Below are 72,089 nucleotides of genomic sequence, written 5' to 3' on the forward strand. Positions count from 1 at the left end.
GATGTGCTAGTGTTGCTTGGATGATTTTTTTTAAATTATTATGAGTGAGAGACATGGTCCGTGTTTTATAATTAATCAACATATCAAATTCATGACGAAATGGCATTCCCAAAATCATATCAAGACAATGCAATGGTGCTACCAAAAATATACGTGCTTGTGTAAATTCAACAATGCAAACCTCAATAGTGACTTGAGTTTTGCAATTAAAACGTTGATTATTGAAAACAGTTTTGACTTTGTCAGGTGAAGAAATTTCAGAGAGAGAGAGAGTTGTGCCAACCGTGCAAATGTAAAATCATGGCTACTGACATCATCCAAATGAATGGTGAATAAGGGTACTTAGCTCATAGATGGATGATGCCATCCAATCCAAATTGTGGAGTACGATGGCAAGATCAAAAATTGGTGCCCAGTTGAACAAACCTGTGTGCAAGTAATTGAAAATTTTCAATTCCGAGCTCCACAGTAAAAATCCCCAATTTATTTGATGAACGTGGAAAAAGTGAGGTCGGCTTCAAGTCCTCGACTTTGGTATGGCCGTTCAAATCCCATGATATGGTCAAGGCTTTAAAATTAAATGATTAAGAGTCGGCATCCCAAATGTTTGACGTTTCATAAATTGGTGAACGAACAGTTTGGATGGTCGAGAAGAAACCACGATCGGTGGTCGGAAGAAAATTGTAATTTGGGTAATCCGCCAATGCAATCCAAGTGGGTGGTCCAAGTTTGGGGGGGTAGGCAACTTGAGGTAGTGGTGTAATGAAAATGGAATATGAATTTGGAGAATAGCGGAATTAAGAGAATTAGAGTGAGCATTTTCATGAGACTACTTTGAGAACATAGAGGGTGAACTTAATTAGCATTAGCAACATAACCGTTATACTTAATTAACCTGGCACGAACAATACTTTTGCAAGAGAGAGTATTAGAGGACCGGATTTACTTGGAGCCGGTCCCCCCTCCAAAAGGCTTTTGTATTATAGATCCTTCCATTAAGAGAGACTTGGTACAATACAATCTTTGTGTTCCTTGTGACCTTGGTGATGCTATGAAGATGGAAAGCTTCATGCATCACAAGCATACCATAAACTTTGTAAAAGCATTAAGCATCCCCGGTCTCAGTCCCATAGCGTCAAACACCTTCGAAGGTGGAGAGACCTAGTGGGGAATGAGGGTAGGGAAGAGGAAGAAGAATCATTCATAGGAGAAAGAAATAGTTCCTCACTTATTATCAATCTTCTTGCTTAGCATAGCGTAATAGCATAGTAACAAAGATGAAGAAGATGGCAAGCTTAAGCATTGAAGCATGTCTCTTGGTTGGATTTGCATTCCATAGCCAAGAGTGTTGGTATAGGCTCTCAACTTCTCCACAAGCTTGGAGAAGAAGATGGAGCTCTTACACTTTGCACTTCACACAATGAGTGTGTGTGTGTGCGTTTGTGTAGGAGAGTATAACACCCCCCCCCCCCCCTCTCTCTCTCTCTCTCTCTCTCTCTCTCTTATTGTTTAATTATATAATTTGGACATGTGTCCTCTTTTTCCTCTTTGAGAGAAAGAGCTTAATTATTTATTTTTATGCATCTAAATTCTCATTGGATCCCTTTAAAAACTATCCAATAGGATTCAAGGACATCATGAGGGACAAATGGGGAGGATCTTGACATGTGTCTTTTATGCTTCTTAAGAGATCATGTTTGAATTAAACACTTCAAGCACCTTAGTCATTTAAGCATGAAAATCATTTATGCCTATTGAGAGATCTTGTTTGAATTGAACATTTCAAGCATCTTAGTCATTTAAGCATGAGAAGCACCTCAATCTTGGACAAGGTTCCCACAAACACCTTAAGCACCTTAGTTAGCAAGCACGACAAGCACCTCATGCTTGGGTAGGATTCCCACCTCAAGATCATCCCTAGCTTGCCTAAGATTAAAGGACTTTTTAAAACTAACTTTTGGAGGTCTTTAATGAAGCTAACCCTAAGGTCTTTAAGCTCCATTAGGTAGCAATTCTCTTTAATAGACCATCTCTCATTTGGACCCCTTTAACCTTGGCCCCGTGTTGAGACAAATCCATAAGCACATGTCTATATTCTAACCCTTGTTCCTATTTATTTTCCACATTAAATGACCGATTTAATATGAGAAAATCATTTGGGTTGGTTACATATATTAGATTTTACGACATTACCTCTCTCTTGAAATCATAGTTATCATCGACTATGAGGTAGAAGAGATAAAGTCTTAGTCATTAGTCTACGTTTCAAAGGATCCCTTTTCACCGTACAACATCATTCCAAAATGGATGACTAGTCCATTTGGTGCTTGGGAGACATAGCTGCCGCAAGCATGTCCGCTCTTTAGTCCATATCATACTCCCAAAGTAGAGTGACAAATTCATCTTGGTGTTTGAGTGACATCGTCATTATCAACATGATTCTAAGCATGCATACTATTTAAATTTGTGCACAAAGAGGATTAGTCTTATAAGACACAAACATTGTTCATGTAGAAAGCATTTACATTTGCTTACTCTAATGTAGTATTGTAAGCATTGACAAGGTTCATACTATCCTTAAGTTGTATTCCTTGCATCCATCTAGCATTTTCAAAAGGATAATTTTTGAACTTAATAAGATACCATCGGATAATCTTACCATGTCGTAGTACCTTGTCTTCATGTCGAAGGATAGCTTCAGGTTGTAGCACCTCTTCTTGGCCTTGGATCTCTGATTGGTCCTCAATTATTGGTTCTTTTGGTGGCTCTCCTTTGTAAGACTTGAGTAGGCTCACATGGTTAGCATTGTGAATGAGCCAATGGTTAGGCAACTTTAACTAATAAGCCATCTCATTGATTGGCTTAAGATTTTTTTTAAAATGACTATAGTATCTTTCTGCTAGTTTAGCATAATACTCTTGGTGGCTCGTAGGATTCTTGCTTGTAGTATGCCTTAGATGAGCCTTGAGAAACTTTAGCAAGACCCAATCATTTTTCTTAAAAGCTAAGGCTCTTCTCTGCTTATTAGTAGCATCCCTTTTTGCCTTTGCTGTGAGATGCATATAACATTTTTAATCTTTGGAAAAGATTCTTGTAAGTCTCGGCTATATTCATCAGCACAACGAAGATCTTCCCATGTACTTTAAGTAGTAAGGGACTTTTGGATATTTCCTCTTTATCCTCAAAAGGTACTTTTTCCATAGAAGTATGTACAATGTCATTGTACGTATACTCTTTAACAGGTAGGCAATTCTCTCATTGAGAACTTTGATCTACTTTTATGACATAGGCTTTTAGTAGATAAAGAATCATTAGATTAGTTATTTCACTTTGTTCATCCATTTGTGGATAGACCAAAAGAGAAATTTAATTTAATTCCTAGATTCTCAAAGAAACCCTTCCAAAAATTACTGGTCATTCTAGGATCTTTGTCCGACACTATGGATGTTGGCAAGCCATGATACTTGAAAATTTGAGCCGTGAAGAGGGTTGCCGTTTGATGTGTCTTAATAGTCTTTTTGACGGGCATAGAGTGTGTTTTCTTGCTAAGTCTTTCGACTGAAACAATCCAAGTTGCTTCCCTCAATCAAATTTTGAATTTTGGCATACCATGTATTTTGAAACATACTCTTTATGGTACATTTCATGGTAGGCCAAGAGAAATACATTTTTACTCCTCGAAGAGTAGATTATGGAATCCTTCTTTGCCTCGCATAATGAGCAACATGGGATTCATACATGACTTTATTATTGTATGGGTGAGTAACACATAGGCTATTGCAGTTTGGAAGATAACCATCCTCCAAGGTGAATGGTTCTTTTTTTTTCTTCCCTAATGCAAAGACTATAGTTACGTACTTAAAGTCTCAATTTGTAGCACACTCATCTATCATAAAAGATAGATCATTGTGAGTTGCTATAGATTCCACATTTACCCTTGGCCGTCATGAAAGTGCATCGACCACTTGATTGTGCTTGCCAGCAATGTGAGCAATATGAAATTTAAATTACAAACGAAAATTTGCCCACTTCATTTGTTTGTTGGAGAGCTTGGCTTGTGTCATAAAGTTCTTGAAGCTTTGTGATCCATTCGTAGGATGAATGGAGCCCCCAAGAGATAGTGCTTCCATGTGTCTAGGACATTTATACAGCTAAAAGCTCTTTTTTGTATATGCCCAAGACCCGTTCATCGAGCATTGAGCCTTTGTCCCTCATATGCTATGCCATGCCCTTCTTGAAGCAAAAATTCCCCAAGGCAATCACCACAAGCATCACATTGGACCTCAAATGGCTGTGAGAGATCCGAAAGCATAAGGACTGGTTGGGAGGTAAGCATCTCTTTGAGCTTGTCAAAAGAAGTTTGTTCTTTAGCAGTCCATGAGTACTTAACGTTCTTCGTTGTTAAGCAGTCCATGAGTACTTAACGTTCTTCGTTGTTAAGTCATGCAATGGTCCTGCTATTTGAGAGAATTTTTCTATGAAGCGTCTATAGTATGCACACATACCAATAAAGCTTCTTAGCTCATGTAGATTCCTTGGATTAGGCCATGCTTTTATTACCTTGAACTTTAATGGATCCATACGGATACCGTCTTGAGAGATAATGTGACCTAAATGTTAAATCTCTTGTAGGAAAATTCACTTTTCGTTTGATTAATGAAAAGTTTATTCTCTCTCACAACTCGAAAGATTACCGAGAGGTGTCACTTGTACTCCTCAAGAGAATTTGAGTGGCCTAAATATTTTTGTTCATCGTGAGTTTAAATGCGGCTGGAGCATTTGTCCGGCCAAAACTTGTAAATTATCAAATAGATCTTCTACCCACGGCACGTGAATTTTTTTTAATAGTGATCCTATTTAGTGCTCTATAGTTGACACACATGTGATATGTGCCATCTTTCTTTTGCGCTAAAAGTACTCATGAACAGAATGGAGAGGAGCTAGGCCTCACCATCCATTTTTTCACCAATTCATGCAGTTGTCTCATGATCGCCTCTTGTTGAGCTTGTGAAACTCAATTAGGAGGTTTATTAGGCGGTGAGCTTCCTAGTAGAAGCTCTATTGCATGGTCATCATCCCCTCGTTTTGGAGGTATCTCACTAGGGATGTCATCAATGAAAATATCTTGGAATCCCTTTAAAAAATTAGACAACTCTAATTCCTCTTGATTCCCTTTACTGCTACTCGTGTAAACATTAGAATCATTTACAGATTCTCTAACAAAAATCATATACGAAAAAATAGAGCTTTTCATTGACTTGTCAAAAGCAAGCGTATTTACCAGGGATATGGTGTTCCCCGACTCATTAGCATCTATGTACATGATCTTTTCCTTGTAGGTGAAATAGATTCTCCTTTCAGGGAACTTCATGTTGGAAGCCATGCGGTTGAACCATGGTGCCCCTAGGATAACATCCTCATGTTGGAGAGGAGAGATAAAAAAAGTCTTCTTTGTCGACATAGCTTTGGACATGAAGCCTCAACTTCCCAATCAATGGAGTAACGGAGGCTTGCTGTCCCTTGAAAGCTCCATTGGTAGTTATAGTATCTCCCATCTCAAAAGCTTAAATGCCCAACTTAGTGGCCAACTCAGTTGATAGAAAGTTGTGAGTAGAGCAACGGTCAAACAAGAGGAAGGCATCATGCTCCCTTACTTTTCCCCAAGCATAGGAGAGGGATGAACCTTTGCAATGAGTATCCTCTTTTGGAGCTTCAACCATGGAAGATGTAGGAGTGTCATTGCATACATTTCTTTTGGGGCAAGAATGATAACCATGTCCTTGCTCCCCACACTTATTTCCCTTATGGTCTTTACGAAAGGCCTCTAAATCTTTGGGAGAGAGCTTATTTTTACCTTTATAAGCTCCTTTCTCCTTGGCCTTGTTGTTGTTGGTGTTGGTGTTGCCTTGGGGAGAGTTTTGAGCATTGGTTTTCCCCTTTGCATCACTTTTGTATTTGTTTTCCATGGGCTTGACATTCCATCTAGCCCCTTGTTGGAAATTGATGCGAGAAGCAACCACGGTGTGGTGGATTACTTCGGTGATAGAACCAGGCCATTGGGAGTTGACATACTCGGTTATTTCTTCAGGTAATCTCGAACAAAATTGTTGCTTTTGCTCGGCGAAGTCTATCTTTTGGAAGACAGTAGCTTTGAGATGTAAATCCCAAAACTTGTCTACATATTTGTGGATAGACTCGTTGAAGAGTAGCTTCAAACTTCACCATTCAGTGAGCACTTTGTCCTTGGCATCGCTTGCAAGGAATTGCTTCATTATGGAAACTCGTAAAGTTTTCCATGTCTTTGGGGCTTCGACATTTGCCACGAAGGCTAGCCCACCAATGACGAGCAGATTTCTGGAAGTGCATAGGTACATGGTGTAGCTTGGAGGACTCCATGAAGCCCTCGTCTCCAAAGGCCATATCAAATTGTTGAATGAAGGCCAATAGTTTGTTGGTGGCACCAAAGGTGCCATCATAGGTGAGAAAATAGATACTCTTTCATCCCTCTTTGAATTTCTTGAGCTTTTGGGACCTTCACTATGCAAGTTAAGTTTTGCAATGTCCTCTCCTCTTGTATTCTCTAGGAGAATATTTGTTACTTTCGTCAGAAGAGGAGGAAGGTGAGAGGAAGATGAAGAAGAAGGAGAAGAGGGTGACCTCTTTCTTGACATTTTCTTCCTTTGTTTCCACTCTTCCCTTTCGGAGTGATGAGGAGAAGGAGTGTGTGTTGACCGTTTTCTCTTGGGAGGAGTTGGCAATCGTATAGACCGCCGTCTTCGTGGAGCCACATCTTCAGAGGAACTTAGGGATTCATTACTTTCTTGTTCTTTGGATTTCTCCTCTAGTATAAGAGAGAGTCTTCTTTTGGGGGTCTCATTAAGAGGCCTCCTAAGCTCTTTCTCCTCTTGGAGAGGAAGGGAAATCCCATAAGCACGAAGTTGTTGAGTAAATTCAGCTTGCAAAGCATGGTTTCCCATAGCTTGCTGCAACCTAGTAACAAGATAATCGACAAACATGAGGGCATCATCATTAGCACCTTCATGTGAAAAATCAAAGTTATCAATGCTCATTCTACTCTCTTGGTTATTGTCAGCCATGCTAATTATACTTATGTGTTTACTTAGTGTATTCTTTGGCAATTCAAAACCTTAGTTGCTACTCCTCTTTGCCTTTGAAAATAAGCACTTAAGTATCTACACCCACAACTCAAATTCGTTAATTATAGAGAGTAGTGGAGTGGGTCTAATATTGCAAAATTGCCGAGGGCTAGCTCCTTTCGGAATTCTTATGGCTCAATAATGGTAAAGCCGTAGGCAAGTCTAAAAAGACCCCATTATTAATACCAAAGCTCTTGAGGTGTGCACCATATCCCACATAGCGGGCTCAACTAAACCGATAATAGATCCCAGTCCCACCTACCCTAATATAATTAAGAAAATCAACCATTAATAGGCTACTTAAGGACCTCTCTTCTTAATCAATAAAAGAGAAACCCAATGCTTTGATACCAATGTTATGGAAATGGCCTATGAATTTGGAGAATAGCGAAATTAAGAGAATTAGAGTGAGCATTTTCATGAGACTACTTTGAGAACATAGAGGGTGAACTTAATTAGCAATAGCAACATAACCGATATACTTAATTAACTTGGCATGAACAATACTTTTGCAAGAGAGAGTATTAGAGAGTATGACAACATTTAAGGACTGGATTTACTTGGAGCCGGTGGTCCCCCCTCCAAAAGGCTTTTGTATTATAGATCCTTCCATTAAGAGAGACTTGGTACAATACAATCTTTGTGTTCCTTGTGACCTTGGTGATGCTATGAAGATGGAAAGATTCTTGCATCACGAGCATAACATAAAATTTGTAAAAGCATTAACCATATCCGGCCTCGGTCCTAAGGCCTCAAACACCTTTTAAAGTGGAGAGAGCTAGCGGGGAATGAGGTTAGGGAAGAGAAAGAAAAATCATTCATAGGGGAAAGAAATAGTTCTTCACTTATCATCACTCTTCTTGCTTAGCATAGAATAATAGGATAGTAATGAAGATGAAGAAGATGGAAAGCTTAAGCATTGAAGTATGGCTCTTGGTTGGATTTGCATTCCATAGCCAAGAGTGTTGGTGTAGGCTGTCAACTTCTCCACAAGCTTGGAGAAGAAGATGGAGCTCTTGCACTTTGCACTTCACACAATGAAAGTGTGTGTGTGTTTGTGTGGGAGAGTATACCCCCCCCCCCCTCTCTCTCTCTCTCTCTTTTGCATTATCTAATTATATCATTTGGACATGTGTCCTCTTTTTCCTTTTTGAGAGAAAGAGCTTATTTATTTATTTTTATGCATTTTAATTCTCATTGGACCCCTTTAAAATCTATCCAATAGGATTCAAGCACATCATGAGGGCCAAATGGAGAGGATCTTGACATGTGTCCTTTATGCTTCTTCAGAGATCATGTTTGATTTGAGCACTTCAAGCACCTTAGTCATTTAAGAATGAAAAATTTTTATGCCTCGTGAGAGATCATGTTTGAATTGAACACTTCAAGCATCTTAGTCATTTAAGCATGAGAAGCATCTCAAGCTTGTGCAAGGTTCCCACAAACACCTTAAGCACCTTACTTAGCAAGCACGACAAGCACCTCATGCTTGTGTAGGATTCCCACCTCAATGTCATCCCTAGCTTGCTTTTGGAGGTCTTTAATGAAGCTACCCCTAAGGTCTTTAAGCTCCATTAGGTAGCATTGCTCTTTAATAGACCATCTCTCATTTGGACCCCTTTAACCTTGGCCCCGTGTTGAGACAGATCCATAAACACATGTCTATAGTCTAACCCTTGTTCCCATTTATTCTCCCACATTAAATGATTAGTTTAAAATGAGAAAATCATTTGGTTTGATTAGATATTAGATTTTATGAAAAGTGGCCTATGAATTAAACAATGGGCGATCGAATCCAGCAAGCCGGACCAAGTTGAAAGCTATAGTAATCTATAACCCTTGGAAGCCCACAAAAGAAGGGTGTGAAACCTGTTGAGGCAGCGAGCACTCGAAGAACGATGGCACGAGGGCGAGTTTAGTGTTGATGGTGACCCATAGGAGCAATTACAGTCTGTATGGGTGAAGGACAATATGTCTCACTCGCCAGGGCACCCATATTGAGATCGTTTTCAACACGTTTGACGATGGTCGACGTTGCTGTCTTTTGCATGCAAGGGACAGCTCCCATGGCAGCACTTGTTGAGCTCTCTGGTTTTCTTCCTTGCTCTTTGAAGTCAAGGCATTGCAGCTTCGATTGGAAATTGTCGATGCTACCCAATGTTTCTCTTGGTCGTCATCTCAGCTTCACCTCAAACTTTGAAATATTTTCTCTTTTGATCTCCAATAAATTGATATACAATTTTGTAAACTCCCTCAGATCTCCTTCTTTGTATTTCTATGCCAACTTCTTAATCACTGCTTCTCTCTCTTTGAAAAGCTTTGGTTTCTTCGATTTGTGGCCTCCCGTCTTCACAATCCACAAGAGTTAGTAGTCAATTGAAATTTAATTTGGCCATAGCAAGTCTCGACCGTTGATAAGAAAATTTAATTTGTCAATTTGTTGATTAATCTTCTATTCACCTTAATTTACAAATTCGATGCAGCAGATTTTCAATTTGCTCTTTAAAATTTGAATTTGATTGTCGTTTTTTGTTTTTTTTTTTCTTCTTGAACCAGAAGCTCTGATACCTCTGCTGGAGGGGGATATGGGGAACGGTTGCTTCAAATTCTCAAGCTTGCTTGCACACTTCTTTGTCAAACTTTCACCATCCCTTCTATTACCAAGTACTCACACACACTTAGACTATGACCACACACACACACACACACACACACACACACACACACACACACACACACACACACACACACGAGAGAGAATAAATTGACAAGGGAAGAGTGTAAGAGGGGTGTAAGATATGTAGACATAATCATGGAGTACACAGAGTAACAAAGCATAGCATAAGAGAGAGGGAAGGGAAAAATTTGAGCATCTACACAAAAAAGGCCTCAAGATTGCAGCCCCAAACTACACGGCACCTCTTGTGGAGTTTGGTATTTGATATTTTTGATATTATTGTTGGTGCCAAAAATTGGAGGCCCCTCTTTTACACTTTAGTTCCACTTTGTTATGAGTGGAACACACTATTTATTGCATGACCCTCTTAGGGTGAGCTCTCCGTGTCCTATTTACAAAGAAGCCACAGTGGCTTATTGATAAAAGATGTAAAATACTGTGCTAGAATAAAATGACTGAGAGGATTATTATTTGCCAATGCCTCCTCTTCAATATACAAATAATTCACTCAATGTTAGTAAAATCAAATAGACAACACATAATTAACCATTAAGCCAGCTATCCCAATTACATTTAACCACATGGAACAGGAGGGTGCCCATTCTCATAACAAGATTGGCTACCTCACTTTGGCCATCCGTTTTTGGGTGATAGGCCGAAGAGAAATTCAATCTTGTGCCTAAACTTTTAAATAGACCTTTCCAAAAATTATTGATCATTCTAGGATCTCTATCTGGCACGATGAATGTTGGCAATTTATGGTGTTTGAAAATCTGAGATATGAAGAGAGTTGCCATTTGGTGTGCCTTAATAGTCTTTTTGACAGGAATAAAATGTACATGCTTGCTAAACCTGTCGACTATTGTCCATATTCTTGTATTCCCATGGATAGACTTGGGTAATCCAAAGATAAAATCCATGGATATATGCTCCTATGGTGAATCAGGGATTGACAATGGATGGAGTAATCCAAGTCGCTTCCCTCTATCATACTTGGTCTTTTGGCATACCACACATTTTGAAACATACTCTTGTATGTCCACTTTCATGGTAGGCCAATAGAAGTATGTATCTACTCCTCGAAGAGTAGGTTGAATGCCTCGATGCCCAGCATAAGGAGGAGCATGGGATTCATACATAAATTTCTCACAAAGGGAGTGGGTAACACATAGCCGACTGCTGCCATGGAGAAGATAGCCATCCTGCAAGGTGAATGGTTCTTCTTACTTCCGCAATGCAAGGGCTGACATTATTTCTTTAAGTCAGGGTCAGTAGCATACTCATCTATCATAGAAGATAGATAATTGTGAGTTGCTATAGACACCGCATTAACTTTTGGTCTTTGTGAAAGTGCATCGGCCACTTGATTGTGCTTACAACAATGTGAGAAATATGAAAATAAAATTTTGGAAGAAATTTTTTCACCTCATTTGTTTGTCGGTAAGCTTGGTTTGCGTCATGAAGTACCTGAGACTTTGGTGGTCCGTTCGCAAAATAAATGGAGTCCCGAATAGATAGAGCTTCCATGTGTCTAGGGCATGTAGAACAACTAAAAGCTCTTTTTTGTATATTCCCAAGACCCGTTCATCGGCATTGAGCCTTCGACTGTCATATGCTATGGCATGCCCTTCTTGAATCAAAACTGCTCCAAGGCAACCATCACAAGTATCACATTGGACCTCAAATGGCTTTGAGAGATCTGTAAGCATAAGGAATGGTTGGGAGGTAAGCTTCTCTTTGAGCTTGTCAAAAGCATTTTTCTCTTTAGAAGTCCATGAGTACTTATTATTCATCTTTGTTGTTAACTCATGTAATGGCCCTGCTATTTGAGAGAATTTTGCTATGAAGCGTCTATAGTATGCACACATACCATTAAAGCTTTTTGACTCTTGTAGATTCCTTGGGTTAGGCCATGCTTTTAGTACCTCCAACTTTGATGGATCCATACGGATACCATCTTGAGAGATAATCTAACCTAAGTATTGAATCTCTTGAAGGAAAAATTCACTCTTGTTTTGATTGATAAAAAGCTTGTTCTCTCTCAAAGCTTGAAAACTCACCTGGAGATGTTGCTCCTCCAAGGACTTGGAGTAGATGATGATATCATCAAAGAACATTCCAGTGAATTTGCAGTAGGGTCTAAATATTTTATCCATTAAATGATTGAACGTGGCTGGTGCATTAGTCAAGCCAAAAGGCATGACTAGATATTCATAAAGGCCAAACGTTGTACCAAATGTGGTCTTAAGAATATCTTCATTCACTATCCTTATTTGATGATAGCCACTTTTAAGGTAAGTCCTATTAAAGTAGGTAGAGCATTGTCGCTTATCAAACATATCTTCTACCCGCGGTACGCGAAATCTATTTTTGATAGTGATATGGTTTAGTGCTTGATAGTCCACACACATGCGGTATGTACCATCTTTCTTTTGCACTAAAAGGACTAGAGAACAAAAGGGAGACGAGCTAGGCCTCACCATCCCTTTGTCTACCAATTCGTGTACTCCCCTCATGATATCCTCTTCTTGAGCTTGGGAAACGCGATAAGGAGGCTTGTTAGGTGGTGAGCTTCCTGGTAGGAGCTCAATTCAATGGTCATCATCCCCTCATTTTGGAGGTAAGTCCATAGGGATATCATCAATGAACACATCTTGGAATCCATTTAGAAAATTAGACAAGTCTAACTTTTCTTGATTCCTACCATTTACATTTGATGAAACATTAGGACCTTTTTGGGAGTCTTTGACAAAAATCATGTACGCAAAAACTAAGCTTTTTATTGATTTATCAAAAGCAGGAGGATTTACAAGTGTATAGTACGACCAGACTCACTAGCATCTATATGCGTGCTCTTTTCCCTGTAGGTGAAGTAGGTTCTCCTTTCACGGAACTTCATGTTGGTAGTCATGCGGGTTGGACCATGGTGCCCCTAGGATAACATCCTCATGTTGGAGAGGAGATATGAAAAAGTCTTCTTTGTCGACGTAGCTTTGGACATGAAGCCTCAACTTCTCAATCAAGGGAGTAACGGAGGCTTGCTGTCCCTTGAAAGCTGCATCAATAGTTACAGTATCTCCCATCTTCAAAGCTTGAATGCCCAACTTAGTGGCCAACTTTGTTAATATGAAGTTGTGAGTAGAGCCAGGGTCAAACAAGATGAAGGCATCACGCTTTCTTACTTTTCCCTAAGCATTAGAGAGAGGTGATCCTTTGCAATGAGCATCCTCTTTTGGAGCTCCGATCGTGGAAGGGGGGCAAGAACGATAGCCATGTACGACTGGCTCCTCCACGTGGGCTATTAATTAGCTATGCCAAAGGGAGGGGAAGAGTCGTGGCTACACGCATTTGCAGCCACCTGGAGGGCCACCCTTGTCTTTTTAATTTAGTAATAGATAGATAGATAGATTGGTGCAAATGCACTTTGATTTTTTTGAGCCATCTACTCGGCCTCCATTCTCATGCATGTGGTGAATACTTGGCTACATCCTACTCAGTCAAGTTTCACTAAACCCATTGATTTCTTCGAAAGATTCTTGGGGAATCTATAAATTAGAAAGGAAAACTCTTGCCCATGTCACTATCATCGGTCTCTCTCTCTCTCTCTCTCTCTCTGCACTCGCCCTCACACCTAGAATCTCTCTTCCTCGCTCACTTCGTCTCTCCTCGTGGTATGTCCCTCTCTCACTCTCTGTCTCTTTCCTATTGTCTTTCTTGTGGGATTATAAGTGCACATGAGTCTCCACGAATGCATGTTTATAGTTGATTTTCTCTTGTATGCAATATTTCTTGTTTTGTTAGGGTCAATGCGTTCCCTGTAATTGTGATATTACCACAGTCAAGTTAGTCTCAAGAACATTCTATATTAGGCTTCAAGGGAGGAAATTTCTAGTATAATCACCCGCATAATCAATAGAATGATTATAGTATCATCACTCAACTCACATATAGTGAATGTAAAACTCCCGACGAGAATGAAGTTGCGATTCTCTTGAGTGATTTGCTTTCACCATTTGATCATATAGTCATAGTTTGAAGAGGACTCTAAACTAGGCTTTCAATATGTTGTCAATTCATTGCACGAGGAAGAGAGTAAGCAATTGAATAAATCAAGTTCACATGGAGACAAGCTTTAGTTACATCTTCATCAACATCAGTTGTTTGTATCTTCATCTAGTTCATCCAATAAAAAGAAGAGTTGTGAGTGTGGAAAAGTGGTACACTTCTCCAAAAATTACTACAAAAGAAAATTTTGTATGCATTGCAGCAAAAAAAATCATCCATCAACCAAGTGCCAAAACAAAAATAGTAGCCATAGCAACAGGTTCAAGAAGAAGAGTCAAGTCAACATTGCAAAGTTTGAAAGGATAACGAACATAAGGAGGAAGTGGGGAGCAATCTCCATATTTACACTATGTAAAGTGATTACAGAGGCAATGATGTATCGTAGAAAATATCAGTGATCCTCTTCATTGGCATGTGTGGCATACTCTATGTTACTTTAGTAGCATGTGTAGGATTAAAGTCTTTATGCAACTGGTCACTAATCCAAATCCCAAGGAGAGGTTTTTTGGACATGACTTTTGTTTTAAGCACCGACATATGGTGTGCATCCTCTCTTGTCCAAGCTTAGCGTGTATGGCACATAGTCATGTGACTTCCGTGTAAGTGGGATGAGGTGTAGATGGTTCCCAATGAAGAGTACAAAGCACCAGAAGCATTCCCTAGCTTCACGGGTTGACCCCCCTTTGTAGGGACGTATTTTGGAAGTATTTTTTGAGCCATATGCCTTTGTACTACACCATTGTATTAGCTATTAAATGCACTTCCTAGTTTTACTAAAATGGTTTACTTTTATCCACACTTCTTGAGTGTTCATTTCAATAATCAAGCTTTAATTCTTTTTTGTCATCAAGCAAGGCCTCTCCTTCTGATGTAAACAGGCCTATGTCCAGCTTTCCTTCTTTGCTGTAAAACGGACTAAAGAGAGCAATAGTCACGTGCTCCTTCAACACACCTCCCCTCTTCTGTAGTTGTAGTGGCTAGAGCTTGGTCTCATTCTAGAAAATTCAAGTGGAGATACTAGAACCCTTCTTTTTGAAAGGTTTAAGCCTTACTTTGAAATCTTCCCAAGCCACAATCATAGTGAATTCTTCTTCCACAAATTCATGGGCAACATGAAGTGCATACATCAAGTTCTGCCAGACAAACTCCTCTCGATAGTAAATTTCCGAGGTGTCCACACTCTCAAATATTCAATAGGCATGCATGTCCTTAAATTGAGAAAATCTTCCCTACTCCCTTTATCCCTTGTCTCGCACAAAAGGGAGTGGGAGCTAAGCTGAATTCTTGATAAGGTGTGAATTTCAAATAGGGGTTCGATGTGGGGTCTATGAGTATATTGCATGCCATCTTCCAAACCACTTCTTGATGTTCTAGTGTTAAGAAGAAGAAAAAGAGAAGAAGAGAGGTGAATGACACAGGATTAATTGCAAAAAGACCTCAAAGATCTACTGACAAGTCTTGAACTCAAAGCCTGTCAATCAAGACACACATTTGATTGATCCACCCCTTTCCTTAAACGAGTTCTCGTGAGACCAAGATTGCTTGATTCGAGAGGAATAAAGTTCTGAGTGGGACCCTATTAAACAACAAAGTTGAATGGCACTATTTGTGAGATGGCCAGTATTTTACATGTGAGACTCGGCTGATTGAGGTTCTTGTGTACAGCTCCTATGCAGCAATGTGGAGTGAGGGCGTTGCATTTGCAAATGTTGCACATTCACAAACATCATGAAAACTTTAAGGTCACCGTACAATTTCCATGAGGTGGTATCCAAGGTATGTCCACTAATAAAATCCCATTGCTAGCATGAAACACGAAAGAAACAGGGTGACTCTCAAGGCTCACAATGGATGGGGAACATGAAGCGTAACCAACAAATTGCCCATACCCACGCAAGTCTACATGGAATTTGACGTCATCATCGGTTTCCATGCGACTAACGCGTTGCACCGCACCTCCGGCATTCAACATGTTCCCCAAGCCAAGTGCAGCAAATTGTAGGTTTTTGGATGTTGTGATTAGTGGCACAATTGTGTAAATATCAAACTCAAATGGATGAATCTCTACATGGAGACATGCATGAATGCCTTTCAGGATTGCGACATGGCCCGAGCTGTGGCATAAGACAGCAAATGCGATCGTCGCCGTGGCTTTGATAAGATCCTCCTCGTGGGCCTCGTTCCACATTATATCACTAGGTCTCACCACACTTTCACAGGCCTCGAAAACGTCATCATAAGGACACATTTCTCTTTGTTCCTGGCTCCACCCACCACCTTGACAATTGAAGACTCCGACGATGCCTCCACACTGCAAAATTATGGCCTAATTAGATCAATGACTATGGTTATGTCTGATTGTTTTTAATGATTATGGAGAAATAAGTCTGCTTACAAACTTATGAAATTGAATCCATAGCCTGCAACACATATCTAGAAACCATTCTCCTCAGAATTAACGTTCTATGGGTCAAATAATAACAAATTGAATAATGACTAACCTTATTCAAATTCCACAACTTCAAGACAGTCTCCTCATCTTGCAAAGGGTCATGAAAAAGACAGTCAATAGTTGGCAACGCATAACTGCTGCATCTTAGGATTGTACCATCTGGAAGAACTAATTTCTTCATGATTCCCAGATCATGCTTCCCCGGCTCATCAGTCACGCAGATTGGGCCACCCGAAATAGCACGAGCAGCGGCGTGAAAAGCTGCTTTGTTCTGGTAAGATCGGAATGTGCCCCAGTCTGGATGCATGAACTGCCCCATCCAAAGGCTATTAAATGCACAGTGAACAAGATAAGCCCCGTGTTGCCACGTCATCTTTGCAGAATCAGCATCTCGGTCATCCCTTAATAGTGCATCTATGTCCCCTACATGCCATAATCCATTAAGTAAGAAATTTATTAAATCAAGTAATATAAACCATTAAGCTAGAAAGTAATGTGAATCCACGTAACATAGGCCAAAACAGTGTTTTTTCACACAAAACCAGCATTTAATGGCCAAGCTTAAGCTTGCCTTGAAGAAGCCCCACAGAAGTTTACATATTCTAGTATAAAACCTGGCAAACCCCTTGATTTTGGCCTAAAAACTGGGAGAGTTTTTAACCGCATGTCTGGTAAGAAAAAATGCTTTTTGGTGACCATGTGCTAAAAGCTTTTTCCATGCAAACGCACCCAAATGAAGTAAAAAGTAAGGTTTCATCTGTACTGTTCTAGAAAGAAAATATTAACGAAGATGCCTTCGCACGAGCTTCAGGTCCATAAGGTAGCATCAATCAGCATGGTGGGCTGGCTTTATGTCCTGTTTTATGGTTTCTATAGGTTCAACTCAATCCCTTTTTCCCTCCAATCTTCTATGATCCACATGAATTCTTTACTTAAGTCCAAAATGTAAGTGTTAGGTTTGACACTGACCTACTCGACCAAGAGCAATCTGATTTGTTCCAAGGAGCATGAAGTCATTCGAGTGTTGCATGTTAGCTACCACTCTGTTCCCACCGAAGTTTTTTCTCATGGAGGAGCCAAGAGCTTCATAGTATGCCTTGGCCAACCGCATTCGTCCACCATGCTCTTCACCCAGCATCTCCAACACCTGCAAACATCATCATAAATTCCTCCATTAAAGTGTTATTTCAAACCTCACAATAAGGATACATCAGAGGAAACTAATCCAGTCAACATGTGCCAGCACCCATTGTGGCGGGACCACTAAGCACACATGGCATGCGCAAATAGCTTTGGGATGGAATCCAATGGATGGGCAAGATGGCCACATGGGATGTGTCTTGAACACCAGGACAGCCACATGGGTGTGTAGCCTGGCACACGTAGGTCTAGGCATGCTTCGTCATCATCCAGCCAGCCAAGTGTGAACGGCCATGAATACATATATATGGGCTCCTAAGGTTGGATGGTAAGTTATATGCACTGCTCCTATTCAGAGAGCTCCTAGTTCAAGAGCTCACGATGAGAGGCTGCGACGCCTCGCTTCTGATGCCTTCCTTTTACAGCACCAAGCCCCAATGTGTTTATATCCTACTTGACAAGGCAGCTCCTTTTAAAAATGAGCTATTAAGAGCTACTACCTCACTAAATAAAGTTGCAAATTAATGCTTGCTGAAGGTGTTTTGTAGCATAAGACTTCATGGTATTGTCCTTCCATGTTCTCTAGCAATTGCAATTTCAATTGAAACCTCCTACTCGGAATTTTTTTCAGGAATAAGAAGAGGAACTTACATTGACACCGTCAAGCTTCACTCCAGTGAAGCCACACTTTTCAAGGTGAGCATGAAATCGGTCGTAGAACTGGTGAGCGCGTTGCGATGGAACCAGCCCGATGTTGTTTGCAAGCATCTGGTCAAGAAGAGTATCTTGCATTGTGGCAAGAATTCCATGAGCCAGCTCAGGCTTTACAAGCCTCGCATTGCATGAGTCCGGAGAGGCCGGAAGAACCCCACCCCAATAGCCACATATGGTGTGCCATGCATACACATCCTCTAGAAGCTCAAATTCACTCTTCAGGTCCAGCATAAAGGCACCCATGCCGTGTGTCTCATGCACAACATCATCCTCGGCCTCATAGTATGCGTAATGTGCATGCTTAATCTCATCATGATTTGTATAGTTTTTCCTCTTAGAGGGAGTTATGAGGGTGCCTGCAACATAACCTCTAAATTTCTCATTCTCTTGAAAGCTCATCAGGCGACTCCATGTCTCATCACTCTCAGTCTCTCCATTTTTTGAGAAGTGATTGAGCAGTTTGTCATTAAAAACATGATCCCCATTTGATTGCCATCCTTCATCAAAAACCAAGAATCTAGGAGGGATGTCTCCTTCAACAAGGCTCCTAACCCCAGCCCATACATGATCAGGGTTTGAATGGCAAGAGCGAGACGATGGGTCTCTCTGTACGCACCACCCGAATCTGTCAATGATAGTAGGTGGTGTCTTCTCTTCCATGTGTCTGAAGGTGCCAAGAGTAGTTCTAATGGACTTTACAGCATCTTGTACAAGCAAAAAGGGGTCATGACCCGCGTGCAAATAGACGCAGCTCCTGAAATGCGATTGGCAAACTGAAGTAGATCCACTTTCCAAGTGCAAATCTATGTGATCATCTCGCCCAGCTTGTAGCGAGGCTCGAAAGGGACCCTCATAGATGGGCAATATGAGTATATAAGGGTATCCCAAGCAGCCATCAGCAGCGGCTCTGCTCTTTGTGTCAAGCAAAAGCATTTGGGTCTCACTTTCAAGATCAGAGCCTCTATCACCCACCCACGGTGCAGTCCACCATAGCTTAAATCTAAACAAGCTAGTGAATCGGATACCTTTGAGCTTCCCCAACGACACCACATGAGAACTCTTTGCATGCTTCGCACTGAAGCCTAAGAAGGACCCATTAGATTTCAGAGTGGAGCTTCCAAAAAGAGGGCATTGGAGAATGTTGAATGATGTCAATGTGGAGGAAAGGTGAATGTCATGTGGGACATGTGACAGAAAAGGCCTTCCATTGAATCGAAGCTTTTTATCGCAGATTTCGAAGCCCTTTTGCAAAACATCAATAAATTGCTCTGTGTCATCATCGGAATCGACATGCACAGATATAGCTGGAGCCATTGAATAGAGCAGCTAGAAAAGGATAAAGGGTTTATTATAAATTCTGAGTGCTATGCAATTATTGAAGTATTTGCATCAATGAACAACCACAATGTAAGATAGCATAAGACTGACCCTTTGCTACACCAAATACTTGCATGCAAACAATTAGCTAATCGATGAAAGTGCCGGTATCGAGCAAAAACCAGGGTCGAGATTGATGTAAATTAGTCCAACATTAAGATGTGAATTGATGTCAAGATTAACATGTCAGAGTTAGTGTTTAATTATCTGGCTGAAAGTGCTCAAAGTAGAGATAAAATGCGATAACATTAACACTGGAATCGACTTCTTTTTATAAATGAAGGCAGAGGGTGCTAAACAAGTGAGGATGAAGCCCATGGTTTTGACGGTGAAAGGGTGTGTTGGGAAAAGGGGTGGGTGCGGTGGAAGGGAGCTGACCTTACAGATTTTGCAGGGGCCTGTTTGAAGCGGAGCAGGGCGGTGTAGACGTTGAGAAGCTCCATGGAGTTGTCGGGTGACCGCCTCGTCTTGGAACTCCCCATGTTTACAGAACCCAAATTTCGACGCGGGCAGTACATTCCCTACCCCATAGCGGTAAGTATTCTGATGCTGATCCTCGAGGAAGTACGAAGGAATCAGGATACAATGTACCCTCAAGAACCGCTTGATTGTTGGCACTGCCTGCCTGAAGAGAGGCAGGGCTAATAAAGGTATAGTGTCAATTGTAGGTGATATAACAGTGGATTTGTTTACAACTTTTGTTTCTTGATTTTCAAATGGGATAGAGGAACTCGTTCTTCATTACTAGCCATCTTTTCTGCTACCTATATTTGGCATTTAGCACGGCCCGAGTGCATGCCCTTCCACCGCTTTCAATGGCCGTGTGATCACAGTTTATCACCACTCCTACATCACCATCAGTCTCAACCAATTTTTAGGGCGAGCTGGGTTTCCATCTTGTGGATCACTCGGAGAATCTAAGGTTGTTCCTTTCTAACGTTGGATAGTGGTCGTCAAAGTCGATGATCAGGACTCAGCAAATGGTAAGCTTTGAGCTATTTGCTTTGAATGTTGAGTGAGGGCTTCTCTCGGAATGCAATATGCCTAATGAGGCCACAATCTCAAAGCTCTCAACTACTTTCTCGGATGTGAAGCAAGGCTTCTGTCAACTGCTGGTGACCTATGCTGAAGTTCTCTTTGACAGTTTGGTATTCAAGTCCATACCATGACCATGTGAATTTCTCTCTTGTCCTTGTCACGGCCATGTTGGGCATCTCCTACAGTCAACATGTTCCAAGAGACTACATTTCGGATAAAAAGCTTGTTAACAACTTTGTCTTTATTGCTCTATTGATAGCTTTGACCCCTGGCTAAATGTGGGTGCCTTACCCAATGCATCCTTTCCACCTCCGACATGTCATATGCAAAGAGTCCTACACCACGAAGTCCTTGAGCAAGATACTACTCTCATGTTTTTGGCATGGGATCTTCCCAAGGACAATTCAGATTCTCTCTTCCTCTCGTAACTTTCTTCTCTCTGGCCAAAGCACATTGTTTTGGTGAAGCTCTGTGAAATGAATTGTGTACTTGTCTTAAGATTTTTAAAATTAATGTATCAAATGGAGTATGTTGTTTGCCCTCTTAATAGGATTGATTTTCCCTCAATCCACTCTCATCTTTAGTGCCTTCATCTCAGTACAAGATCCAAGATCTATCAACATCATACTATCACACCCAAGACCCTTGACGTTATTAGCTGCTTAGGTGAACTCATTCTCTTTAGTGGTTGCCCACAAGAGCAATCTTCATCTTCCTCTTAGAAAGCCTTTTGTCGCTTGTTAAAGGTTGATTCATACTAGAGAGATTATCTTCTCGTCCTAGATGAGCTTCTTTTCATCGAAAAAAGATCTTGCCCTTTCATTTAATCCATATCTTTCATGGAAAGGCTAATTTTATTCCTAGTCATGGAAACAAGCTTAACCCATACCTCGTGATCTCTCTTCACAACATCTTTTGTATTAGCAATCATACGTGTGGCAATTTGTGACACACGTACAATCCCTTCCTTTCATTCACGAAAGGCCACAAGTTGCACAAAGTAGCCATGATCCTTGACACTTGAAACGCTAACTCATGTTCCTATGGTTCATGCCCTTTTAAAGAGCTACGGTTTTTATCAACTTGATCCCTCATGCTCTGGTCTCTACATTCATCATTGTCATCACTAACAATATATCCATTGTAACTATCCTTGCAATAACATATTCTATATTATTCCTTTGATCACTAGATCCATGTGGCTACGATCCCTTCTATATGTGTCCTCTATATCATGGTCTGTTTGAGCTTCTCTCATGCCGATTATATCTACCCTAACCTCCATCATCGTGTTGATCTTGCCTGTTGCAATCTATATTATCATCTCTTCTTCAAATTTTGTCCTTGTGTTGACTCTTGTGTTCACTTCTGCTATCATGTCTACCATCATCATTGCTTCTGTGTTTCTTCCTATTCTTTGCTATCATGTTTACCATCACTAGTGCTTTTGTGTCCTTCCTATTCGTCCAACTTGGCCTCATCCTCAGGCTCTGTTTGTAGATCCTTGATTCTCCATCTATCATCAGGGACAAAAAGCTGCTTACTTTTGTGTTTCTCCTTATCTGCAGTCTTGCTTCTATGGGGACGAACAACCACAAGGGGGTAGGTGATAAACCTCATGGGCTGCACGAGCACCTCATAGGCTAGAGTTGACACAAAGCTCACATTTGATATTGGCTAAGGCCTAAGTTTAATTGATTTTGTTAAAAGTTCATGGTTCAATTTATATATTAAAAGGCCCAATGTTGTATGGTTCAGCTTTTGCAATCAATTAAAGCCTAAGACTAGCTTAGTTGACAAGACAAGAACATCCACATCAAACACAACATCGTCTAGGATCCTAAGTGTTTGTTGCGCATTTGACTAAGGCTCCTCATCAACTTCTCGTGTGTGCACTATGACTTGAAAGAACAAGAAGCTATGTGTAGACCTTTGAAACACCAGTCCTAGCACCCCCTGATTGTCGCCACGTACCACTTAGCGCATCTCTTTTGGCAGGTGATCAACTAAAGCAGACTCAATTTTTACTTATTATCAAACAATGCAAATTCAAGAGCTTTTTACAAGTTTTCCAATGTTTAAGATGGATAAAATTTTAGAAAGTTGCAAGTCTTGTCAATTTAATAAGCAAGCAAAGGAATCATTTCCTCATGACAAGGATATAAGAAAAAGTGTGTTGGAGTTAGTACATTTTGTTTTATGAGGTCTTGCAAAGAATACGTCTATGGGTGGATGTAGTAGGTTTTGTGTCATCTTCGTTGATAACCATGCTAGGAAAGTATGGGTGTGTGAAGGAGAAAAGTGAGTTTTTACTCACTTTCAAAATTTCAAGGTTATAACGAAAAGATAGACGAAAGTATGTACAATGTCTAAGATCATATGAAGACGAAAATTACTTTTCTAATGAGCTTATCAATTCTTCAAAAATCATGGAATTTAGAGGAAATTTTTATGTAAATATACTTTGCAACAAAATGGTGTTTCCTACTAGAAGTAGAAGCACATTACAAAATTTTCAAGAGCAATTACCAATGAGAAGAATATGCCTCATTTTCAATGGGTTGAGGTGGGTCTCTACGCTGGCTAACTACATTATGAAAATGACTCTTATTGTTGTAGTACATAGTTTAACACATGATGAGAAGTTTACTAGTAAGAAATTTGTCACCAAATTTTATTTTGGTCTAAAATGATTTTGTCTCTTTAGAACTTGCCATTTTAAGATGCATCTCAAGACCTTATGGTGCCAAAAGGATGATGCAACCTTTAGAAGTACCAGTGGAATTCTTTCAAAATCAAATGTGTTTTTACAAAGCTAAATTGAATTGTAAACATGTTGTGAATGCCTCAAAAATTGTGTGGGAATGCTAGCTAAAAAGGAGATGTTGGATAGCTTTAACATAGATCGAGGAACCCTAACTATCCATGTGCACACACCTCTTAAGGAGAAGTGGTGGATACTCCTCAAGAGAAAAGTAGTGGGTAAAAAAAGAAAGGAAAGGTCCAAAAGTGGGTGAAATGCCAAAAGGAAACCTAGAGAGACTATTTTCAAAATATCTCATGTAAAGAATTGATCTTAAAAATAGCTCTCTATCACTAAACCAAAAATGGCAAGATCTACAACTTCATGTTGAACACTTTCTTTTATAGGGGAGTAGGAAAGGGTGAAAAATGTGAAATACTGGAGCACAAGGGACTACTTGCAGCCTGTAGAGCAAGGCTTCCACCTCTCATTAGGCTCACTCTTCTTTCTCCCTCCCATAAAAATCTACATAGCTACTATGTATTTCAAGAAAAGATTGGGTAATATAATGCTTCTACTTTTCCATTTTGTGAAGTTCTAAGTCTACAAAATAATTATCCAAGAGCTCGCCAAATTCATGGTTTTTTTTTCACATAACTGTAATTTCGGTATTCAAAAGTTATTTCCAATGAGGGGTCCACCGCATGAAATCTGGCCCTTTATGATGTGTCTATGGGGGGTCGGCCTCACAAAATTCGGCCCTCTATGCTATGTTGATGTTAAGTTTTGCTTGGCATGAATATCTCTATCATAAATAAATTGATTAATTAGACACAAATTATTGCATTAATAACTTGCAAGTTTCAATTTAGTTACACAACCTAATTTATTAGACCTTAAAGAATTTGGATGTATTTCTTGTATGCATTTGTGAGAGGAGTCACAGACTAATCTTGTTCTAAAAGCTAAAAAATATGTGTTTATTCATTTTAATCCAAATATGTGCTACAACCCAATCACATGTCAAGAAAGGGTGAGGAGGGACATGTTCTTTTATAAAATGAAGAGCTAGTATGTTGATATAAACAATGATCTTAAGTCTGATGAAAAGGAGAATGTGGATGCAAAAGATGCAAGGGTGCAGTTACAGCTTTTGAGTGGATTGTAAGGGTCATTTAGTATGAATTACGCTAAAAAAATTATGGAGTGGCCCATTGCATGATAGAGTGAGCCTTGCTATTTCAATAAATGAATCAAGGAAAGGGAAAGAAAACTATTATCGTGCACCAAGGATACCAAATTTGAGTGAAAAAAATTATATAGCTTGGAGCAAAGCTTTAGTGAGGAGTTTGGTATAACCTTTGTGAAGACTAGAGACAAGAAAGATGCATGCAAAACATATGGCACTTGGTAGCAACTTGATTGCGGACCATGTAGACCTAGAAGAATAAGGATTCTTGGGCAACATCTGACGTATGATTATAGTTTTTGGCTTGCCATTGTGCATATATAACAAAGATTATGCAAGATATAGAACTCATTATTTGAAAATGATGTTGGAAATGCAAAGTGAGAGCAAGCTATGGAGATGGATGCCTTTGGTCCAAATGAGACATGGGACTTAGTGTCGTTTCCACAAGGCAAAAATGTGATTAATTGCAAATGGGTCTACAAGATGAAGCACGAATAGACTACACAATGGAGCAGATGGGAGACTAGATTCGTAGAACTAGGCAATGCTCAAAATTGTGGGATATATTATGAGGAGATTTTTTGCCCCGTCCCTAAGATGTGGCTAAGTCAAAAGGTCATATATTTTTTTCAAATGGTTGTAAACAATTCATCCTTGCACGGTGACTTTTAAGAAGGGGTATATAAAGAGAAGCAGTCATAGGAATATAAGAGTTTGATTCATGGAAAATATGTATGCAAGTTGACAAAAGCACTTTATGGGTTGAATCAAATTCATGAGCCTTGCATGAAAGAATTTCATCTTATTTGTTAAATATTGGTTTTCTTATGGCTAACGCAAATCACTCCTTGTATGCACGGGAGAATGAGGTAGATATTGTGATTGTATGCAGTTATGTGGATGACTTGATTGTTGGAAGCAAGCATGAGGTTGAATTTGAGCGAGGATACTCCATTTATCAAGCAAGAGGAAACTAAGCCATCTCACTTTGTGAGCAAGTGTAGAAGGAAGGGTTTCTATTGAATTGAAAGCATATTCTAAATTCTCTTATATTCAAACAAGTAGCCCAAGACATTCATGCTTATTTGGGTTGAGCCATAGAAAATTCATTTCTTGTTTTAAAGAAACTCAAAAGTTAAAAGATTCATCTCTACCCCAAAAAGGACACTCCTAGTGTGCCTCCTTCACGAATCACCCCACCTTTGCCTTTATACCTTCTATCCCTCCTCACGCTGCCTTTTACACCCTACCATCTACGCCCCCTTCCACACACTCCCTCACGACATCCTTCTCTGACTAGCAATCTTAATGGCTCTATGGACATAAAATGGTGATGTTTGTAGAACTATACATTCGCCATGGGCATAGAATGGTGATGCTTGTAGAACTATACAATAGCAAGATTTAATATAATTGCTCGTCATTTTGTCTAGCTAATTAGGAAGGCTTTAGAGATTGTACAAACGTATGCCATAGCATCAGGGTCGAAGGGTAGTGTTGAAAAATCAAGATTTTTATCTCTCTTCGAGAACAACTCGTTCGATCCATCAATGTGGACCGGGGAGGTAGGGTAAAAAGGGAAGATATTATGGCATTTGTTCTTTTATTGTGCCCATGCTATGTGCATGCATTTCCATGTGCAATGTCAAGCACATGAGAGTTAGGCAGTGCTTTCTCATCAGGATCTGCATGTATATGCACTTTCACTATAGCCTCATCAAGCATTTTGGGATCTTGGGTTTTGACGTGCTTCTTAAGCTCTCATGTCAACCATGGATAAACTCACACACTTTTTAGAAGTCATCAAGACCTTCCACTTTGAGAATGACATCATGATAGTGTGAGATACACTCCAATTGTGTCTTATGCGGATGCATAGAGCACTTGTCCCATGCAAACCAAATTTTTTCCTTTTCATTGGTGGACATAAATTCTTTTCTGAACACATCCTCAAAGGTTGCCCATGATTGTGGTATGAGGCCCTTCTCGTTGAGAGACATCCATCATTTTTAGGCCTTGACTTATAGTTTTAGACTTGTTTGCAGTGCCTTGATTACATCTGGAGTGTGTCTAAGATCGTGAATCCCATCACATTTATTCAGGAATATATTCATCATATCTTTGTTGTGTTCCTGAAATATATTCACCGTATCTTTGATGTGTTCCCTCCCCCCAAAAAATCGGTGGCTCGTATTTTCAACAAGTCATCCACCTCTTTTTGGGAGAGAGGGTGCAAGCCCTCCAGATCGGAGCCTTGCTTCATTAGACCAAGTGTGCTCCCCAGGTGGACGCAAGTACCCGAGGCTGCCCATTAACATGGCCCTTGGCCAACTGTTGCATAAATTGCACAAGTATATCACATATTTTAGTGACATTTGCATTCATATGTGCAAAATTAGACAATAAGATACTCATGCGTGTTTGCAGTGCCTTGAATTCTTGGATGTTAAGCAATTCATAGCTATCATCCGCTCCGTGAGAGTAGCCAACCACTGATGGAGCAGAAGACGCCGTGCACACACTCACACACCATACAATGAATTCACTTAAATTCCAACCCACACACACCACCACTCAAGAGTTCAATGAAAGTACTCCCCACAAGCTCAATTCAAACTCCAAACACCTCGACCTACAAGCCCTTGCTTGCCCGCAGACACTACAAGGTGAGTCGAGGTGATCAACACTTGAAATCACACTTGATGGTGATCAAAATATACAAGAAAAACCATCAAATACTCAAAAACTCCAGCCACAACAGGCCTCTCTCAAATCATTGCAAAGCCTTCGCCAAACTCCACTCTGTTGGACTCTTTGGAGTAGTGCCAACCCTAACGTTACCGATACAGGGTCACATAGTCTTGCAGAAATCCGCACCTTCTTCCCTCAATTACTCACACACACACATCCATGGAAACCTCAGAACTTCCATAGACTCTCCCAAGTGCAAAATTGAAGAGAGAAAGCTCTCATTCACTCTTCCACACACTCGAAAATAGGATGCGAACGCGACAGGACTGCACTAGACCACCTGTATGAACCCTGCTTTCTCCCACACACAGAGAGGTGAAAGTGCTGAGTATTGGCTTCAAAATTTTTCCTTCAGCTTGAAAACTCATGCCACTGTGATGGATGTGAAAATTTGAAGCCTTTTTACGCCTTTTTTGACCATTTTTTGACCTTTTTTGGCCCAGTTTTGGCCAATTTAGACCCCCTGGTGGGCATTTTTCGTGGGAAAAACCCCAAACGGACTCCAAAATTCACCAAATTTTATACTCTTGATCCTTGATACCCAAATAACTTTTCCACATCTCCACATTCCATTTTTGACCACTTCTAGTGCGGTGCATGCATCACCGTAGATCAGGCAGCGTAAATATATAGTTATCGCATGTGCCAAACTTCTCGGGCGGGTCAAGGGTGTCCACACCTCCCACTTGCATTATTTACATTCTAGAAAGCTCAAACACATTCCATAGAACCAAAAGAAGCCACCTGGAACCATTTTTAAGGTGCCGACACCCTGTCCATGCATGTACGTGTGTCTGACTGTAGGCACGCAAGCATGACTGTTTACAATTTGTACACGTCGCATCATTTTTAAAACTTGAAACCACTTTGCAAATCTCCCAAATGCATGTATTTACATCCCTTTATACATATGCCCATGCATATACACGCTACTTTGTACACGCCAAAAGCGGTCACCGCGAGGCAATAGCAGCATGTAAAACTTGTGCAAGATTTTCAAAATCAATTACAAGCATACCCTGCATATCAATGTTCAAATCCATGATGATGTGGTGTTGTGCTAGCAAGAGAAAAGAAATGCCTTTAAAAAAAGTCATCGATTGAGAACACTTCGGAACCGCCTAGGAACCACCGTAACCGCCGCAGGTACTTAGCCTTGCTAATTTATTCGGTAAATTGGAAAAATAATTGAGGTCGATGTGGAAATGCTGTGAACTGGCATCCAACCGCTACCTTTACCGATATTTAGATGTTCGTCAAAAAAGATCTGTCCAGTTTGACCGCTAAAAACCGAAAGATTTTGTGAGATTCTACTGTCGTTGAGCATCCCCTCAAGCTAGGCCCACTACTTGAACCTCTGAATCATTTTTCTAGCAATGAAACCTCGACCTCATAAAAAGATGTACCGGATGATGATTTTTAATAGACTTTCTAAAATTGCCAAAAAACTGACCAAAATTGCAAAAAATGGGTCGAACTTGTTTCCCTAGAAGCCAATGCCACCTACCTTGGGGAGTTCCAAGAACAAGAGGATTGGGGTTGTGTGTGTGTGCATGTGTGTGTGTGTTGGTGGCTATATAAATAGGATAGAGATAGAAAGAAAAGCGTATGCTGTATCACCCTCCAGTATCAAATGGAAAGCTTGAAGCTTCCCCAAGCATGGTGTAGAGTCCACCTGGATCAAAAGTAAAGCATTGGCACAGCCATCCAGATGTAAAGCATGCATATTGAAGCCTCTCTTTGCACTTGTAGGCCAATAGACAGACGACTTCAACTTCTCTTCATAGCATAATTCTTCAGTACCGTGCATCCATAATCCTTCCTGCCAACCATAAGCATACTTTCAATCACTCGAAGCACTGGTACCATAAGCAACTATCCTTTCATCTGCTGAGAACCCTCCATAGTATAGTCTTTCTCATATGAGCAGTAAAACCTGTGTTTTTACCCCTTGCAAAGCAACCTGTAACAACATATCTATCAACAACACCAAACATAACTTCATTGCCTTGCCATTTGCTTGAGCCTGCTGCATAGACAAGCAAGCATGTTCCCCTTGCAAACCTACATCCAAATCCTCTAGAAATGGCTCCAAAACCAACTCTTCATACCCAAGAATATGACCTGCTAGAGCTCCAACCTGTCCTTCAAACACTTTATTCCCTGCAAGATTAGTGGCACCTTCCTCTCTCCATGGAGCCTCGCTCTCATAGGATACACTTGTATCAGTTTCCATAGAGTCATCTGCCGGAGCTATCTCCATACGGCTACACACAAACTCCGAAACTTCAAAGTGCACCTCTACATGCCCATCAAGGCAAGGTTGCCCCACCCCCTGCATAGACAAATCATGTTGACATACCTCTGCTTCTACTTCTAGCTTCTGCAAGTCATCCTCAAAAACCTTCTCTTCAAACAAGTCGGATTCACAATCAAACCATAGTTCTTCTAATAAGGACTTGCCACCACAAGACACAAGAGAAGGTTGCTTGACTGGCAGGTTCACAGAAAGCATCTCCGCTCTTGCACTATTCTTCTCCCAGACCTTCAATGGACTGGCAGGAAACTTGTATACATCTTTCATCAATTCATCCACGTGAAAAACATTGTAAGTTTCATACCTTGAAGATATAGATCCTGTCTCCCACGTGCTATCTGTGTCTAAACTGTTGTTGGAGCTTGAGGAACTTTTGGATTCCTATTCTGAACTTTCTGGTTCTTGCACTTCTGCTACCTTTCTCATTGCTGGTTCTGGAACCAACACTTCTTCTGCAAGACCTTTTATCACCTTGTCCTCTTGAGGAAGCAAACTGGGTGGCACTCTGAATATACCCCTCTGCACCTTTTGAGACCTTATTGGTACTTGTTGTATCTCTTCTAGCATGGATTCACTTTCACGAGTTTGATCAAATGCAGATCAATAAAAGAAGGAGTTTTTACCTCTTGATGTTGACCCATCTGTTTGAGTTTAGGTCCACTGGCTGCTGTGATTATAGACTGTAGCAATTCTGCCTCCATCTTCTTCTTCATTTTTTGGCTTCTTACCCTGGAGACTTTGACAGCTTCGTCATAGGTTTTTGGATCTTCATAATCTACTCTCTATTGAACATAAGGCAAGATAGAAACTTTTCGAGCTTAAAATATCCCGCATTGGTTGCTTGTGTAGCAGCCACCAAATCTCCCCAATAAGCTTCAAATCTATCAACAAAGGTATTGAAATTTGCACTAAATTCTGCTCTGCTTCAAAAGTAGACACCACCTTTCGATACCTTTGTAGAAATAGCTCGTGAAATCCGATCCAATTCTGCTTGTGTAAACCATTGAACCAAGCTTTTGCTTTACCTCGTAGCACGAAAGGTAGAGTCTAGAGTTTTGCTTCATCACCTGGCATCCGCAGTACTATCATCATAAATAACTCAAAAACGACAATCCAATTGTGTGCATCTTCATCTCCTTTGAACACCGGACCAAATTCCTGCTTCATCTTGATTCATGAACACTTAATGAGGAAGCTATCACTTGGTCCTCCATGGGGGCACCACAAGATGGAAAGGGGGAAATGGGAAAATATACAGCACGCAATATGATTGCCTCTCTATAGCCCAATGATCTCATAGAACCCCTATCCCCTATTTTACATACACACAGAGACCCAATGTGCTAACAACTGTTGTCCGTGCCCATACCCAACTAGCCCTAATTGTATACAGCCAGCCACAAAGCATGCAATCAATTTTCTCAGTCTTTTGACCCTTCAGAGCACCATATAATCACATACATGTAGTCCCGACACCCTCATGCACCCCAAGATCATTGATAGACATCCACTTTACCCTCAAGCTTTCATCTTCCAGGCATATATCACAACCATATAGAGAGCATCCACTCTTTCAACACACACCAAAACTTGTACCCTATGTTCAAACCCTACACGCAGTAGAGTCACTCAGATAGACGACATGCATGTGAACAAGACAAAGAGAGATAACATAAACTTAAGCATCAAAAAATAGAGGTTGTGACAATGTCAAAGTAGCTGGCTTTGATTCAGAAGGTGTATACAGATGCTTTTAGAAAAAATGGCGTCCTCTGTATTGTCGGGTCTTCCCCACCACTAACGACTCTGAGTCTTGAAAATGGCGACTCTTGATTTACATACCCTAGCCACCTTGCACAGCCCGCTGTGCCTTCAGCTTGTAGCTCTCGGCCCCACTTTGATGTCCACCTTGGCGGCTTCCCACTTGTAGCACCCTCTCTGTAATGCTCTTGCAGACCTCAGCCTCTTCACAAGCTCCTCCACATAGCTACAAGCTTTCATTTATCTCGTTCCATGGCCAGCCACTTGGTTGCTTCCTCATGCAACACTATCGAGCTCCTCCTCTTTGAAACCTATTTTCGAGGATCTCCTTCTTTCTAGACCTCTCCAGGGGTCCAACCCCCTCTGTATAACAACCCACCATAGACTGCTCTTGCTCCTACAAACTCACGTGTCCCCCTCCTGATCTACCATGACCTTTTTTCATGCATACGGTAGCGCCGCCCTCCATTGGAACCTATGCAATCCTGTTTTTAGCAACCACCCCGTGCAACTGGCTGCTCCTGACTCTTTTCTCTCCTCCTCGTGCATGGCCTCGCTCAACATGTTGTTCTCCTCTCCTTCTATCTGTAGTGGCGCCACCCTTCATGCAGCGTTGTGCGTTTTTCCAAGATAAAGCTTTAAAAAGATTTGGGTTTGGTCATGGTCAATTTGAATTGATTACATTAAAACACTTGTGCTCAGCTTCCTTTTGCACTGCTCGCCTACTGACACTCTTTACCATGGTGAAGAAAACTTCTCCTACCTGACTCAACTTTGCACCACATGATGCCCGTAACAAAAAACCTCCTCTTGTACTATCGACGGTTCTTGGACGACAATTGGATATAGCTCTTCTCACAATAGATCTTGGACCAAAAGCACCAATGACCACACCGAGAGTGGTATGACTATCATGTCACCCAATCGGAGAGTTGCTAAATAATGACCTTCAAGCTCACAAAAAGCTTTGACCTCACCGAGCTTTAGCAACCATTTTGCATACACCATGGCACCATTTGAAGGCGAGGTCCAACAATCTCCAATACCTTTGAGCATCCCAACCAGTAGGGTGGAAAGCCATCCTTGCCCTGCTAAATGCCACATTTGACATACACATCAAATTAGGACTTGTTGAACCCTCCATCAAGCAGCTGCTCAAGCATTGTGTCATCCCCCTTCTTAGCCTCATTTACTTCCACAGGTGCGTCCAAAGGCTTGCTTATGTTTCTTTGCCTCTCGATTTTCCATGCTTATGATTGCCTTCCCCCTCCTCACATGTTCTTGCAGGTCCCCAAATAAATGTGCAACCATGTGTATGGTGCAATGGAGAGTATGATGCAATGCCCGATGGAGGAAGAGTTTGACTTAAGTACAAAGAACTCCTTCGGGAACGCTCGGAGCATAATAACATTCTAAGAGACATTAACAATGGATGGGCTGCAAAGACATGCACTTGGTGATGATTGTGGCCAAAGTTTGGTCGGCTCTTCCCTCATGGGCACGTCAACACACGAACTTGGTGGAGAGACTTTGGCAGTACATCAAGTACACCTTGTGAATGCACGGATCAATCGATCAGCCTTGGACTTGTTGCATGCCCTTATTGACGATTCAATCACAAGGATGTGGATGGGTGGTACTGGTGTGGAGTTCTTTAGACAAAAACAAGCGATTGGTAATGCCCCTTTGTTGTTTTAATGCCACGGTTTACCTTTTGCCATTTACATTTGGAGTAATAGTGTCTTTATACACTGCAATCTGAGCAACTGTGTCTTTTTTTTGAACTTGCATGGGTTTACATTTTAAGTAATTGTGTCTTTATACCACATTTTAAGTATTTGTGTCTTCGGTTTACGGACTCCTCGCCTGGGTTTAGATTTTGTGGAATTGTCTAGTGGTGGGTTGCTCTAGTTGCAGTATGCATGCGAACTCATGAGCTAGCTCAAATCTACAGACAAGAGTGCAAAGACATGAAAATAGAGCTGAACTGAACAATGAAAAAAAAAGTGACAATAGCCACAAGCCCTCCAAGGTAGAACCCTGTACATAACCAAAAAGACCGTACAAAGACTAGTCTGCTACTCTACCCAGTCAACGACTACCAACAAGGTACAATGAGTATGTAAAGGTTGAGGTGCAATAGAGTGCAATAGTGGTGCAAGTACAATTGAAAACCACAATGTAACTAGGCAAGCAACAATATAACTAAACAATAGGACTACACGGCTCACAGGCCGACTACAAACCGCCAAGGCGAAGTGCTCCAAGACTAGTGCCCAAGAATGTACAAGACTAGGACTATACTCTAGACTTCTGGCTAGACTCTCTCAAGACTATCTCTCTATGTTGTCCACATGCTTTGTATATATTCACAAGCTAGGGGCGTTGTCTGGCCACCACACACATCTAATCGCATTGCAAATATCTAGACAAGGTAACCCTGGCAACTGCAAGTATCCTCTAGTGGTGGCCTAGTAAAGCCACTGTGAGTCGGGCCACCAGTCGCCTAGCTGGCCACTGGATAGCCTAGCCCAACAATGGTCCACTATCGCCCCGGTTATTAAAGAAATATTGTATGGTAGCTCTTGAATGGTTTAAAAGGAGTGGCCAAAGACTAGACACACTCTGGATTATCAATTCTACCTCTCTAGCCAAGGTGGTATGAGCCCCACCTGGAACATCTGGTGTGCCCACATTGGGTGTCTATCGATGGGTGGTCCAAAAGTTCCCGGGTGCTTGGACCAAGGAAGGTTCAACTCAAAGATGATGTCCTCTAGAGCACGTGCACCAAGGTGTCCGTGCAAGTTGAGCTCTATGTAGCCATGTAGCCTTGCTATAGTGGGCATGTCCCTAATCTACGCATTCATGGTCAAGGGCACTCTTAAAATAGGAACCAAGGGTCTATTTGGTGCAAGGTTGGGTGGAGATGAGCAAACCAAATTACCTTTGCTCTTAGATTGGTATCAGAGCTTGGCAGAGGAAGGAAATCAAGAGGAAGCATGGGGGGACTCCTCTCTCTCTCTCTCTCTCTCTCTCTCTCTCTCTCTCTCTCTCTCTCTCTCTCTCTCTCTCTCTCTCTCTCTCTCTCTCTCTCTCTCTCTCTTTTGGGATGTGCAAAGGCACTCTTCCATGGTGAGGCCGATCAAGAGCGGGTTGTGGAAATGGCCTCTTGAGCCGGGAGCTACACTCAATCAATGTGCACGGAAATGGAAGTGGCTTGGCTCGATAGATGCACGATGGGGACAAGAGAAAACAACATTTCATGCTCATTGGCTTTTAAGGCATGTAGAGGGGATGGTCCCAGCAAAGCAACGTTCTCTATAGAGGCCTCTATCGCTGTAGGCTGTGGGCATCTATTTTGACAAAAACACTAGGTGCCCAAGGGAAAATCTAAGGGACCCATCCTATGAGAGAAGAGATCCTAGCTTTGCAAGCCATTGACTAGAAGGTCAAAAGCTTGTGCACAAGTTGGCACTCCACGGCTCGGTAAATTGTTGACTTTGCAAAGCCTACTAGGTGTAGCAATGAGGAGTGTCCATGCAAAGGATCGTGATTAGCTATGCTTCCTTGCACATGTTGAGAGAGCTTTCATGCTTGCATGCATAGATCAATTTCTACAACATATTCTATGGTGATAGTTGAAGTTTGGCATCAATTTAGAATATACAATGATTCAAATTTGGCAAAGTGCAGCTTCTTAGAAGTTTTGCACAAGCAAAGAATCAGAAAAAATTGGAGCTTTCTTGAGATGGGAAGTAAGTATTTTGGTAGGGTTTTAAATTTTGCATCTGATTAAATTTTATAGGTTGAACAAGCATAAATGTCTAACAATGGTAGTAGCACCCAAAGTTGGGCTAGAAAATCGAAACTTATTATGAGTTGTGTCATGCAAGGCAAGCTAAGGCAAGGCATTGTATGAATGATTGGTGACGCCTTTTGGCCTTACCAATGCTCCAGTGACTTTCAACCAAATGATGGATAGGATTTTTAGAGAGTATAGATCATTTTTCGGCACTTTCTTTGATGACATTATAGTCTTCTCCAAGGATGAAGCAGAACATAGACACCGTCTGCTACAGGTATTTCAAGATTGCGAGATCACAAGTTAGTTATCAATGCCAAAAAGAGTGAATTTTTCTTGCCAGAGGTACACTGTTTGGGACACATCATCTCAGCAACAAGAGTATAGATGGACCCAGCCAAGATTGAGATTATACGTGATTGGCCCGATTTGAAGAATGTTGATCTTGTTTGTTTCTAATGCTTTTTTTTAATGCTTCTTCTATTGAATTTTATGTAGGGGTTATCCATAACTATAATCTTTTATTATATTACAGCTGCAGCTAGTATATTTGCTTGTGCTCATTGCATATGATTGTAGTGATGGACAATTTATATCATTAATTATATGCACAATGTGCATGCATGATAGATGGTATTGTTTCTTCCTAGATGAGATTTATTTTTCACATCCTATTATGGTTCAATCGTGTTAGCAAGGCTTTTAAGAGATTTTTACAATAGGATGTATTTAATTTCTTTCATCGAGCTATTTACCCTCATGCTCCATGTGTGCTATGAGCATAACATCGGCCATAAGCATTGGCACCTACATTTATGAAAATACAAGATCAAATTTGTTTTTCCTAAATGCATGCACACTAGGTGTTATGGGCCTTGGTGTTTAGCAAAGGCGGATTTGGAGCAACATGCAAACTCATGAACTTCATAGCTTATGAAGCATTTGCACTCTATGTGCAGTATCTCTATGAGATTACTTGTGGGTCTACCAATTGCCATTAGAGGTCATGGCATGGTTTGGATGCTTGTAGATAATTTGACTAAACTTTGTAAGTTTTATTCAATTCGCTATTCAATCTCAAAAGTTAACCAAGTTGTTTGCTTATAATATGTATCGATTATATGGATTACTCAAAAAAATTGGGAATCATTGTGACCCATGTTTACCAATCATTTTTGGGAGACTGTTTGTAAACCATTGGGGAGAAAAAACTCAGTATCAATACTACCAATTATCTAGAGACGAATAGGAAATTTCGAAGTGTGGAAACAATCATAATGGCCTCAAAGTTTTGTTGGGGAGAGAGAGAGAGAGAGAGAGAGAGAGAGAGAGAGAGAGCGAGAGAGAGAGAGATTTTTCCTTAAAGGTTAGATTGACCTATGGACTAAATACAACATGTATCATGCTTGAAGAATATGGATATAATGGTGGAAACTCACAAATTAAATCCATGAAGTTTATGGGAGAGACAGAAATGTACGCCATGGTCTAGGATAACATGTGAAAAAAGCAAGTTTGATGTGATTAAAACATCAAGTAGGGTGTGATGCTCATACTCTCAAATTTTCAAGGGACATAATGTGCATACAAAAAGATTCTCTCTTACATTGCCTGCTTGGGCTCGCATTTAAGGGAGGTCGAGGTAGGCCAAACAACTAGTATGGTAAACATTGTGGATAAGGGAATAGGGTCAAGCATTGTTGTATGGTAAACATTGTGGATAAGGGAAAAGAGACCTAAAATAAGTAGCCAATGCTTTTTTAATTTGGGGAGAGAGGGATAGAGATATGAATGCCATTTCATGTCATACCCTCAATTTTGCACCATGACCTTTAGTTTAGCATATTGGTTAAAACTCCAACAAAAATAAACAACTGAAAAAACTCATTTTCTTTCATTTCTATCACATTTTAAGATTTTAAGGTTCCAATGGCGCATAAGTGTACATGAACACATAGTGTGCACTTTATCATATTTACCTACTTATTCATTGTTGTGATTAGGTGATGATATACAATATTTCCATACTCATGCACAAAACATAGATCCAAATGCAAGTAACTCATGCATCTACAAACCAGCGTAGACAAAAGGGTCAATCACATTCTTGACATTAAAAGAAAACTAACTCATCTCTTTGATTAAACTTGCCATATCTCCTCCTACATTGGAAACTATGAGCCCTAATCTTTTCACAACTCCACTTGTAGACAAGAAAAGTTTTGTGATTATAGAGTGTAGCAATTATGGGCCTTCATCCTTGGAAACTTGTTGACTCACCCAATTTATACTAACGCACTTCGTAGCACTTTCTTCAACCTTAGGTAGACCAAGGGAAAGATGTCCTTCCTACTATATAGTCAGTTATGATGTGCACTACTACCATGTCTTGCTCACAAGAAAGTCGCAAGGATAGAATCAAGTAAGAGAGTGGAGCAAAGACATTAAATCCAATTGTGTTCCCATTGTTGAAAGAAATTCTAGAGCTGACTCCATTCCCAAACAAAGTTTTATGAGAACATTGACTTCTCTTAGCTTTCAACTCTTCACACCATGCTAGCTTATTTGATCTATATAATCAATCTTGGTAGCTTTGTTAAATCAAAATATACCAAAATGAGGACTATGTATACAAAGAAAATAGATGTCATATGCTACAAATTTAATGAGATGTTATATGGCGAGAAGATACATAACTTAAATCTGGTGTAGAATATGAAGTAATTCCATGTTGCCAAGGTTGTAAGTGTTAAGATCACATAGACTCCTTCATGTACATTGGTAGGACCCAAATTGTCTAGCAACTTTTGAGAAGAAGAAGAATTGTAAAATGAGGGATAGTATGGAAGCTTTGGTGAGGAAACCACACTTGGCATACATATCAAAAAAGGGATCAAGCCTTCTTGTCGCATCCTTTACTATTCGCCCCACTACCTTCACTATTCTTTCATACAAGGAACACAATTTTTCCACAAGATTATATGTGTATATTTTGTTGCCATGAATGCCTATGAGAGAAAGATATATCCTTCAATGAGTAATCTATAGATTTAGGCTTTGGATAGTAACAATCTTTCTTTGCAAGGTCTTGATCTCAATTATGAATATCTTTGCCAAAATATGCAAGCACCAGGTTCCATTCTAGATTGAGACGCTCTGGAGAAAATAATATATCTTTGAATGAGGAGTGTGACATAAAGATCATACCTTCATGCTGCATCCTTCTCGTCTTGTAAGTAGGCATCCAGCATTCATCAAGCAAATCTAAAGCTCTATTGGTCAGCTATCTTTCAAACCCATTAAGTTGGAATTGGGAGGCCAGTTGGTTGGTTCCTTTCCACTTAATGTTGCTACTGTCCCGGATCTAACCTAGTCACTGTAGTCCTTTGTTGTTAATCTTTCTTGCTACCTCTCTCCAAAATGGGTTCAATAGGATGCTTCTAGCTCTAGACAAGCATGGGGACTAGTGAGATATTGAGTTGTGAAAGTACCTTGTTTTCTCCCCCCATTCTAGGGCCTTTGTTGCTCTACTACATTTTAAACGAGATCGCCCGTTGTGCCACCAAGTTTTAAATTGGACCATCGAGGGGCAAGCAGGTTGTCGTGTATCTCAAGCCCTTTCCACTGTTGCCCACCTTTGACCACACTTTGGTCTTGTCCATCTCATGGATAGAGCCATAACATCCCATGCTTGGTATTGCTTTGTGATTTCTACCACAAATTTGGCACATTGGGCCTCTGTATGGACACTAGGGTTAAGCATCTCAATGTCACCTTGCTCAACACATTGATAAACCGCTTTTGGCATTTACAAAGTAGCACATATATGCATGGTCATATGTACAAAAATATGTAAATACATGCATTTAGGAGCTTTGCAAAGTGGTTTCAAGTTTTAAAAAAAGGTGCAAGTGTTACCATATACATGTGGTAGTGATGTGTGTGAACACTAGGACCGCCGGGGCATTTTTTCCCTCTTTAGGAGGTTTTTCCCCCCGTGCATTGTATATACGCCCATCACTCTAGGGCTATCTATCTTTTTTCATTGCATACTAAGTAACACACTCTCTATTGTGTGCCTTGAGCTTCCTTCGTCTTCTCCAAGCTGTGTGCGTTTCTCTGCAACCCTAATTCCAACAATTGGTATCAGAGCAGGTCACGTCCTCCCGGGCTTAGTCGCCAGCTGCTCCAGCACACGCCTGCTCACTTTCTCCGATTTCAGTGAGCTTTGGCAAGCGTTCGCAGGTCGACAAATATTTTGGGAAAGCTCGAAGAGCTTGGTCTGCTCAGAATTTTGATTTGGGCTCATTTCGGCCTCCGTTTCCACTACAGGCAGTACTGCACAGGCTATTTCATCATTTTGTGCAGAATTTCTGTCAGTGCCGTTTTCTGCATAACAGGTGCCTTATAGTCTTCTACGGTTTGTGCTATATAGCACAGGTTGTTCCCGCTCCGTTTCTCTTATTTTTGGGCAGTTTTCACATCAGGTGCAGCATTTATCATGGCTGACAACAACAACACAGATGTGTTCAAGATGTTTGCTGCTGAGGACAGGTTGGATGGGGACAACTACCCTATGTGGCTTATATGATGCAACATGTTCTTGTGTCAAAGGGTGTCTGGAACATTGTGCAGGGCATTGATGTACGTCCTGGTTCTGAGGATGTAGGCGATGTTGAGGATGTTGCAGGTCTTGCTGCAAGGATTGCAACTGTTAGAGTTGTTTTGCCTACGGCAGAACAAGCTCGTTGGGATGTTAAGGATGCGCAGGCTCATGCATTGATTGCGTTGTCTGTGAAGCGCACCATTGTTCCTCACATCCGTTCAACAAAATCTGCAAAACAGGCTTGTGATATTTTAGCAGGTTTTTATGCAAGCCGCAATGAGGCTAAAATTTCTTTGCTGCGTAAAGAGCTGGAGTCGAAGATTATGCATGAGGAAGATGATATAGACACTTTCCTTGCTAGTGTCAAGGATATCAATGAGCAGCTTATTTTTGCAGGTGAAGTCATTTCAGACAGTTCCCTTGTGCAGACTGTTCTTGATGCCTTACCAGATTCCTACCAGACTTTTGCTAGTACTTGGAGACTCATGACCCAAGGAAATCCTGAAGTTGTCAAGTTTGATGCATTATGCACATTGCTGTTGCAAGAGTCACTTTCTAGAAAAAACAGGACTAGGTAGCGTGCGGTTGAACAGGCTTTTATTGCTTCTCAAAGAAAGGGTGGTAACAGTAATGCAGCCACTTCTTATGGTTCTGCTGCGAGTGGCAAAAATTCTGTTCCTTATGCTTCTGCTGGCAGTAGTTCGTCTGGCAATTCTGGTGATAAGGGCAAAAAGAAGATGCGTTGCCATTATTGTAAAGCCAATGATCACTTGATCAAGTCGTGTCCTAAGTTGAAGGCCAAAGAGGCTAAGAAGAAAGAGGGTGGTTCCACTGCAAATGCTGGTTCCACTACAAATGCAGCCATTGTTGAGTCTTCTGTGAAAGGAGACTATGTTGCTGATGTTGATGAGGAATGGGCTTTTAGCGCAGAGTGCACTTACAATCCTAATGTCCATGATGCATGCTTGTCAGTTGCTGCAGATTCACATGTGTGGTATTTCGACAGTGGTGCTACAAAGCACATTACCTCACATCGTGAATTGTTTACCTCTCTCGAGTCTGTCCCTCATGGGAATTCAGTCACTTGTGCCAACAACGCCTCTTATCCAGTTTAGGGAGTTGGAAAGATTGTGCTCATTGCTGCTAATGGCAGTTCCTTCACACTTGTTGATGCACTTTATGTACCTGGGATCAAGAAGAATCTCTTGTCTGTATCCGCACTTGCTAGACTTGGACTTGTAGTCAAATTTGTGGATGACAGATGTACAGTTCATTATCTCAGTTTTGGTGATGAAATTGTTGGATCTGGGCTTTGGTGCCGTGGGCTGTATAAGCTCACTTTGTATGACAAGTGTGGACAAAATTTTGCAAATGCTATTGCAGATTCAAGGGCTATTTCAGATGCAAAACTTTGGCATGCACGTTTTGGTCATCTGAATTTTGTGAGTTTGCTGCGTTTGCAGAAATCTGATATGGTTTCTTCTTTGCCACCTCTTGAAGCACCTGTCAAACATGTTTGTGAAGGCTGTATTTTGGGTAAGATGCAGCGTTCTAAGTTTCCAAAGGATGGTTCAGTTCGGGCCACATGCAGGTTGTAGCTTGTGCATAGTTATGTTTGTGGGCCCATGCAAACTCCGTCCTTGGGCAATTACCTGTACTTCGTGACTTTCATTGATGATTACTCCAGGCATGCATGGGTATTTCCGCTCAAAGCGAAGTCCGAAGTTTTTATGTGCTTCAAACAATTTCTGGCTGTGGCTGAAAATGTGTCGAAATGTACTATGGGCACCCTCCGTTCCGATCGAGGGGGGGAGTATATGTCTCATGAATTTCATGCATTTCTGGCTAGTCATGGGATAAAACACCAATGTACAGTGCCTTACACACCTCAACAAAATGGTGTTGCTGAGAGGAAAAACAGGTCACTGACGGAAATGGCACCATGTATGGTCAAAAGTCAAGCTTTACCACATTCTTTTTGGCTTGAGGCCATCATGTGTGCCACTTATGTACTTAACAGGTGTCCTACGAAAGCTTTGCAGTCTATTACTCCATATGAAGCATGGCATGATAGAAAACCTTCTATTGAGCACATGCGTGTTTTTGGCTGTTTGGCATATGCTTTGGTGCCACAAGTGCAGTGCAGAAAATTGGATGATAAGGATGTCAAATGTATTTTTGTTGGTTATAGTGCTGAAAGCAAAGGTTACAAGTTGTATCATCCGCAAACAAAACGTATTCTGGTTTCTCGGGATGTAGTGTTTGTGGAAGATTCTGTTCAGCCCTTGCTGTCATGTACTAGAGACAGTAATGTAAGCTCACAGGACATTTATGACACTTTGTTGCCTCTTTTCAGTGGTGGAAATACGAATGTAAGTTCCAATGAGGCAAATGTACAGCCTATGCGGGTTTCTGAAAATGTTTTAGATCAGCCTATTACTGATGCAGATGTACATGATGTACTTGATGAGGAAAGGGCTGAAAATGAGCAAGCTAGAGGTATGCCAAAATGGCTGGTGCACACTTTGCGTGACAGTAAATTGGATGCACCTTTGTCTAGCCGTACTCGTTCAGGCTCTCTCCATGCATCTTATGCATCAGATTGTTATGCTTTGGCTGTGTCTAGTTTACATGATGTTGAGGAGCCCCTGTCTTTTGATGAAGCACAGAATTCAAAAAATTGGATGGCTGCCATGCAATCAGAATATGATGCACTTATAGAAAATGACACATGGACTTTATGTGATTTGCCTCCTGGCAAAAAGGCCATTGGTACGAAGTGGGTTTACAAGTTGAAACGCAAGCCGGATGGTGAGATCGATCGCCATAAGGCTCGACTTGTTGCAAAAGGTTATGCACAACAAAAAGGCATAGATTATGAAGAGACTTTTGATCCCACTTGTCGTATGACTATTGTACGTTTTCTATGTGCATTGGTAGCTCATTTTGGTTGGGATGTACATCAATCAGACATTGTTACTGCTTTCTTGAATGGTGACATATTTGAGGAAGTTTATGTAACGCAGCCTCGCGGCTTTGTCATAAAAGGACAAGAGGACAAAGTGTGCAAATGTAACAAGGCTTTGTATGGGTTGAAGCAATCTCCTCGTGCTTGGTATCAGAAAGCTGACACTCATTTGGTCAAACAAGGCTTTCGTAACAATCCAACAGAAAGCACATTGTATGTAAAGCGTGAGGGTGATGTACTTCTCATTGTGGTTCTTTATGTTGATGATTTGCTGATCACTGGACCAAATGAGAGACATATTGCTGAATTTAAGGCTGATTTGAATGCTACTTTCAAGATGAAAGATTTGGGGCTGTTGCATCATTATTTGGGTATACAGTTTAAGCTGTGTGATGGTGGTATTGCCTTGTGTCAGAAAAGTTACATAGAGACATTGCTATGTAAGTTTGGACTTGAGGATTGCAAACCTATTGCCACTCCCATGGAAACAGGTTTGAAGTTGAGTCTACATGATGCTGGTGATCCTGCTGATGTCACTCTTTACCAAACTGCTGTTGGCTGCCTCATTTATATATGCAACACGAGGCCAGATATTCAGTTTGCAGTCTCACAGGTCAGGAGATTTATGCATAGCCTAGGGTCTAAGCATTGGTAGGCTGTCAAGAGGATTTTCCACTACCTTAGTGGCACTTTACATCTTGGCTTGTTTTATCCCAAGGGGGGATCATTGCCACCAGACTTACATGCTTTTTCGGACTCAGATTGGGCTGGTTGTTTTGACACGCGAGTGTCCACAAGTGGTTTTTGTTTCATGCTTGGCAGTTCATGTATATCATGGTTGAGCAAGAAGCAACCTACTATGGCCACTTCGAGTTGTGAGGCTGAGTACACGGCAGTCTTCATAGCTACAGTTGAGTCTGTATGGCTCAGACGCCTTATGGCTGATTTGGGTGTTGGGCCAGACACTGCCAACACTATCTACACTGACAGTCAGAGCGCATTGGCAGTTGCGAGGAACCCAATTTTTCATGCTCGCACAAAGCACATTGAGGTGCATTACCACTATGTCAAGGAGAGGCTCTCAGCAGGAGAGATCAGCTTGGCTTATGTGCCAACACAGGACAACCTTGCAGATCTTTTCACAAAGGCATTGTCTCGTGAGAAGCTTGAAGCTTTCCGCAAAGCTTTGGGCTTACTCCCCTTTGTGGACTGATCCTGTCCTCAGGGCATGGCACTTCCCTTTACTCATGTGCCAGCTCTCGTTCACTGCATCACTCCAGGGGGGATTTGTTACCATATACATGTGGTAGTGATGTGTGTGAACACACTAGGACCGCCGGGGCATTTTTTCCCTCTTTAGGAGGTTTTTCCCCCCGTGCATTGTATATACGCCCATCACTCTAGGGCTATCTATCTTTTTTCATTGCATACTAAGTAACACACTCTCTATTGTGTGCCTTGAGCTTCCTTCTTCTTCTCCAAGCTGTGTGCGTTTCTCTGCAACCCTAATTCCAACAGCAAGCACATTGTAAATATTCATGCTTGTGTGCTGACGGTCGGGCACACGTACATGCCTCGATAGTGTATCATAGGCCTTGGATATGGTTCTTGGTGACTTCTTTTGGTTCTAGGGATTGTGATTGAGCTTTATAGAATGTGAATAATGTAAGTGGGAAGTGTGGGAACTCTCATCCCGCCTGAGAAGTTTGGCACATGCACTGATTGTCTATTTACGATGCTTGATCTACAGTGATGCATGCACTACCCTAGAAGTAGTCAAAAATGAAATGTGGGGATTTGTCAAAGTGCTTTGGATATCAAGGATCAAGCATACAAAATTTGGTGAATTTTAGAGTCTGTTTGGGGTATTTCCCGCGAGAAATGCCTGTCTGGGGTCAAAATTGGACAATTTTGGGCCCAAAAAAGTCAAAAAATGGTTAAACATAGTGTGAAAAGACTGAAAATTGACACATCACTCATGGTTCCATGAGTTTTGAGGCTGAGGGGGCACTTTTGGAGTACAATATCAACACTTTCACCCCTCTGTGTGTGGGGGGAAGCAGGGTATCTACAGGTGGTCTAGTGCAGTCCCGTCGCGTTCGTGTCCTGTTTTCGAGTGTGTGGAGGAGTGAATGAGAGCTTTCTCTCTTTAGTTTTGCACTTGGAAGAGTCTATGGACATTCTGAGGTTTCCATGGATGTGTGTGTGCAAGGAATTGAGAGAAGAAGGTGCGGCTTTCTGCAAGACTATGTGACCCTGTATCTGTGCCATTAGGGTTGGCGCTACTCCAAAGACTCCAACAGAGTGGAGTTTGGTGAAGGCTTTGAAATGGTTTGAGAGAGGCCTTTTGTGGCTGGATCTTTTGAGTTTTTTAATGGTTTTTCTTGTATATTTTGGTCACCATCAAGTGTGATTTCAAGTGTTGATAAGCTAGACTCACCTTGTAGTGTCTGCGGGCACGCAAGGGTTTGTAGGTCGAGGTGTCTGGAGTTTGAATTGAGCTTGTGGGTAGTATTTTTATTGAGATCTTGAGTGGTGGTGTGTGTGGGTTGTAATTTAAGTAAATTCCTTGTGTAGTGTTGAGTTGTCTGGGTGTGTGAGTGTGCGCACGATGTCTTTTGCTCCACCATCCTTTGGCGATCGTACTGGGGAGCGACAATTGCCAATTGTGCACGTAGAATTTGGATTTTGAGCAGTAATGTAAGCACATTTTGGGTATTTAAGGGAGTTTCATGATGGTGGTGCCATTCCAACCATCATTTTTCATAGGTTGTGAGGATGTAGACGATTGGCTTGCATCATATGAGTTTGACTTGACATGTTTATGCCGTGGAGTTTCAAGTGAGGCACAAAATCTTGCAGGTATCAATTTAGTGGTCAGAGGTAATGCAAGAGATTGGTATGAGGGCTTGTCACAAGATGAGAAGGGTAATTGGGACATGCTAAAGAGATATTTTTTGAAGCGGTTCAAGAAGGTGATTCCTCACCAAGATGCTTGGAGAGTGTGGAAAGATGCTCTTTTGCATGTGGAAGCCATGTCTAAAGAATATTTCTATTCTGGTTTTACAAATAGCCAAAGAATACAGGTATTCACAAGTTTGTTGCCGTCCTTAAAATGAAAGTGCAAGAAAAAGATCCCAAATCCATGTGTGAAGCATTGAAAATAGCGCTTCGAAAAGAGAGAAAGTTGTGCATTGCTACAGGCATGAAGTTCCCTTTGTCAATATGTGGTATAAAAAGTGTGGATGACCTTTATGTGCATAAAGTCACAGTTTGCAGGTGCTCATGCTAGCAAGGATAATAGCTCGGATACAGGTGTGGATGCCCATATGTGCAAAGTCGATGCACATGAAATATGTGAAGCAAATTTGGAGACCGTACACATGCCTATGGTGCAAAATGGCAAGGACATAGTAGATGAATGTAAAAGGTTGAGCATTAGCAGCTTGGGAAGTGAAGATGATGAGAGTGAGGCAACCTATGATGGTGACAGATCATCTGATGCTTGTGAGAGTTGGTGCGATGATGTATGCCATGATGGAATAGAGTCATTATATCCATTGAAGGATATGGTATCCTTGCACAAAGAGCAACGTATGTTTTGGGAAGGAGCTTTGCAACAACATGATATGGATGCTTGTAATGAAGATGAAATGATAGGTTATGGTCATGGAGTTTCCGCGTTAAGTGAAGATGATGCAGGAGAGGATGATGCTATGATGGTTGATGTGACCTTGGGTCCATGTGCTTTACCAGAGTTGGGGGTTGGGAAAACCTCTAGTGGTTGTGATGCAAAGATATTGGGTCATCAAGGTTATATGAATAGGCTCTATGTATGCAAGGGTTTGATGCTAGTCCTATCTCCAAGGGATGTTCGTGACAATATGCAACATGTGGTTATTAAGTATAAACTTCTCAAGGATGGGGTAGACAAGGAGGTTCAAGTGACCTTTTGCTTGCACAATGATTTGATGGATGCATTTCAAATGCTTCAATGTATGTTTCGGCCATATCCCTTTATCTATGAAGATCTTGATTGGCAGTTAGTGAGTCTTGGGGCTAGTTGGCACGACGAAGACTTGGTTATGATGTGCTATGTGTCTTTGTATGCATGTTTTCATATTTTCAAGTGGAAGATGCCTTATGTGTAAGAAGAGGCTGCTAGTGATAGTGTTTTTGAAGAGCGTTTTCAGTCTTGGAGTGGAGTTGTTAATGCTTGGAGTGATGGTCTCTTGGTCATATAAAATGAAGAGCAAATGTTGCATCAAGGAGATAATGTGAGGTTTATGATTATCGATGGGATGAGCTCAAGTCATGAGATGCATTTTGAGGTATCTATGGTTTTGAGTGATTGTGATAGCTTATGGTGTGAGATGGAATGTGCCAACATTGGAGAAGATTCATATCATGCTTGGGATCCAGGTGGGCGGTGGCATTTTGGCAAGAAAAAGGATGATTTTGTCTTTGATAGGGGTGGCTTTGTTGAGCATGTAGTTAGTTCTATGCGGATGGATAAGTTTCCCTATGATCTTGGAGGAATTTTGCGGTCACTTTTGTCACAGTTTGATGCAAGTGTTGAGCATAAATGCTCAACTTGGGGTTGGGCAAAGATGATAAACTGCTTTTGGCATGTACAAAGTAGCGCATATATGCATGGTCATATGTACAAAAAGATGTAAATACATGCATTTGGGAGCTTTGCAAAGTGGTTTCAAGTTTTTTAAAAAGGTGCAGTGTGTGCACATTGTAAATATTAAGGCTTGTGTGCCGACGGTAGGGCACACGTACATGCCTGGATAGGGTATCATCATAGGCCTTGGATATGGTTCTTGGTGGCTTCTTTTTGTTCTAGGGAATGATGGAGCTTTATAGAATTTGAATAATGCAAGTGGGAGGTGGGGGCACTCTCATCCCGCCCGAGAAGTTTGGCACATGCAGTAACTGTCTATTTACGGTGCCTGATTTGTAGTGATGCATGCACCACCCTAGAAGTGGTCCAAAATGAAATGTGGGGATGTGTCAAAGTGCTTTGGGTATCAAGGATTAAGCGTACAAAATTTGGTGAATTTTGGAGTCCGTTTGGGGTTTTTCCTGTGAGAAATGCCCGTCTAGGGTCAAAATTGGACAAAACTGGGCCCAAAAAAGTCAAAAAAATGGTCAAAAATGGTGTGAAAAAACTGAAAATTGACACATCACTCTCGGTGTCATGAGTGTTTAGGCTGAGGGAGAACTTTTGGAGTACAATATCAGCACTTTCACCCCTCTGTGTGTGGGAGGAAGGAGGGTTCCTACAGGTGGTCTAGTGTAGTCCCGTCGCGTTCGCGTCCTGTTTTCGAGTGTGTGGAGGAGTGAGTGAGAGCTTTCTCTCTTCAGTTTTTCACTTGGGAGAGTCTATGGACATTTTGAGGTTTCCATGGATGTGTGTGTGCAAGGAATTGAGGGAAGAAGGTGTGGCTTTCTGCAAGACTATGTGACCCTATATCGGAGCCATTAGGGTTGGCGCTACTCCAAAGACTCCAACAGAGTGGAGTTTGGTGAAGGCTTTGAAATGGTTTGAGAGAGGCCTTTTGTGGCTGGATCTTTTGAGTTTTTTAATGGTTTTTCTTGTATATTTTGGTCACCATCAAGTGTGATTTCAAGTGTTGATAAGCTAGACTCACCTTGTAGTGTCTGCGGGCACGCAAGGGTTTGTAGGTCGAGGTGTTTGGAGTAATTGAGCTTGTGGGTAGTATTTTTATTGAGGTCTTGAGTGGTGGTGTGTGTGGGTTGGAATTTAAGTAAATTCCTTGTGTAGTGTTGAGTTGTCTGGGTGTGTGAGTGTGCGCACAACGTCTTTTGCTCCATCAACGTCACGATTGAATCCCATCTAAACATTGCCATGGCATCGAGCCTTTAGTGCTGTTTTTCCATATAAATATTTTCATTGGTTTCAAAAACTCTCTCCAATTGCATTTGGATAACTTTAGAAGCAGGCCATTGAAGGCTTTGCAAGGGAGCATGAAAAATTTGATCACTTTCACTCTGCTCAAAAAAGGAAGAAGTACATACTCCCACCTTCACATCTTGCTCCTTACCTTATGAAAAACCTAAAGGAATATTTGCTTATGGGTAACCTCCACCCTCATAGGGGACAACCTTGAATCTCCCCCCTAGCAGCACTATCTTCAAGAAATGTCACTAATGGATGAGAGCCAATGGCAAACATTAGGGGGGCTAGAGGGCAACTATGTTTGATGGATCTTTTGACTTCAAAAACACCCACAATTCTTTCATTGAACAAGAGCCTAGATTGGCTACTAGCACCGAGGGTGCTAACCAGCCGACACATCCATGGTCCAAAGACCAATGCTTTCATAACATCTTCAATGAAAGACCATGTGATTTTGTCATAAGCTCTATCTTAGTCTAATTACAATAGGATACATTCTTGTTTAGTTGATGACGCATGCTCCATGCCAACCATTGCTGCCATAATGTTTTCATAAATTGACCTTCCCTGTATAAATCCATGTTGGTGGTGAGGAGTGATAACTTTGTCAAGGAGGGGAGATGGCCCAAGGGATATGGTTTTGGCAATAATATTGTAGGCTACTGGCATCATAGTGATAAGCTAGGAGTAGCAAATTTGTTTGAGGATATTTTTATGAGGCCCCTTTTGATGCTTAGATCAAGAGATCCATCGACCAGGGCTTTGTTAGTCATATGAGTGATCAAGGTCATGAAAATCCCAGAATTATTTGAAAAACTCAATAGTCATATCATCCCCCCATGTAGGGAACTTCTCTCTATATAGGGCATGCAATGATCGAGAGAATTCCTCTTCATTGAACGCCCTCTCCAAAAGGTTGGAGTCTATGTTGGGAATTGTTTTTTGAACACTTCTTATTATAGTGGATATGGCTTCATTCACTTCAAGGGAGTAGGCCTCAAGCTAGCCTATGATCTATCTTAAGTGGTTTATCATCAGCATTAGTTGAGCCATCTTATCAGGGTCATTCACCACAACTCCTCCCCCATCAGTTAGTGAATGGACAAGGCCCTTACTTCTCTTGACTTTGAGGGTCCAATATTCTGGCCTTCCTCACCTCCTCAATTTGATGCTCAATCAATTCATACATGGATTCTAATCACTTTCTATGCTCGACTTTAGAAGCCCACCCTTTGTGCTTTTTAATGGTTAGAAGCTCCACTTCATGAGAAGTTGTTTCAAGCTCTCCTCTCGGAATTTCTTCATTCTGGTCTAGAACTTTTGATTCCCTTTTGAATATTCTTGGCAAACATATCCCAAGCCCTAGGGCTTGAAGTATCCACATCTTTACAGAGCTTGTTCGTCACTTTGAAGGCCAAGCTTATGAATAGAGGGTCTTTAAAGAGATGAGGCCCTGTTGTTAAAAACGTCTTTGACCCTTGCGGGAGATGACCTTATTCATTGTTTTTTATGAATTTCAAGCTTAGTGGCAGGTGATTTGACAGACACTATGCACTCACCACATTCATTTTGAGCCATGAGGGCACTTAGACGGCTTGAGGAGAGACGTAGCAGCGATCTAGAAGAGATGTCGTACCGGCATACTGCAAACTAGTGTATGTAAACCCTCGTTTGCTACTCCAAGGGCCCACCTCCCACATGTCCTGTAGCACCCATTTCTTGTACATGCTTAGCCATTTGGATTTTTCAAACCAAGCCAACAAGTTTGATGATCTTGTTCAGTCCTTTCTCTTTTCCACCATATTAAATTCTCCCACCAAGAACCATTTTCCTTCAAATTGGATATCTTTTGGGTTTTCCCATAGCTTTTCTCTTTCCTTCACCAAGCATGGTCCATATATGTTGATGGTTGTAAGATTCTGATCATCCCACTTCATCTTTACTCCTAAATCTCTCACAGAGGGATGATCCAACACCACCTTGGGCTCCAGATACCTATCCATTCTTTTGCTTGTAGCATCAAGGTGATGCTTGTGAATTGGCCAAAAGTTGATTTCTTACCTTTTTTGACTTCCTCCCAGAAGAGAGAGCTCTTCTTCTAGGTTTTGAGCCCCTTCACATTCCAAGAATGAAGGTTAAAGTTTTCCATTATTAAGAGAGGGGAACGAACCCCTCCACCTTAAGAAACACTTCTTTTGTGCCCTCTTTCCTCCCATCCTCCTCCATTGGTCCTTTCCCCTTTCCGTCAATTACCATGAGGTTATTGCGGTTGGCATCCCAAAGAACCTCAAAGATATTATCATAGAGGAAGGGGGTTTTGGGAACATCTCCCAGTGTTAAGTATGGAGCCTAATTTACCCCTTATAATTTTTTGTATAAAAAAACGCACATTTGTAAGGCCCCATTATGAGGAGAAGCCATCGTGCTTGAAAAAAAATCACTCGCCGGAAACCAAAATTTTCACGGCCAGTCTTTGCTCGAGACTGGCTTTGTCGGAATAATATGGACAGACGGCGGCCGAAAAGTGGTTGGAAAATGATCGATCGGTTGGCCAGCGGGCCGGTGGTTGGAAGTCAATGGCTGGTGGCCGATGGCCGATTTCAAAGGCTGACTTGTCTTCTCAAGGGCGACCACACATGGGCGGATTGGAGAGTCCAAGTCGGAGTTGTCAAAAAACAAGGACGTCTACACACGACTGCCTCTCATGAGAGAGGGCGGTCCTTTTGGCCTATAAAAGGAGGCCTCTTCTACACACAAAAACGGATTGTGAAGCATTGTGGTGCATTCTGAAGTTGATGTGAGGTGGTGAGAGTGAAGCGAGGCGGGAGCTCCAAAAGGGTATAATACCTTTGTAATCTACTTCTTGTTTTGAAGTACTAAAACCATTGAGTGGCTGCTTTCCCGTGGATGTAGCCCACACTGGGTGAGCCACGTATATCGTGTTCTCTCTCTCTCTACACTTTATAATCTCTCATGTGTGAAAATTTATCTCTCTTTATTAAGTAAACTACTCAATTATCTACTTAGCTATGTCATATTTTCTAACAGCTGTTATCAGAGCAAGGTGTGCTCATAGCTAAATTACCTCAAGGAAAGGATTCCTTGAATTGAGTGGGAGTAATGGTGGAGGAAGGGAATCTCAAGATCAAGAAGTTTAACATCAAGAACTATGAACATTGGAAGATGCAGATTGAAGACTATCTCTACCAGAAGGACCTTTATTTGCCACTAGGCAGTCTTGCAAAGAAGCCCGCAACAATGGCACATGAAGCATGGATTGTCCTTTACCGAAAGGTAGTGGGAACAATTTGGTTAAGCTTGGCGTCAACGGTGGCCTTCAATGTTTCGGAGATGAAGACCACGGAGGACTTGATGAAGTCACTTGACGACCTCTACGAGAAACCATCGGCGTCTAATAAGGTATTTCTCATGAAGCACCCATTCAATCTAAAGATGGCAGAGAATGGTTTAATTTCAAAACACCTAAATGACTTTAACACAAACATAAGTCATCTTTGATCGGTGAAAATCAATTTCGATGACGAAGTACGAGCTCTCCTTATACTATCGTCTTTATCGGATAGTTGGGACAACCTTGTAATGGATGTAAGTAACTCTATCTCTGGCACAAATACTCTTATGTTTAATGACGTTGTGGATGTAAAGCGAGAAGGAGAAGAACATGTGAATCATCAAGTGCTGCATTGTCTGTGGAAAAAAGAGGAAGGCCTCAAGAGAGGTTCAAAAACCAAAAGGGTCGTGATTGCTCAAGGCAGAGCAAGTCACGTACAAAGTCAGTTCTTGAATGTGGAAACTGCGGCAAGAAAGGCCACATCAAGAAGGATTGTTGGTCCAAGAAGAAGAAGGAGTCGGAGTCTCAAGACAATAAGCCAACATCAGAGGCCAATGTGGCAGGTAAAGTAGAGCAAGATGCAATAATTCTCTCATTAGACAATGTGTCTAATTCCTAGATAGTAGATTCCCATTAGAAAACTTCGGAGGTCTTTCCGAGGGCATTTTAGTAGAGAGAGGAAAAAGAGCTCTTTCAATGAGAGAAGGGCCAACGTTACGTAGAAAAATAGGCTGATATTAACGAAAATATGAAAAAAGTATCACCTACTCATTCAATGAGCCAACGATCCTTGAAAATTGTCACCTTTTCATTAAATGTGCTTGTCTTTTTCACGAGGTCGGCGTCGCTCACTCAATACGGCTTTCTACATTAACAAACTACAAAATTGTTAGATAATGTCAGAATTTGAAGATTTGGACACCGTCAATGTGTCCGGAACGCCCAAATACTAAAAAATTGACTGTCTACTTGCCCTGTTCTAACACCTAGAGAGAAAAAAGATGCCAAAACACCTCTAAAAGGGGGTTGTAACAGAACGAAAGGCGCGAGGGACACCCTATTTTTTTGTGAAATGGTCTCTATACACCGTTTTGCTACTTCTCCCTTTTATTGGTTTATATATATACAAAGAACTATATATACTATAAACTATATATATATAAACCCATAAAAGAGAGAAGTAGCCCAATGACGCGCAGAAATGATTTCACAAGAATTAAGAGTGTCCCTCACAAGAAGAACTATATATATAGAGTAAGAAGTAAGTGTGTATATATATATATACATATATATATACACATACTTCTTACTCTCTCTCTGCTACAACCCCCTTTTAGAGGTTTTTTGGCATTTTCTCTCTCTCTGGGTGTCAGAAGAAGACAAGTAGACAGTCAATGTTTAGGTATTTGGGCGTCCCAGACACATTGGCGGTGTCCAAATATTCAAATTTTGACATTATCAGACTATTTTTATTTTTCTAAATTTGAATGATGTAGAAAGCCGTATTGAATGAGCAGCGCGCAGAGCTCGTGAAAAAGACAATCACATTTAATGAAAAGGTGACCGTTTCCAGAAAGTTAGGTTTACTTTTCAAAGTATCAACTTATCCATTTCGAAGTACTCAATAAGTGCAAAGGCATCTTAAGAAGATTTTCTAGAGAGAGAAATAGAATTTCTTAGAAGGCCCTCCAAATGACCTCCGAAATCTTCTAATGGGGGCTTCATTCCATGCGACACCACAATCACATTTCCAAGATTACACCAAAGGTAATTTTGGGTATGTATACTTTGGAGATGATGAAGCTTGTGCAATTGTCGGTAAAGGTACAATTTGCGTCAAAATTGCTAACGGAAATGAATGGAAGCTTAAAGATGTTAGTCATGTTCCTTCTCTTTGCAATAATTTAATCTCTACAAGACAATTGGACGATGAAGGTCACAACATTGCATTTGAAAACAAACGATGAAAGATCTCAAAGGGATCTTTGGTGGTTGCCAAAGGAGAAAAGGTTGGTACACTTTACTTGTGTACTGTCAGCATGCAATCTTCAACTTGTGCAAAAGTCGACAGTGCGGTGTGGCACTACCGCCTTGGGCATATGAGTGCCAAAGGAATGCAAATCCTTCAATCAAAGAAGCTACTACTAGGTTTGAAAGAAGTGGACGTAGAGTTCTATGAAGATTGTGTTTATGGTAAACAAAAGAGGGTAAAATTTCAAAAAACAAAAAATGAAAGAAAAAATAAAAACATTGGGTTGGTACATTCTGATGTTTGGGGTCCTGCAAGTACACCATCACTTGGTGGCTCATTGTACTATGTAACATTCATAGACGATGCGACTAGGAAAACATGGATTTATGTAATGAAGAATAAATCCGATGTGTTTTTCATATTTCAAAGGTGAAAAGCCTTTGTGGAGAATGAAGCAGGTACCAAGGTTAAATGCCTCAGATCCGACAATGGAGGCAAATATTGCAGCCAAACTTTTGAAAGTTTTTGTGCTAGCAATGGCATTCGTAGGCAAAGGACAACCCCAAGGACACCTCAAAAAAATGAAATTTCTGAAAGGATGAACAGAACAATCATGGAGCGAACAGGAAGCATACAGCTACATGAAGGCTTACCGCTTGAGCTTTGGGCGGAAGCAGTAAGTACATCTATGTATTTGATCAACCGATCATCCTCAACAACATAGGATGAGGGAGTTTCAAAGGAGGCATGGAGAGGTAAACTGGTGAATTCTTCATTTCTCAAAGTGTTTGGGTGTGAGGCTTTTATGCACATAGATAGAAAGCCTAAGATCAAAGCTAGATGGAAAGTCCAAAAAGTGTTTCTTAATTGGCTATGGAGAAGGTGACTTTGGGTATCGCCTATGGAACCTTGAAGATGGTAAAATCTTTAGAAGTAGGGATGTAATTTTCAATGAAAAAAATATGTACAAAGATCACTTGGAAAGAAAACAAACAAAAGAAACAGGGGATGAGTACATGGATCTTGAGGACGGACTCAAGGAGAGAAAACGGTGACAACGTACAACAACGTCAACCAAATGAGGAGCCTCAACCTATTCCCTAAAGATCTACAAGAGCAAGTAGACCTCCAAAAAGGTTTATTCCTTCCTTCAACCATCTCTTGATCTCAGATTTTGGAGAGCCAGAATCATACGAGTAAGCTATGCAACATGAATCCAAAGAAGAATGGATAAAGAGCATGCAAGTGGAAATGGATTCATTACATTGCAACCAAACTATGGGAGTCGGTTGAGTTGCCTAAAGGTAAGCGGGCACTTAAGAACAAATGGGTGTATAAGCTACAGGAAGAAGAAGGTGGAAAGAACAGGTACAAGTCTAGGCTTGTGGTAAAAGGGTTTTCTCAAAAGAAAAATATTGACTTCAATGAAATATTTTCTTATGTTGTAAAAATGAACTCAATTAGACTTGTCTTAAGCCTTGTGGCTGCTCATGATTTAAATCTCCTACAAATGGATGTAAATACAACATTCCCTCACAGTGACTCAGAGGAGGAGATTTACATGTTTCAACCAAAGGAGTATGAAGTAACAGGTAAGGAGAAAATGGTTTGCAGATTGAAGAAGAGCTTGTATGGCTTAAAGCAAGCATGAAGACAGTGGTACTTGAAGCTCGATCGATGGATGTTCGATCACGGTGATGGGGTCAAAGCGAGACATGGACCTCGACGGCCTCTAAAACGCCGGGAGCCGATGTACGCACCTAGCTTTGAGAGGCTAGGACGCAGACAACGGTGATGTGAGATATCACGAACTTACACACACACACACACACACACACACACACACAGAGAGAGAGAGAGAGAGAGAGAGAGAGAGAGAGAGAGAGAGAGAGGGAGAGAGTGTGTGTGTGTGAGAGAGAGAGAGCATTGACAAATGATGAAAACCCTTGAGGATGTGAGGGAGAGTTATTTTCTTGCCATATTTACAAACGACCTTCTTTCCAGCGAGGTGGCACACCATGGTGGCAGAGAGATACAGGGAGAAATAGTGAACCTACTTGGTGCATTCTCTAGAGATGACTTGTTTGATATGAAACTTGCTACCATAGATGTGTGGGTGTGTGTGCATCGACCATTGGAGTTGAGAGGTGGACGTAGCTCCCTTCACATGATGCAATTCCAAAAAAAAACCATCCCACAAAGTCCCCTCCACATGATGCGAATAGTGCCAATTCCTCCCACTAAAACTCTACCAAGTGTTGACCTCTCATGAACTGCCCCCCCGATAGTGACGTCTCAGTGCCCTTTTATAGGTGCTGGCTGCTTTAGATTAAGGTAATCTGGCTTGATTAGGGTAAGCTAATCGAGGAGACAAAGCAAGGCAATGGGCCCGGGGTGGTTGACCCTTGCTTTGTCTAGGGAGTTATTAAAATGAAACCTCTAGGTGGGCCTTTGTGACCATCACCTAGAGAGAGGAAAATTACAAGTTGGTATCTTTTTACAAGGCTTGGGTGAAATCTGAACAATGATGATCATAACCTATGGTTTACTAAAGATGGCGTCATGGTCGCGTGATGCTGGTGAATGGCAGCTTTGCCTGTGCGTCAGTGTAGCGCGTTCGTTTCCTCGCGGTCGGCCGGGGCATGCCTTCAGTGCATTTGCTCTGTTTGTTGTCGGCGTTGCATGATCTGGGTCATCCTTCTTTGTTGATGGTGTCGTAGTCGTTGAATCCTCCATTTTTGTGTCTTTTTTTTACATTGGTGTGTGCGTTTATGCGTGTGTGTGTATGTATGGGTGCGTGGGTGTGTATGTGTGTACGCGAGCGTGCGTGGGAACGGGGGGTGTATGTATATAATATATATATAATTTTTTTGTTGTTTTCGGACCTGTTGGAGATGAAGAGGCGGGGGGGATAGATCGAGTGAGAGAAAGGGTGTGTGCGCAGTGTGTGTGTGTGTGTGGTGTGCATGTGTGTGTGTGTGTGTGGTGTGCATGTGTGTGTGTGTGTGAGTGAGTGAGTGTGTGCTGGGAACGACGCCTGTATAGGCTGTGAAGGAGTGGGTGTGCGAGTGTGGGACGGCCGCCTGCTGTGTGCGAGCCCGAGGGAGAGAGGGTGTGGAGAGAAGGGGGGGGGGGGGGGGGGGGGTGAGAGGATAGGGGGTGTGTGTGTGGTTGTATTGCTTCAAGGCGCCCGTGAGGGCTGGGTCTGCCGGTGCGAGCAAGGGAGAGCGTAGGTGGGCTCGACAGTGGCCGAAAATGGGGGGGGGAGCTTAGTAAACGAAGGGGAAGGGGGGGAATATGAGAGAGAGAGAGAGAGAGAGAGAGAGAGAGAGAGAGAGAGAGAGAGAGAGAGAGAGAGAGAGAGAGAGAGAGAGAGAGAGAGAGAGATTGCCCCTAAGGCGGGTTCCCACCGTAGAAGAAAAAGAGTGAGAGAGGGTGTGAGGCTGAGAGAGAGAGAGAGAGAGAGAGAGAGAGAGAGAGAGAGAGAGAGAGAGAGAGAGAGAGAGAGAGAGAGAGAGAGAGAGAGAGAGAGAGAGAGAGAGAGAGAGAGAGAGAGAGAGAGAGAGAGATTCCTTCCATGGTCTACGGGGCCGCTCTCCCAAGAGAGAGACAAAGAGAGAGCTAGAGCTAGGTGAAGATTGGTGGGGAGGGGGGGGGGGGGGGGTGTTAGGCTGGTGGTCCGCCAGGGTTGGGGAAGAAAACGGGGGGGGTATAAGGTCGAAGGGGGTGTGGAGGAGAGAGGGAGAGGAATATCATATGGCGGCCCGTCGGGACTAGGGTGTGGATGAGCAAAGAGAAAGAGAGAGAGAGAGAGAGAGAGAGAGAGAGAGAGAGAGAGAGAGAGAGAGAGAGAGAGAGAGAGAGAGAGAGAGAGAGAGAGAGAGAGAGAGAGAGAGAGAGAGAATATTTGAAAGAGAGATAGAGTATATAAAATATCTGTGGCGGCCTGCTAGAGGGTGTGACAGAGGCATCCGCGTCTTATGCGCCCACTGGGCTGGGTGATGCAGTGGCAGAGTAGGAGAGAGAGAGAGAATTGGCGGAGCTGAGCAGTAGGAGAGAGAGGGAGTTCGTCTTCTGGCGATAATGGAGAGATGTGGCCAAATTGGTGGCACCCCGCTAGTGGTTAAGCTTGGAGGGGGTGTGGTGAATGGTAAAGAGCTTCTTTTTGTTTTTTGTTTTTTTTCCCTTCTTCTTTGGTAGTATGCCTTCCCTTCCTTAGGGTCTGGTTCTCGTGGGGTCGCGATTTCGAAAACCAGCCATCATTAGCTATCCCCTCTGGCTAGAAGCTTCTAGCCCTTCCTCTGCATCTTTAGTTGTGGAGTTGGAGGGTTCTCCCTCTTCTGGAATATCTAGCATGAACTCTGGATCAAACCTAAGGAAATATTTTCAGCCTCCATCCATTGACTCTGGTCTTGTGAATTCTCCCATTTGCTTCCATCAGCTTATAGCTGCCGTTGTCATAACGCTTTTTGATAATGAATGGTCCCTCCCATCTAGGCTGAAATTTCTTGTCCTTTCTAGTGTCAAACCTGTTGTCGTATCTCAACACTAACATGCCCTTTTCCTTAAGCCCTTGATTGAAGGTGAGCCGGTGTCGTTCTGCCTGCGCTGCATAGTGACTGATTTCTTCTTCCCTATCTAGTTGGAGCCTCTCCAAATCCAGGATGTGATTGCGGAGATCTACAATTGGGCGTTGTATTTGGGTAGCCATGACTCGTAAGCTGGCTATCTGTACCTCACTGGGTAGAATTGCCTCCTTTCCATAAACTAGATGGAAAGGGTGAAACCTAATAATGTTCGGACCCTCGTTTGGTAGGCCCATAGAGTGGCCATTAGATGTTTATCCTAGTCACCTATGTGGTTGTTCACCTGTTTTGTGATGATTTTGGAGATCATTTCGTTTACCTTTTCTACTAGGCCATTACACTGTGGATAGTATGGTGTGGAATGTCGGCGTCTAATTCCTAACTTCTTCATCAGTTATCCCACCGGATTGCCTCTGAAACCTGGTCCTCTATCTGATATTATCTCAAGAGGAGTGCCAAAACGGCAACAGATGTGCTCAAATATGAACTTTGCTACCTCTTGGGCTGTGATGCGGGTGGTGGCTGTTGCTTCCGCCCATCAAGTCATGTAGTCTACAGCAACTATGATGTATAGTTTACCTGATTGGGCCCTTGGTAGAGGACCGATTGCATCTATTCCCCACTTCTCGAACGGACCATACGAGATGATAGGAGTCTATGGCTCATAGGTTAATGTGCGATCACTGGCCACTTGACAGGCCTTGCATGTTTTACACCAATGATGTACATCCCTGTTTAGACTAGGCCAAGAGTAACTTGCGTGTAGAATCTTCCTAATGGTGATATCTAAAGCAAAATGACCGCCGCAGACGCCATCATGGAAACTTGAAATTACCTCTGTGATCTCTTTGGAGGTTGGCACTCGCCTGAGAATATGATCCTTGCCCTTACAATACAAGTGGTTGTTTACAAGGTGGTATCTAGTAGCCTTCCTTATCAGCCACTATTTCTGGCCTTTAGTGTACTCTTCTGGACATTCTCTTGTATCTAGAAAGCTAATGATATCAGGCATAGCATCACTACCTTGAAAGAGGGGTAGTTTCAGTTTGATTGCCCCTACGGGAACGTCCTGTATTATTTCCTTGGCTAGAGCATCTACCTCCTAATTTTCTGTCATGGGGACATGAAATACTTGCACTGCTTCAAACTTCCTTAAAATATCCTTAACTTGGTGTAGTTGACCAAGTAAAACTTGATTTTTACAAACCCAAGTGCCGTTTATGTGCTTTATCAAAAGCAAAGCATTGCCAAACACATGTAGGCGTTGAATTCTTTGTGAAATACACTGTTATAACCCAAGAATTAAAGCTACATACTCTGCTTCATTGTTGGAGTGGGAGTGTAATAGCTGTCCGATGGAGAATACCCTTTCCTGTTGCTCATTGAAAATGACTATGCTAGCTACAGACTGGTCCACTGTTCTTTTGTATGCTCCATCAAAGAAAAGAGAGTGAGCTCTTTCTAGCTTAGGACTTTCTACCATTGGTGTTTCTTCTTTTGCTTCCGTGTTGACCTTCAGCTTCTTCTCATAATGGTGATGAGTAAGTATTCCCGCTAAACTAGCCCTGGTGGAGTTTTCTACTTGCATGGTGTAGTCAAACTTTTGTAATCTAACCAGCCATTTAGAGATCCTAGATGAGACATCCATGTGTCACATTACATATGGAAAGACCTCCTCCATTGTCAGAATTAAAAAGGGTCTAGGTAGAAGATAGGAGCGGAACTTTGTGGTAGCAAACATTAGTGCGAGAACCATGTGTTCTACTGCTGTGAATCCCTTTTTTGATGGGGTCATGACACGACTAGAGAAGTAAATAGGATGCATGAAAGAATTTTGGGGGTCCTTTTGCATTAGTACGGCTCCGAGTGTATCACTTCCTATACTGGGGTTCACATAAAATGGCTCATCCCACTTGGGGGGTGAATGTTGAGATGTCGAGCTCTACATCTTGAGCTGGCATCCACTACGGGGCTTGGCCACTTACGGCATTTACTCACTGGCGCGTTAGGTGATCGACACGGAGGATCTCTGCCAGTGATTCTACAGTTGAACTACACTTATAGTGCCAGCCTAGTACGCTTCTAGCGAGTTCACACTTAGTGACGCATGTACATATATGCTACTTTTCAGCTTTAGCACTTAGTCATTTTGTACTCTCTTTTCTGAGCGAAGAAGAAGAAGAAGCTTTCCATCCTTGATGTGGGCATCCATAGTTGGTAGGATGTCATGGAGATCCCTCCCAGAGATAGCCCCAGCTATCCTTGGTCTTGATTTCTTGGTACTCACCATCTTTGTCCATTGCCTCCTCATCCTTTGTGCAAGGTGGAGTAATTGGGGCCAAGTTATCTTCGGGCCCTACATCAACACTTCCTGAACCAAGTCATAGGGTTTAGCATACTCACCTAGTGAAAAATCCACGATGTCTATCTTCCGTCGCGGTTTAGCTGCTTGCTTGCTAGACTCGGTTTTCCCTTTCATTTTCTCTTCTCTTTGAGAGGCTTCTTTGTGCCTGGCACGCTTCACTCCCATAGCATCCACTTCTTCTATTTTTTCTTTCCCTTTGTGCTTCTCTCGAGCTGGTTCTTCTACCTTTGCCTTCCCTTTAGCCTCCAAGCTAATAACACTCACCGCTTGGTTTACAGCAGGTGGTGGAATAAGAGGTTGCGGTGGTGGTTGTTGTTGTACAGGTGGTCGAAGGATGTGGACGGGTGGAACCGGCCCTGGTTGCTTGGGTGGTGGTGGTCTTGCCCTTGGCGGAGAGGTCTGATTCTGTCTCCCCCCTCTATTGAAATTTTGCCTACTTGGATGTGGGTAGTAGTACATACCATGGCCGTCTTCCTGGCAATTGTAGCAGTGGTACTCTTGGTTTTGCCTTCGTTGTCCTCTTCCTTGTTCTGGATTTCTGACACGTGCATGCCCTTGCTGCACCAGATGCACGGATAAACTCTCTAGTTGGATAGTGATGCGACTCATCAGGTCTTGCTGCTCCTCTAATGCCTCTTGTGGCTGGGCTCTATGAGCGGCTGTTGCAGTCACTGGGGTTAGTCGGACTGAGCTTGATTCCTCTAACTCGTTGACTCTTGCTTGCATGCGTAGCTTCTTGTCTTTAAGGCGGGCTACTTCTACTGCCAACTCATATGTTGCAGGAAACCTTCCCTTCACCTTCTCTCTAAGCGGCGACCACAGGCCAGTAATGAAACATTCCTTCTTTAGGAAATTAGGCGCTCCTTCACCTTCCTCCAGTGAGGCAACCCATCTCTCCCACAAATCCACAAACTTGGACTCGTAGGTGGCATACTCTTGCAGACCTCCTGCTTCAATTTCGTCAGTAGCTTCCATAGCTTTTCCGAGGTTGTGCCTCCACCAAACCTCTTCACAAAGGCAGCACGTAACACATCCCATGCATTTTTGGTAGCCTGGGGAAAAGCATTGTATTAAGACTTGGCCTCTACTTTCATCAGTAGAGGAAAAATTCGAAGCCGTGAGGTATCATCATCCTTGTTGGAAACCACACAAGCGATGTCGAAATCATATAGAAAGTCGATGGTGAGATCTTCTCCCTTCTTTCCACTGAACGTGGGGAAAGAAACACTTGCCATGGTAGTGACTCAGGAAATTACAAACTTTATATATATATATATATATATATATATATATATATATATTAACAATAGTAGCAACTCATAGCGGTTTTTTACAGAGTTGGGTGGATAGATTAAAACAAGATAAATATAGAAACATTGAAGGAGTGGTGGTAATCCAGTATGGGGAGAATGATAGGGTTTGGGGAATTAAGGTGATTTCTCCTAGCACCGCCGCACCGAATAGATACACGATCTTCTGTTGGTAGAAGATTTTCCTATCTTCACATGCATATGCTGTAGGAACCTAAATGGGAATGTTGTCGGCCCATTTTCCATCATGAACAAAGGGTGGAGAACTTACTTGTACTCTTACCGTTCCAGTGTTGATGAGTCGGCACATCCACAGGAGGTTGTTGCGTTTCATGGGCTCTACCTTTCCTTCGTCGCTCAGCACATACGGGGTGATGGCGACGCATCTGACCACTCCCAGCCTTTTGGCTAGCAGCAATTGCAGATAATTACCGTAGTCGGCATGTTGCATGAATTCCACTCCATTCAGCTGTAATTCGTCTCCAGCCCACTGGGTCTCACCCGTGGTGGAGAGCTTCTTCAGGATAAGTTGTACAAGGAGAGGAGGAAGACCCTCTACCCGTCTTCCAAATTAGCGAGAGCAGTAGCCGAACCACTCTTCCTTAGGGCATGGGAACCTTCTTACCACTTCTACTTCAGGATTGTCGAAGTGGACTGGCAGTACTCGCATGCGTCGTGCGAATCGGTAGGCGACCTTCCGCCGCTTAGTCTCGGATGACTTCCTCTTTGACAAGCTGGGTACGACCTGGCTTTCCAAACTTGAATCACTTGCTTGGCCAGATGCTTCTTCCTTTGGGGTCATGTGTTTCCAGACTGGCTTAGCCTTTCCTTACCTTTGGCTCGAGCAGCCCCTTTAGGCCATTTTGGAGTAGTTTCCTTAGGAAAGAGGGGTCTTACCGTTTTCTTTCCTCCTTTGATGTGGACGACCTCCTCGCGGTGAATGTCGATGTAGAAATTTCAGTCCCTCCGCTGCCTTCATTGCTGGCACTCATTGATAGTGTGTTTTGGTTGACAGCAGTGATAACACTTCATAGACCTCCCACATGATGCTCTCAATTTGTGGTTAGAACGAGCAACACGAGATGGGGAGCTCACCTCTTGAATATTGACGACACTACAGCCTTGCAGTAGTACTTGAATGAATGCAGCTAGTGCCTCTTTAGTCTCCTCCTCTTCCATCCTCCAGTTAGAGAATTCCTTCAGCCATTCATTCATGATTGATGATGTGCGTTACTTTCAGCATTTAAAACCGAAGGTTTTCAAGAAGCCCTCCTTAGTGGGGGCACCAAATGACGGGGTCAAAGCAAGACACGGATCCCGGCGACCTCTAAAATGCCGGGAGCCGATGCACGCCGCAAGCCGGTCTCGATAAAGCGAACAGGGGGCACCACCTAGCTTTGAGCGGCTAGGATGCAGACAACGGTGATGTGAGATATCACGAACTTACACACACACACACACACACACACACACACACACACAGAGTGAGAGAGAGAGAGAGCATTGACCAATGATGAAAACCCTCATGGGTGTGAGGGAGCGTTATTTTCTTGCCATATTTACAAACGACCTTCTTTATGACGAGGTGGCACACAATGGTGGTAGAGAGATAGAGGGAGAGATAGTGAACCTACTTGGTGCGTTCCCTAGAGACGACTCATTGATATGAAACTTGCTACCATAGATGTGTGGGTGTGTGTGCATCGACCATTGGAGTTGAGAGGTGGACGTAGCTCCCTAGAGATGACTCATTGATATGAAACTTGCTACCATAGATGTGTGGGTGTGTGTGCATCGACCATTAGAGTTGAGAGGTGGACATAACTCCCTTCACACAATGCAACTCCCAAAACAAACCATCCCACAAATTTCCCTCCCCGTGATGTGAATAGTGCCAATTCCTCCGACTAAAACTCTACCAAGTGCTGACCTCTCATGAACTACCCCTCGATAGTGTCCTCTCAGTGCCCTTTTATTGTGCTGGCTGCTTTAGATTAGGGTAATCTGGCTTGATTAGGGTAAGCTAATTGGGGAGACAAAGCAAGGCAGTGGGCCCAGGATGGTTGAACCTTGCTTTGTCTTGGGAATTATTAAAATGAAAACCTCTAGGTGGGCCTTTGTGACCATCACCTAGAGAGAGGAAAATTACAAGCTGGTATCTTTTTACAGGGCTTGGGTGAAAACTGAAAAATAATGATTATAACCTACGGTTTACTGAAGATGGAGTCATGGTCGCGTGATGCCGGTGAATGGCAGCTTTGCCAATGCGTCGGTGTAGCGTGTTCGTTTCCTCGGGGTCCGCCGGGGCATGCCTTCGGTGCATTTTCTCTGTTTGTTGTCGGTGTTGCGTGATTTGGGTCGTCCTTCTTTGTTGATGGTGTCCTAGTCGTTGAATCCTCCGTTTTTGGTTTTTTAACATTGGTGTGTGCGTTTATGTGTGTGTGTGTGTGTGTATGCGAGGGTGGGGCGGCCGCCTGGTGTGCGCGAGCGCGAGGGAGAGAGGATGTGGAGAGAGAGGGGGGGTGAGAGGATAGAGGGGGGGGGGGGGTGGTTGTAATTCTACAAGGTGAGAGAGAGCGCAGGCGGGCTCGACAGTGGCCGAAAATGGGGGGGGGGGGGAAGCTTAGTCAACGAAAGGGAAGGGGGGGAATATTATATATATATATATATATATATATATATATATATATATATATATATATATATATATATATATAGAGAGAGAGAGAGAGAGAGAGAGAGAGAGAGAGAGAGAGAGAGAGAGAGAGAGAGAGAGATTGCCCCTAAGGCGGGTTCCCAGCATAGAAGAAAAAGAGTGAGACAGGGTGTGAGGTTGTGAGAGAGAGTGAGAGAGATAGGGTGAGAGGTGGAGAAGGGAATTGATAGAGAGAGAGAGAGATTCCTTCCATGGTCTGCAGGGCCGCTCTCCCAAGAGAGAGACAGAGAGAGAGCTAGAGCTAGGAGAAGATTGGGGGGGGGGATGCATGGTTTTTAGGACCCCTTCTGAAGATGCAATAAAGGCACAGTCAGTTGTTGGGGAGATGAGGATACTCTAGTCCAAGGGATCTCGAAAGAGAAGAAAAATCTACTTCACAAGCACCAAAGAGTAAAAAGTGCCATGGACAGAAGATACGTGGGAACGAGCTCTTATGCATGCCTACAACCTATATCTTACAGAATAGCCCATTCTAGGTGTGAATTTCTAGTGAAATTTACATGAGGATGTTCGTGTGGACTCACAGCACAACATACTCCGTTTTCACTTTTTTACCGACAGTAAATATTTTTCACCTACATGGTAAATACAAATCACTTTTTACCTACAGTAACTTTTTTTACCCATGGTAAATATTTTTTACTGCACCATAAGTATTTGGTAGGTAACAGTTCATTGTTACTAGAAGCAGTGATTGGGCATCAACAATGCAGTTACAGGAGGAGAAAAGGAGAAAATCTTATGGTAAAGGTGAGTCAACAGGGATAAAGACTTTTGAGTTGAAAAGAGACATGCTGATTTTTTCAAAGAACACATGTCAAAAGAAGCCATGGTTGAGGATTTTTTGAGAATTTGATATTCAGGAGGACTCAGCTGCCACCCCCCCCCCCGCAGGTCCCCCCCTGACATGTGCAGAACCTCCAGTTTCAACAGCCACCTTACCTGCTCTTAAATGCTGGTCAAGGCCTTATCCCCATGTGTCACAATAAGAAAAATCAGCATTTACCCTCCCCTCTCACATCACTCTAGAGAATATCTTGATGGTGACATATCAGGTGACCTCAATCTGTTGACCACCCTAAGCAAAAAGTAACCCCAATCAGCGGATTTAAGCATGTTTATCCATAATCCTAAACCCTCTCAGTGTTGCTAGTAGGATCATACCTACTTGCTGGGTTGATTGTTTTTGACAAGGGATTATGCCATCCTTGGCTTGCTTCTCTATATCCTTGTTATGTATGATCAGATGCCGTTGTATTGTTAAGCTGATGTCTTGTGTATATATATGCTACATAAGGTCCCTAAGCTTCGCTTCTATGTGTTTTTCCATATGTTTTGATGCCATCATAATGCTAGAAGTCTCACTTGCCTATGTGCACTATGTGTGAGGTTCCTAAACCTCTTAATTTAGGGTGGTGCCCCCTTTGTTTTGTTCTTTGCTTGTTTGCATGAGGCGTGGTTTGTGGAGTGTGCACGAGTACAGAGCCGACTAAGAGGAGGAAGATCACCTCTACACCTAAGTGGCCCAAGGCCGCAGCGCGTGCTCAAGCGTAAGGTAACATTTGGCTTAATCTCATTAATAAGGGATTACATGACCACTACAGGCAAGAAAAAGGCTAGTGAGAAACCAACTTCAACCTCCAACTTGCAACCACGACTCTCACCCCTAAATCCTCCTGAAGCAAAGAGGCGAAGGCTTGCCTACAAGATTGCCGCCCGTCTGCGAGTGCTCCCAGTGCAATTTGTGAATCTAGACACCACCAATCCCAAGCCAACCTCCTGTCCGCGTGAAGATCAATTTGGATATTGTCCAAAGTGCTTTGGAGACCAGGTGAAAAGCCTCCCTGCCCTACCTTTGCTGCTAATTTTCAAGAAGTTATCTCAATCTAACGAAACTATCTTAGTTGATGATGTGCTGCACATTAATGGTGTCACTTTCATTCGTCATGCTGATTATGGTAATAGCATCCAATTGTTGCTTGCTAAAAGGCTCAGCATTGTACAAAGTGTTGCCATCACGCCTCACGTCTTCACAGATGCATCAGGAAGAGTCGAAGTGATCCGAGGTGCTGACCTTCTGTGGCTGATCAGGCTCATTGGTCCCAAGGTGGTGCAACTAAGCTAGGCTCTTGTGTGTAAGTATGGATGCCAATAATGAGAATGATGATCCCCGCATGTTTCCTTTCCATTTTGTGCGTCATATCCGTGTGAATATTTGTATTGATAGAAAAATCTTTTATCAGCAAAGAATAGCCCTATTGTTTGGAGCCGAGAGACTTGGGGAAATCTTGCGCTCTCCTCATCCTGTCTTTCTACCCTTACTAGACTATTACCATTCCTTTGATGTGTCGATCTTCATCCTATTTTGAGCTAAGTTGTGCTAAAGCTCCAAATTGTAATTACCATACTCTATTTTAAAATAAATTGGAGCTGTTTGTGTAATTGTTTACTCTCTCACTTATGGCCTTCCCTAATTTTTATGGTAAGCCTGGGGAGGTTGCTCCAGACTTTTTGGATAATTTGGAAATGGTCTTTCTGGTATCGGGAAGGGATGACGAAGCTACTAAGTTAAGGGCCTTTCCTTTGGTCTTGAGGGAAGGTGCAAAATTATGGTATCAAACTTTGGCACCTGAAGAAAGAAGAGACTGGGAGTCCTTAAAGATGGCCTTCATCGAAGAATTTCGCCGCCATGAGCCTCTAGAGGAGATATGGAGACAGCTCTTAGAGCTACGCCAAACATCACCCAATGACTATAGAAGCTATGAAGGAAAGTTTTCCAACCTGTGGGAGAAATGGTGTGCATCACTAGGTGAAGGAGAAAGGGCGCCAGAATGCCTAAAGAAGGACTGTTTCCTGGCAGGGCTTTATCCCATCCTTTGAGAAAAGGTAAAAGGTAAATTCCCAGATACCTTTGATAAAGCTATGACTTATGCAAGGGAGAAGGATAGGAAGTTAAAATTCCAAGCTCAACTACAAGGGGGAATGGAGCCTCCACCGCTAGCTCAACCTACGGCAAGGGTAGTAGCAGGGACAGGAGCAACAGACCAAGAGTCCTCTCAACAAGAATTACTTCAACAAATCACCAATCAACTAGAGAGCCTGTCCATCAATCTGGTTCAAGGTGTAAGGGCTCCCCAGCCAGGAAATGAACGAAATAGACAAGAAGGACAAAGGCAAGCACGTGAGTACATTTGCTACAACTGTGGAGAGGTAGGTCACGGCATGTATTATTGCCCCCATCCACGACGCTATCAAGGAAATGGTAATAAAGACGGCCTCCTCGCCAGCAAGTCACTCCTCCTCGAGCTAGGCCACTAAATGGACAAAATGCACACGTGGCTCCACCAATCCAAATATTGAGACCCCCTCCTCCACCACCACAAGCACCAACAGAGATCCCTCCACTACCATCGGGAGGGGAGGACAGGGCTGTCTCTGTCATAAGTCTTGACAATGGTAAGGATAAAGGGAAAGAAAAAATGGAGGAAGCTGTTGCCATGCCAATAAAGAGAGTTAGGAGACAAAGAACTGATGAAATGGAAGCTTCAGAGCCGGATAAAGGGAATGAGGGTTCCTCCCAAGTGATAGGAGACAAGAAAAGGAAGATTAGGTCAAGGAGGCACATAGGAGTAGAAGACTTTCCACTCGGGGTAGGATCCATACCTTACGACCTGGTAGCAGATGTGAGTAAGCAAGGACCAAAGATTTCATGGCAGCAACTCCTCCACCTTTCCCCAAAGATGCGTAGAACCTGGTCTAAGATGGTCAGCACCAGGAGGGCTAAGGCAAAGTCAGTTGGGTCTATTAGTGCAAGAGGCATGAAGGATATCGTGCCAGTCATTGATGCAGAGATTAAGAATCAGCGAGTCTCCAATGTGTACGTAGATGGTGGAGCCGAGATTTGTATTATGACAGAGAAATTAATGCACAGGTTGGGTTTGGAAGTAAACGAGCAAACTTCCTTACAAGCTAAGATGGCAAATAATGTAAGGGTGGCTTGTGTGGGAAAGGTTAATTGAGTGAAGGTTTCAGCTTTTGGTGTTGCAATCTCAATTGATGCTTATGTGATCCCAACTAAGGGGGAGGGCTATCCGCTAATCCTTGGAAGACCTTGGCTTATGGCTATGAAAGCTAGGCAAGATTGGGAGATAGGTTCCCTTGAGTTGCGACCAAATCATAAGGTAGGTGGCAAGCAACAAAAAATTGTGTATGACATGAAGCAGGGTAAGACCTAGAGATGGAGACTTCTATGGATGAATGGAGCACAAGCAGTTGCTCTTCATCTGAGGATGAGTCATCTGAGGAGGATGCTAGCTCTTTGGAAGTCATGGGTATAATACTGCGAAACCCAGAAGGAGAAGGTGGTCAAGACTCTCTAAACAAGGAAGAAGCCATAGGCTTAGAGGAGATGCTAGCTAAGGACCTACTAGAAGAAGAGAGAGAACCCTATTTGCAGGTACTAAAGAAGCATGCTGGCCTCTTTATAACTGATTACGAGCACATTAAAGGAGTGACGGTAACCCAACACCATATCCAATTAAAGGAAGGTGCCAAACCAGTGGTGCAAAGGCTAAGGAGATTAGGGCTAGTGCAACAAGATGCACTCTTAAAAGAAGTAAAAACATTACTCAAGGCAGGATTTATCTACCCAGTGGAAGATTCTGAGTGGGTGTCTCCAGTTGTGGTAGCACCAAAGAAAAATGGGAAGTGGAGGGTATGTGTGGATTACAAGCCTCTAAACGCAGCCACAAAAAGGGACCATTTTCCTTTGCCTTTTCAAGATGAAATACTAAATGAAGTGGCTGGTCATGAAAGGTACACAGTGTGTGATGGGTACTCAGGCTACTTCCAAATCAGAATTGCATATCAAGACCAAAGAAAGACTACCTTCATAACACCTTGGGTGTGTTTTGCTTATAGAGTTATGCCTTTTGGTTTAACTAATGCCCCAGCTACTTTCCAGTGGTTTATGAACTTGGTGTTTCAACCTTACTTTGGTAAGTCCATACGAGTCTTCATTGATGATTTTTGCATTTACAGCTCTAGGGAAGTACATTTCTCCAAGGTTGATGAAGGTTTCACCCATCTGGCCCAATTGGGTGGTCAATTGAATAAAGACAAGTGCCACATAGGTGAGAGCAAGGTCACTCTACTAGGCCATGTTGTGTCTCAAGATGGTATTGAGGCTGACCCTGAAAAGGTAAAGACATTGTTAGCTTTACCTACTCCTTCAAACGTGAAGCAACTAGTCTCCTTCATTCAAAAGGTTCGCTACATGGGACGATTCATACATCTCCTTTCTCAGGCAATCTATCCTTTGCAGCAGCTCACTAAACACACTACATTGACATGGAGTGAGGAGGGTGAAAGGTGCTTTCAAGAAGTTAAAACCATTTTGAGCTCATTGCTTGTCGTCCTACAACCCGCTGGGGTGAATTATTCTATGTAAATCCTAGTGTAGGTCCAGAAGCTCTAGGAGCTGTCTTGATGCAAAAAGTGACCCAAAGACATCTCTCATGAGACCAGTCTACTTCTCTAGTAGAGTGATGACAGCTGCTGAAAAGGATTTCAGCGCAACTGAGCAATTGGTGCTAGCTCTTAAGTTTGCAGTGGAGAAGTTTCGGGCTTACTTACTTCCGAGACAATTTGTGGTGATCACAACTGAGGAGGTTTTTCCATATGCCCTACAACACATGCAATTGTCTCAAAGAATAGCAAAGTGGGTGGTGCAGCTTCAAGAGTTTGACTACACACTACAAGTAGAGGACATCAAACAACTAAAAGAGGATCTATCTAAATCTTTTTCAATGAAAGACTTAGGTGCTCCAAAGAGGATACTTGGTATAAAGATATCAAGGGACATGACAAAGGAGAAGTTGAGCTTCTACTCATCTTCAATCAGCATTCAAGGATAAAAAGCCAGGATGGAAAGCAATCACAAGTTTTGTGTGGAGATCAGCCTTCAACTGGGAGATTGTTAAGTATGGAGCTTGATTTACCCCTTGTAATTTTTTGTATTAAAAACGCACATTTGTAAGGCTCACATTATGAGGAGAAGCCATCGTGCTTGAAGAAAAATCACTTGTCAAAAACCAAAATTTTCATGGGGCCAGTCTCGAACTTTGCTTGAGACTGGATTTGCCGGAATATTATGGCCAGATGGCGACCAAAAAGTGGTCAGAATACGATCGATCGGTTGGACGGTGGCCGGTGGTCTCAATGGCTGGTGGCCGATGGCCAATTTCAAAGGCAGACTTTTCTTCTCAAGGGCGACCACACATGGGCGGATTGGAGAGTCCAAGCCGGACTTGTCAACACAAGGGCGGCTATACACGACTATCTCTCATGAGAGAGGGGGGCCCTTTTGGCCTATAAAAGGAGGCCTCTTTTACACACAAAAACGGATTGTGAAGCATTGTGAAGTTGATGTGAGGTGGTGAGAGTGAAAGACGGGAGCTCCAAAAGGATATAATCCCTTTGTAATCTACTTCTTGTTTTGAAGTACTAAAGCCATTGAGTGGCTGCTTTTGTGTGGACATAGCCCACATTGGGTGAACCACATCTCTCTCTCTCTCTCTCTCTCTACTCTATAATCTCTCATGTGTGAAAATTTATCTCTCTTCATTAAGTAAACTACTCAATTATCTACTTATCTACATCATATTTCTTAACATCTAGGACTTCTTTTGTTCACCCAACCACCCATCATTGATGTGATCACGATCATGTGATTACATTAACACTAGTTTGGAACCAAAAAGGACACTTTAGTGTCCTTTTTTCACGAATTTAAATAAAATGGTACATGAAATCTAGAACACATCTCAAGAAATGCTTTTGCAAACTTATAAAATGTTATTCAAAGTACTCATAGAAATTATAATCCCTTACTTTTGATCATAACCTCAATAGTAACTACACTCATAAAAAGAACCTACGCAAAACAACATTCCATGTTTCACTCAAACTCGTACTCTAGGCTAAGAAAAAAATGAGCAGGGTGCATGAAATAATCCGTGGTAGCTACTTATATATGTGTTTGATATTCTTGCAATTGTCATGTGAGAAAAAAATCCTTTGTGACTAGAATTAAATATAG

General features: G+C 42.1%; 2 protein-coding genes and 1 pseudogene across 2 annotated transcripts; 1 reads left to right on the forward strand and 2 right to left on the reverse strand.

The window, feature by feature from the left end:
• Window positions 1-15,300: 15,300 nt before the first annotated feature.
• On the reverse strand, window positions 15,301-20,247 carry LOC147452480 (galactinol--sucrose galactosyltransferase-like). Its single transcript, XM_086518160.1, has 5 exons — window positions 19,966-20,247; window positions 18,143-19,531; window positions 17,321-17,498; window positions 16,401-16,774; window positions 15,301-16,210 (listed from the first exon to the last, which is right to left on the reverse strand). The coding sequence occupies exons 1-5, from the start codon at window positions 20,098-20,100 to the stop codon at window positions 15,626-15,628; spliced, it is 2,661 nt and encodes an 886-aa protein (XP_086374286.1). The 5' UTR covers window positions 20,101-20,247; the 3' UTR covers window positions 15,301-15,625.
• Window positions 20,248-28,231: 7,984 nt separating this feature from the next.
• LOC147452481 (uncharacterized) lies at window positions 28,232-31,949 on the reverse strand. Its single transcript, XM_086518952.1, has one exon. It carries the CDS (start codon window positions 29,888-29,890, stop codon window positions 29,225-29,227), a length of 666 nt encoding a protein of 221 aa, XP_086375078.1. The 5' UTR covers window positions 29,891-31,949; the 3' UTR covers window positions 28,232-29,224.
• A 734-nt stretch (window positions 31,950-32,683) lies between these two features.
• LOC147452482 (uncharacterized) lies at window positions 32,684-33,190 on the forward strand (annotated as a pseudogene).
• Window positions 33,191-72,089: the final 38,899 nt, after the last annotated feature.

The sequence above is a fragment of the Adiantum capillus-veneris genome, chromosome 8 (assembly GCF_014529385.1).
Source record: "Adiantum capillus-veneris isolate H3 chromosome 8, ASM1452938v2, whole genome shotgun sequence".
Lineage (NCBI taxonomy): Eukaryota > Viridiplantae > Streptophyta > Polypodiopsida > Polypodiales > Pteridaceae > Adiantum > Adiantum capillus-veneris.

Excerpts from the sequence above, each read along its gene's own strand:
- LOC147452480 (XM_086518160.1), bottom strand. The coding sequence starts at position 20,100 with ATGTACTGCCCGCGTCGAAATTTGGGTTCTGTAAACATGGGGAGTTCC. Across the intron at positions 19,532-19,965 it reads AACAGGCCCCTGCAAAATCT|CTGCTCTATTCAATGGCTCC; the intron begins GTAAGGTCAGCT and ends ATCCTTTTCTAG. Across the intron at positions 16,211-16,400 it reads AGTTGTGGAATTTGAATAAG|TGTGGAGGCATCGTCGGAGT; the intron begins GTTAGTCATTAT and ends ATAATTTTGCAG.
- LOC147452481 (XM_086518952.1), bottom strand. The coding sequence starts at position 29,890 with ATGAAAGATGTATACAAGTTTCCTGCCAGTCCATTGAAGGTCTGGGAG.